This window comes from Vulpes lagopus, chromosome X (genome assembly GCF_018345385.1).
Source record: "Vulpes lagopus strain Blue_001 chromosome X, ASM1834538v1, whole genome shotgun sequence".
Classification (NCBI taxonomy): Eukaryota; Metazoa; Chordata; class Mammalia; order Carnivora; family Canidae; genus Vulpes; species Vulpes lagopus.
Genome location: NC_054848.1, coordinates 91,894,704 through 91,966,479, shown reverse-complemented (window position 1 = coordinate 91,966,479; position 71,776 = coordinate 91,894,704). Strand labels below are relative to the sequence as shown.

General features: G+C 41.4%; 1 protein-coding gene and 1 pseudogene across 1 annotated transcript; one reads left to right on the top strand and one right to left on the bottom strand.

Moving 5' to 3' along the window:
- Positions 1 to 2,711: 2,711 nt before the first annotated feature.
- On the bottom strand, positions 2,712 to 4,821 carry LOC121482637 (annotated as a pseudogene).
- Positions 4,822 to 28,028: 23,207 nt separating this feature from the next.
- LOC121483334 (NFKB activating protein) lies at positions 28,029 to 63,244 on the top strand. The gene is made up of 9 exons (XM_041741774.1): positions 28,029 to 28,566; positions 33,043 to 33,123; positions 50,012 to 50,082; positions 50,270 to 50,410; positions 52,699 to 52,762; positions 54,731 to 54,840; positions 54,934 to 55,009; positions 56,207 to 56,356; positions 60,219 to 63,244. The coding sequence occupies exons 1-9, from the start codon at positions 28,169 to 28,171 to the stop codon at positions 60,391 to 60,393; spliced, it is 1,266 nt and encodes a 421-aa protein (XP_041597708.1). The 5' UTR covers positions 28,029 to 28,168; the 3' UTR covers positions 60,394 to 63,244.
- Positions 63,245 to 71,776: the final 8,532 nt, after the last annotated feature.

The window sequence follows — 71,776 nt, the reverse complement described above, 5'->3', positions numbered from 1 at the left end:
TAGTACTGAAACATTAGGTACTGTGTACTAATTACAGAATCAAACTGATCCATTTGACTGAAAGTTTCTTCAGTGAAACTTCAAATCAACATGCTTAAAATAAAAGTCAAAATTTGCGTTCCAACCACTTGATTTCAAACCAAATAGATTTTATGTTTGGAAACAATGGGATGGGACGCGTGGATGGCTCAGCGGTTTAGCGTCTGCCTTCGGCTCAGGTCCTGATCCCGGGGTCCAGGATCGAGTTCCGCATCGGGCTCCTCATGGAGAGTCTGCTTCTCCCTCTGCCTATGTCTCTGCCTCTTTCTCTATGTCTCTCATGAATAAATAAATAAAATATTAAAAAAGAAAAAGAAACAATGGCATGCCTGAGTGGCTCAGTGGTTGACCGTTTGCCTTGGGCTCCGGGTGTGATCCTGGGGTCCTGGGCTCAAGTCCTGCATCTGGCTCCCCAGAGAGAGCCTGCTTCTCTCTCTGCTTATGTCTCTGCATCTTTCTATGTATCTCTCATGAATAAATAAAATATTAAAAAAATAGAAACACTAAAAACGTGTTTCATTTACAAATACAGAAGGAACAAAAACATCACTGCATCAATCCAGAAAGAACCAAAAAAATTTTGTGAGGACAAGAATACAAAAAATTTAGTCAACTTTTCTGTTTTCTCAGCTGCTTAAATCTCAGTATTTGCAAATATAGCTAAAAGATCCCAACTCCTCAAAGCCTGTATTTCTAGTCATTTCCCACTGACCAGTTTGGAATTTTATGTCTTATGGATAGCATTTTGTTTCATTGTGTATGTCTGAATAACCTGAACAGTTCACATTCTGCAAAGTTTCACTTGATGCTATGAAATCATGGTTAAAAGAACACCAGGAAGAAAAAGAGTTAAAGTCAGATCACTATCATAATGCATCACAAAATCAAAAAACTTTAAGTCACAAGATGGCAAAGACAGACTCCATTTTCATCCAAAATTTATGGCATATTAGGAACGAAAATGATTGGAGATAGCTGCTAAAATAAAAGGTGAATCATCTGAGCTGACTTATTAAATCCTGTAACTACAACCTTTAATTTCCTTGCTAACAAACTTAGTGATAAAAATTATTTTATACAGGGCAGCCCGGGTGGCTCAGGGGTTTGGCGCCGCCTTCAGCCCAGGGTGTGATCCTGGAGACCTGGGATCCAGTCCCACATCAGGCTCCCAGTATGGAGCCTGCTTCTCCCTCTGCCTCTGTCTCTGCCTCTCTGTGTGTGTCTCTCATGAATAAATAAATAAAATCTTTTAAAAATTCTTTTATACAACTACTTAGCAAGTTACTAAAGGCACGGTACTCATGAGAAGCTAATCTCATTTAATGGGAACACACACAATGGCATGGTTTTTGGAATAGTTTTGCCACTATACCCTAATGTAAATTTATGGGTCTTCCTTGCTAATCAACAACAGGCTTATTTTTGTCACTGTCTCCCCAAAGAACCCATGTCAATATAAAAAGAGGCCAAACTCCCTTGACCTTAAAAGAAAATTAAGCCCGGGGTCCACTCTCCCTTCCCCCTTCCGGGTATAAGATTAGTATAAACCCACAAGGTTAACAGCGTATTGCTTCATTGGGGAGGGGAGTTGGGAGGCAAGACATCATGGTGAGGAATAAAATCAATGAAAGGAAGTAGAGGTACAGGAAGCAATAATGTTAAAATAGTAATACATAAAATGGATAACTGCAATCATTTTTTTAAAAGATTTTTTCGAAAGATTTTATTTAGGGCAGCCCGGGTGGCTCAGCGGTTTAGCGCCGCCTTCAACACAGGGCCTGATCCTGGAGACTCGTGGATCGAGTCCCACGTCGGGCTCCCTGTGTGGAGCCTGCTTCTCCCTCTGTCTGTCTCTCTTTCTCTCTCTCTCTCTCTACTCTGTGTCTCTCAATAATAAAAACAAATAAAATCTTTAAAAAAACATTAAAAAATAAAGATTTTATTTATTTATTCATGAGAGACACAGAGAGAGACAGAGGGAGAAGCAGGCTCTATGCAGGGAGCCCAATGTGGGACTCGACCCTGGGACCCCAGGATCACACCCTGAGCCCAAGGCAGATGCTCAATTGCTGAGCCACCCAGGTGTCCCTGCAATCATTTTCTTGAGAGGACTTGACTTGTGGAAGATAAACTTCTATTGCTGTTGCAAAAAACATCTGTATGAAGTAGAAACTGGTTTCAGTAATAGTAGTAGAGAATATGTGCTAGAAAGTAGAGGTAATAGCTGGATGTAAAATCCTGGCAGCAATTTAAGAGAACAGTCCTAGGTGATTAGGCTGAAGCCAACACCTAATGAGGACGAAAGCCTTGTCTGTGGGGAATTTTGGATGCTACCTGGAGAAATATTACACTGTGGGTAAACCAAAGTGACTTGTTTTCACAAGTGTTGTAAAGTTTCATATAGTGAAAGGTTTTTTCTACATGCACTTCAATTTCACAGCAAGAGTGGCATAGGATACCTAAACACAGAAGAGAGCAACTCCTTGACTTTTGAATCATGCATACAATTCAAAATGATTACACTATCATTACATCTAGGGCTTTCTGCAGCTACAAGGTGGTGGTCATGGAGAGCATGGCCCCTGATACTAACATCTAATAAGCAGCCACCCCCTCCTTCTATGTGTGTTCTCTTTTTTTGCATTTTTCTTCATTTTTATTAATCAACTCTGCTATTGTTGCTGCTTCTTAGCAAAACTGGTAAAAACAAAATTGTAATCATTGAACATAGTGCTCTGGCAATCAAGACATTTAAAGCCATGGGATCCCTGGGTGGCGCAGCGGTTTGGCGCCTGCCTTTGGCTCAGGGCGCGATCCTGGAGACCCGGGATCGAATCCCACATCAGGCTCCCGGTGCATGGAGCCTGCTTCTCCCTCCGCCTGTGTCTCTGCCTCTCTCTCTCTCTCTCTCTCTCTCTCTCTGTGACTATCATAAATAAAAAAAAAAAAATTAAAAAAAAAAAAGACATTTAAAGCCTTCAATCTTCTGAGGTGAAGAAAGCACTGTGAGACATTTAGAACTCTGATTTACAAACTGGTTGGTCACAAATTTTCCTAGCTTGAAGACTTCCACAACTTTCCTGATCAGGTCATCATAGGAGGCCTGACTTAAATTTGTTTCAAAGCTAACATAAGAAAATTCTGGTTCTAGATTGATGTGAAGAGTCCAGTAAGTTCCATCCAATTTCATTCCATTCAATAAATACCCACAAGGATTGAACAATGTGGCGTCAATGACAGAACCTGGTATCACGTCACGAATTCCACTCCCATGAGTGACATCCTTTGCAGTAACATCATCTTTCATGTAGAACTGGTCCATAAAAGCTCACTCACCAGAATTTCCAGGGTTTGATCTGGCTGACTGATTACCCAAGTCTCTGGGAAATCCAAGGTGTACAAGTACCAACAGTCAGAGTTCATACGTCCCATACAATATGTTGCTTCATTTGGGAAAATTGCATTAAGAAATTCTATTTCTTGGGGCACCTGGGTGGCTCAGTGGTTGAGTGTCTGCCTTTGGCTCAGGTTGTGATCCCGGGGTCCTGGGATCGAGTTTTGCCTCAGGCTCCCGGAGGAGGCCTGCTTCTCCCTCTGCCTATGTCTCTGCCTCTCTCTCATAAGTAAATAAATAAAATTTTTTTTAAAAAAAGGACAGAAATATTTTATTTTCCAGGTTTTTTTTTAAAGATTTATTTTTGAGAGAGAGATTGGGTAGAGGCAGAAGAAAAGGGAGAGAGATCTCCAGCAGATTCTGTGCTGAGTGTGGAGCCTGACGTGGGGCTCGTGCCCACGACCCTGAATCACGACCTGAGCTGAAATCAAGAGTCAGAGCTTAACCAACTGAGTCACCCAGGTGCCCCCATTTGCCAGAGTTCTGATTGTGGGGTGCTGTGCTTTTCACTGGGCATGCTCTGAGCACCCAGAGGCATGTACTGACCTACCATGCAGTCATTTGGTGCTGATATGACACCTCTAGGAAATGTTGGAATCCTGGAAGTGAAATAATGGAGTAAAAAGGGGATTCCTGGGTGGCTCAGTGGTTTGGTGCCTGCCTTCGGCCCAGGGCGTGATCCTGAGGTCCTGGGATCGAGTCCTGCATTGGGGCTTGCTTCTCTCTCTGCCTGTCTCTGCCTTTCTCTCTCTGCGTGTCTCATGAATAAATAAATAAAATCTTTAAAAGCAAAACAAAACAAAAATACCCCTCATCCTAGGAATGCTGCGTGCCATTACTTTTATTTGGGAATTCATTTAAGACTTTCCTAACATTCCCTCCTCCCATTAAGCCAAAGCAGTAAAGTGTTCCAGTGAGAGCCAATCCTTGCCTCAGCCAGATCATCTTTCTTAGCAAGCATATTCTCATTTTCCTTTGTGGAATTCTGACACGAGATTTCTTTTTTTTTTTTTTAAGACTTTATTTATTTATTCATGAGAGAGAGAGGGAGAGGCAGAGACACAGGCAGAGGGAGAAGCAGGCTCTCTGTGGGGATCCCAATTAGGAACTCCATCCCAAGACCCCAGAATCACGCCCTGAGCCGAAGGCAGACGATCAACTGCTGCGCACCCAGGCATCCCTCACGAAATTTCTCAATTTGGCAAGAGAGACAAATGTTCATGTTCATGCAGTGAAAGGCTGGCATCCACAGAGAACCAGTCCCAATTGTGTCATGTGGCTCTTCCAAGCCAAGCACCTTTCTCTTCTGTATCCATTTTAAGGGACAAAATCACAGTATCATCTGCACTGGAAGGGGCTTTCAAAGTCATCCAGTCCACTTCCTTCATTTTACAGATTTGGGATGTAGGCCCAGAGTGGGGGAGTGGCCAGCCCAAGAAGCCATGCAGAGTTCATCCTGGAGATCAGGCTCTCGGCGGCCACGTGCCCCCCTAAGATGGGGACCATCCAGCTCTACACAGCACACATTGGCTCAGGTTCAGTACCTAAGCGCCTACTACCTCCACCCTGCCTACAACTCTGCTCTTCAAAGGGCCGAAGACTCGAAGCTCCCACCAAAGCCTGAGTCATTTTACCTCTCACTGAGTCATTTTACCTCTCAGGAAAAGTAATCAACCTCTCCTGCAGGCATTCAGTCTCCTGGGGTTGACAATTTCATCGCCTTGAGAAAGCGATGCAGTTTGTACCCTTTTCACAAAAGGTTGGAGTGTGCTTCCATTACAACCGCCCTTATTTCCCCCAATTTCCTTTCAAAGCCAAGTTTACCAACCTATGACACAACCCATGAGCAAAAGCCAGCTTTGCATGTGTATTGAATGAACTTTTTTGGGAAGGAGGCTAATAGTTTGAAAACTGTCATTAAGAAATTAATTTTCACTTTGAAATTGATCCTTTATGGTTTGTTTTCATCAATGTGACGCTTGATCCTTCTCGGATATCATCATGCAGCTATGGGGAAGGGACCCTGGGTGCAGTGGTATAAATATAATTTTTGAATGCAATGAGCTGTACTCCACCTCCATCCCTGCCACACATACACAAAGGGTAGGTCTTAAGGGGAACATTTGAATTCCCAACATTTACATGCTAGTATTTTAGACTCTAGAAATACAAAACGGGCTTCTACACACACTCTTGCTTTTAAAATCAAGGGACACAAAAGATTGATAGTGGTGGCATTCAGGCATAGGTACATCATTGTTATGCCTAGACGCTTCTTTTCTTTTCTTTCTTTCTTTTTTAAAGATTGTATTTATTTATTCATGAAAGACACAGAGAGGCAGAGTCATAGGCAGAGAGAGAAGCAGGCTCCATGCAGGGAGCCCGATGCGGGACTCGATGCCAGGACTCCAGGATCACACCATGGGCTGAAGGCAGGGGCTCAACTGCTGAACCACCCAGGCGTCCCTTCTTTTTTTTTTTTTCTTTTTTTTTTTCTTTTTTTTTTTTTTAAGTAGGCTCCATACTCAATGTGGGGCTTTCACTCATGACCTTGAAATCAAGATGCTTAGACCCAGGGGCACCTGGGTGGCTCAGTGGATTAGATGTTTGCCTTTGGCCCAGGTCATGATCCAGGGGTCCTGGGATCGAGCCCCACACAGGGCTCCCTGCTCAGCAGGGAGTCTGCTTCTCCCTCTCCCTCTGTGTGCTCACTTGCTCTCTCGCTCACTTTCTTTCAAATAAATAAATAAATCTTACAAAAAAGGATGCCTAGACCCATCCTAAGCACAGCACCCAGACAAAATTAGAGCCACTATGTGAATTGCAGATTTGAAGCACAACATTCTCTTATTCCAGGCCCAAGGATCTTGGTTTAGGGGGGGAAAGATGGAGGCAAGGGAGAGTCTCTGTCCACTTCTCCCTGGAACAAGGAAGGCAAAAGATGAAACAAAGGTTTTTTAAAAAGATTTATTTATTCATGAGAGACACAGTGAGAAAGAAGCAGAGACATAGGCAGAGGGAGAAGCAGGCCTCCCACAGGGAGCCCTATGAGGGACTCAATCCTGGATCCTGGATCGCGTGACCCAAAGGCAGACACTCAACTGCTGAGCCACACCCAGCACCCCACAAAAGTTGTTTTTAAATAGGAAGTGGGAGGGCGCCTGGGTGGCTCAGTGAGTTAAGCATCTGCCTTCAGCTCAGGTCATGATCCCGTGCTCCTGGGATCCAGTCCTGCATCAGGCTCCCTGCTCAGTAGTGAGCCTGCTTCTCCTTCTCTCTCTGCTCCTCCCCCTGCTTGTGCTCTCTGTCTCTCTGTCTCTCTCTCAAATAAATAAAATCTTTTTTAAAAATTAGGAAATGGAAAAGGAGACTGTGGAGACCTAGAGGGGTAAGAAATCAAGGTCAACAGTTGGGCCCAGATCAGGTTTCTGGAGCTAGGTGGTGAGGGGGCCTGGCAGCTCTGCACTTCCTCTGGGAGGTGTGTATGTGGGGGGGGGGGCGGGGGGCGCGGGGGCAGGCACAAGGAGATGGCTCTGACCAGCTGGGCATACAAAAGAAAGGAAAAACAGAACTCAGGTTCATATGCAAATGAGTTCCTTACATCTCCTTTCATAGCCACCACCATAAAGTCAAGCAACAGATCTTTTTCTCACTAGCTTGCCCTCTTTTTAACTCAAATCGTCACCTTAAGGAATTTCATCAGTATTGAAATATTCATAAAGAAGGAGGAAAAGTCAAAACAGGGAGCGGGGGAGGGGGGCTCACAATGGGATTGACCCTGGCACAGGTTCCTAACTCCAACACCCTAAGAAAAATCCAAAAGGGTCCTATTTCTTTCATTTTATGCAGAAGAAATTTCCAAGAATATTCAATGAATTTTGTAGGCCTACCCATCACATCAAAATCTCTTTTCCAACAGGCAATCAGACAACAATATTTCAAGGCAAGGAGCCTCAGTGGCTCAGTCAATTAAATGTCTGTAAGTGTCCAACTCTTGGTTTCAGCTCAGGTCATGGTCTCAAGGGGGTGAGATCAAATGAGCACCAGGCTCCATGCTTGGCACAGAGTCTGAGATTCTCTGCCTCTCCCTCTCCATCTGCCCCTCCTCTCACTAGTGTTCACTCACGTGCATGCACTCTTTCTCTAAAATAAATTTAAAAATTAAAAAAATTCAAGGTGTTAAATTGGTTCTTCGGATATCTATTTAACACAGAGATTTAGGGGACACCTGGGTGGCTCAATGCTTCTCCCTCTGCTTATATCTCTGCCTCTCTCTGTGTGTCTCTCATGAATAAATAATAAAATCTTAAAAAAAATAGAGAGAGATTTAGACCCAAGGGGTCTCCACAACCAAACCGGTCCTCCTGTTAGATAAACACATTCTATAGTTTTCAAAACTCCACTTAACCTTCAGCTTAAAAGAGTGTTCAGTCCATTCATTCCAAGCAAGAAACAAGAAAGCTGACCACCATCCTGGTGGAGGTGGGGGTGTGAAAAGATGAGGAAAGAGAGCTCAGAGTTATGCGGTAGCTAAGTAGCAACCAAATTCAAGGCCAGAGATGAGGTCCATTAGCCTCACCTTGCTTCTTCTCACCATTCCTTCCCCTGAGAACCAAGTGAAGACCTTAACCCCTGGGCAATAGACAAATGGTATATATATATATATATATATATATATATATATATATATATATAATTTATTTAAAAGAGAGAGAGAGAGCATGTGAATGTGTGAGCAGAGGGAGGGATGGAGGAAGAGAGAGAGAGAATTCCAAGCAGACTCCCCACTGAGCACAGAGCCTGACATGGGGTTGGATCCCAAGACTCTGAGACCATCACTTGAGCTAAAACCAAGAGTCACATGCTCAACCAACTGAGCCACCCAGGCACCCCCTACAAGTGATATTTTGAATAACTCTTAATAATCCTTTTTAAAAATTTTTTATTTATTCATCACACACACACACACACACACACACACACACACACACACATAGGCAGAGACACAGGCAGAGGGAGAAACAGGCTCCCTCCAAGGAGCCCGATGCAGGACTCAATCCCAGATCTTGGGATCATGCCCTGAGCCGAAGGTGGATGCTCAACCACTGAACCACACAGATGCCCCAATCCAGTTTTTTTTTAAACAACTTTTCCTTTTTCTTCTTATTGTATTGTATGCATCTTATATATTGCCTTAAATCCTAACAAAGAATAAATGGATAGATGAATGAATGAATAATAGAAAAGGTAGTTTAAAGCATAAAAAAGATAATCCATTTAAGTGGTGCAAGTACAAGAAGAAATGAGAAATACTTGGTTTGTACCTAATGCTTACTCTTTTTTTAAAAAGATTTTATTTTATTTATTTATTTATTCATGAGAGACACTCAGAAAGAGGCAGAGACACAGGTAGAGGGAGAAGCATGCTCCATTCAGGGAGCCCGATGCGGGACTTGATCCCAGGACTCCAGGATCACAGCCCGGGCTGAAGGCAGATGCTCAACCGCTGAGCCACCCAGGTGTCCCTAATCATCTTACTGTTAATCTAGAAATGCTACATATAGATATATTAATGCAAATCCTTAATTCAGTGATTTTATTGGGATTAATGAATTATTGGATTATATGGGATTATTTTGGTTAATGAAATGTTACGACGAACTGAGAATAAACACACAATTTACATTTTTTATTTCTTTCCATCTTTTCTATTGAAGAGAAATGTGAAAACATGCGCTAGTACATTTTTCTCTCCAATTTCAAGAATTTATTGTGAATTGAATATTTAATTCAATGAATTTCATTGTAGCCACTAGTCAGTTGTGTGATCTTGAGCCTGTTATTTAACCTCTCCCTGTGTTAGTTTCCTTGTCTGCAGGAAAGGCTTAGGGTAATTTGTGCATGTTGCTTAGCTCAGTACAGGTACACAGTAAGCCCTGTTATAAAATTGTAACTGTTATATTGCCTATTCGTTGTTGTTACATGTAAACTACCACCTAGCTATGTTGGGGGAAACAAAAGATGTAAAAGACTCAATATTGTGCAAAGGGCCCTGAAATGCCAAAGGAGTATTAAGAGTGGGATGCCTGGGTGGCTCAGCAGTTGAGCGTCTGCCTTCGGCTCAGGGCGTGATCCTGGAGTCTGGGATCAAGTCCCACATCGGGCTCCCTGCATGGAGCCTGCTTTTCCCTCTGCCTGTGTCTCTGCCTCTCTCTGTGTGTCTCTCATGAATAAATAAATAAATCTTTTTAAAAAAACATATGCTGGAGAGACAAACCATTAGAAGCAGACTCAAATATGGGAGAAATCTTAGAATTTTTTGATCTGGAATTAAAATGACTATGAGTAATATACTAAAGGCTCTCACGAAAAATGTGGACAACATGCAAGAATAGATGAATAATGTAAGCCAAGAGATAAAAGCACTAAGAAAGAATCAAAAGGAAATACTAGAAATCAAAAACACTGTGACAGAACAGAAAAATGCCTTTTTTAAAAAGTTTTTTTAAAAGATATTATTTATTTATTCATGAGAGACCCAGAGAGAGAGAGAGAGAGAGAGAGAGAGAGAGAGAGAGAGAGGCAGAGACATAGGCAGAGGGAGAAGCAGGCTCCATGCAAGGAACCCAAAGCAGGACTCAATCCCGGGACCCCGGGATCATGCCCAGAGCTGAAGGCAGATGCTCAACCACTGAGCCACCCAGGCATCCCCTTAAAAAGGTTTTTTATTTGAGAGAGAGAGGAGCAAGGAAGAGAGAATACGAGTCCGGGAGGGGAGTGGCAGAAAGAGAGGGAGAAGCAGACTCCATGCTGAGCAGGGAGCCTGACGTGGGACTCGATCCCAGGACCCTGGGATCATTATCTGAGACAAAGGCAGAAGCTTAATCAACTGAGATACCCAGGCTCCCCTGAAAATTGCCTTTTAAAAAAAATTTTAAGTAATATAATCTCTACACCCATCATTCTTATTTATGTTGTCGTCCAGCTTTCCCTACACCATTTGTTGAAGAGACTGTCTTTTTCCTTTTGTATATTCTTGCCTCCTTTGGCACAGATTTTTTTTTTAGAGAGAGAGAGAGAGAGTGAGGAGGGGGAGAGGGAGAGAGAATCCTAAGTAGACTCCACACTCCAGCATAGAGCCTGACATGAGGCTAGATCTCACACCTGTGAGGTCATGACCTGAGCCAAAATCAAGAGTTCGGCACTTAACCAACTGAGCCATCCAGGCGCCCCTCCTTTGGCATAGATTAATTGACCTATAGGCATGGGTTTATTTCTGTGCTCTCTGTTCTGTTCCATCTATCTATTTTGATGCCAATATCATACTGTTCTGATTACCACAGGTCTGTAGTACATCTTGAAATCTGGAATTGTGATACCTCCAGTTTTGTTCTTCCTTCAAGATTGCTTTGGCTATTAGGGGTCTTCTGTGGTTCCATACAAATTACAGTATTATTTGCTCTAGTTTTTTTCTAAATGCTGTTGGTATTTTTTTCTTTTTCTTTTTCTTTCTTTCTTTCTTTTTTTTTTTTTTTTGAGAGACATGGAGGAGAGAGAGACTGAGCATGAGCAGGAGAGGCAGAGAGAGAGAGAATATTAAGCAGACTCTATGCCCAGGGCAGAGCCTGACTTAGGCCTTGATCTCACAACTCTGAGATCATGACCTGAGGCAACATCAAGCATGGACACTCAATTGACTGAGATACTCAGGCACACTGCTGTTGGTATTTTGATAGGGACCACACTGAATCACTATGTTGTACACCTGAAACTAATAAAACATTGTGTGTCAACCATACCAAAAAAATTTTTTTTAACTTTCCAAAAAAAAAAAAAAAAAGAGTAATACTGGCAGAGAATTTTTCCAAACTAATGGCAGACACCAAACAACAGATCCAGGGAGTTCAAAGATCATCAAGGAGGATGAATAACAAAAAATACATATTCAAAAATTCTTGAAAGAAGCCAGATGAAAAATAAAAATACCTATACAGGAGCAAGGGTAAGAATCACATTACACTTCTCTTCAGAAAAATATGCAAGCAGGAAGAGAGTGAAGTGAAATATTTAAAGCATTTGACAAGGAAAAATACCATTAATCTAGAATTCTGTATCCATCAAAATTATCCCTCAAACATGTGGAGAAATTAAGACTTTCTCAAATAAAAAATTTTAGTTTGTCACCAGTATACTTGCTTTGCGAGAAATGTTGTAAGCACTTAGAGACAAGGAAAATAATGTAGGTTAGAAACTCAGATTTGCATAATGAAAGGAAAAGTGTTAGAGAAAGAATAAGTGAAGGTGAGATGAAATATTTTATTCATAATATTATGTTTTAAAAAGATTTATTTTTAGAGGGGAGGGACAGAGGGAGAGAGTCTTTTTTGTTTTTAAAGATTTTATTCATTATTCGAGAGAGACAAATCACAAGTTGGGGGGAGAGGCAGAGAGAGAGGGAGAAGCAGACCCCGCACTAAGCAGGGAGCCTGAAGTGGGGCTTAAGCCCAGGACTCTGGGATCATGACCTGAGCTAAATCCAAGAGTCGGATGCTTAACTGACTAAGCCACCCAGGCACCCTGAGTCTTTTTTTTTTAATTTACAAAATTTATTTATTTTAGAGAAAGAGAGAGCAGGGGTAGGGGCAGATGGAGAGGGAGAGGCAGAGAATCTCAAGCAGACTTCACTGAGCACAGAACCCAACATGAAGCTCAATCTCAGGACCCTGAGATCATGACCTGAGCCAAAGCCAACGGTCAGATGCTTAACTGACTGCAACACCCAGGTGCCCCTTATTTATAATATTCTTAATTGATCTAACAAATAACAGTTTGTTCAAAATAATAATAGCAAAAATGTATTCAGTGATTATGGTATACAGATAGGTGAAATGAGTGACAGCAGTGTTATAAAAGACAGGAGAAAGGAATTGGGAACACTGTGTATAAGGTACTTGTGCTACCAGTGAAATTATCTAGTGTCATTTGAAAGTGGATGTATATTGAAAAACACTAAAAAAATTTTCTAAGTGTCACTGATATGTTAAGAGAGAAAACTGAATCATAATCATTATAAAAAGTTCAATTAAAACCAGAGAAGACAGGGGCACCTGGGAGGCTCAGTGGTTGAGTGTCAGCTTCTGGCTCAGGTTGTGATCTCAGGGTCCTAGGATTGAGCCCCACACCAAGAGCCCCACACCAAGTTCCTGCTTCTCCCTCTGTTTATGTCTCTGCCTCTCTCTGTGTCCCTCAGAAATGAATGAATGAATGAATGAATGAATGAATGAATAAATAAATAAATAAATAAATAATCTTAAAAAAAAACAGAAGGCAGAGAAAGAGTGGAAGACAAAATAGAAACTAAGAAAAATGACAATGAATAGAAAATTATTATAAAAATGGTAGATACTGGGACACCCAGGTGGCTCAGTGGTTGAGCGTCTGCTTTTGGCCCAGGTCGTGATCCCAGGGTCCGGGGATCGAGTCCCACATCAGGCTCCCCGCAAGAACCCTGCTTCTCCCTCTGCCTGTGTCTCTGCCTCTCTGTGTCTCTCATGAATAAATAAAATCTTTTTTAAAAATGGTAGATACTGGGGTTCCCTGGGTGGCTCAGCGGTTTAGCACCTGCCTTCAGCCCGGGGCGTGATCCTGGAGTCCTAGGATCGAGTCCAGCGTCGGGCTTCCTGCATGGAGCCTGCTTGTCCCTCTGCTTGTGTCTCTGCCTCTCTCTCTCTCTTTCTCTCTCTCTCTCTCTCTCTCTGTCTCTCATGAATGAATAAATAAAAATCTTTAAAAAAATGGTAGATATTAATTTGAATATATCAACAATTTTAAATGTGAATAGTCTAAATATGCCAATTAAAAGACAGAGACAGTAAGATTTAAAAAATTTAATTTGCCAACATATAGCATAACACCCAGTGCTCATCCCGCAAGTGCCCCCTCAGTGCCCATCACCCAGTCACCCCAACCTCCTGCCCACCTCCCTTTCTACTACCCCTTGTTCATTTTCCAGAGTTAGGTGTCTCTCATGTTTTGTCACCCTCACTGATATTTTCACTCATTTTCTTTCCTTTCCCGTTTATTCCCTTTCACTATTTTTTTATATTCCCCAAGTGAATGAGACCATATAATGTTTGTCCTTCTTCGATTGACTTATTTCACTCAGCATAATACCCTCCAGGCTCCTTCCACAGTTTGGCTATTGTGGACATTGCTGCTAGAAACATCAGGGTGCAGGTGTCCCGGTGTTTCACTGCATCTGTATCTTTGGGGTAAATCCCCAGCAGTGCAATTGTTGGGTCATAGGGCAGGTCTATTTTTAACTCTTTGAGGAACCTCCACACAGTTGTCCAGAGTGGCTGCACCAGTTCACATTCCCACCAACAGTACAAGAGGTTTCCCCTTTCTCCATATCCTCTCCAACATTTGTGGTTTCCTGTCTTGTTAATTTTCGCCATTCTCACTGGTGTGAGGTGGTATCTCATTGTGGTTTTGATTTGTATTTCCCTGATGGCCAGTGATGCGGAGCATTTTCTCATGTGCTTGTTGGCCATGTCTATGTCTTCCTCTGTGAGATTTCTGTTCATGTCTTTTGCCCATTTCATGATTGGATTGTTTGTTTCTTGGGTGTTGAGTTTAATACGTTCTTTATAGATCTTGGATACTAGCCCTTCATCTGATAGGTCATTTGCAAATATCTTCTCCCATTCTCTAGGTTGTTTTAGTTTTGTTGACTGTTTCTTTTGCTGTGCAGAAGTTTTTTTTATCTTGATTAAGTCTCAATAATTCATTTTTGTTTTTCTTTCCCTTGCCTTGATAGATGCATCGTGCAAGAAGTTGCTGTGGCCAAGTTCAAAAAGGGTCACCCCTTTTTGCCTGTGTTCTCCTCTAGGATTTTGTTGTTTCTTTTTAAGTGATTTAAAAAATTTTATTTATTTACTCATGAGAGACACAGAGAGAGAGGCAGAGACATAGGCAGAGGGAGAAGCAGGCTCCATGCAGGGAGCCTGACGCGGTACTTGATCCCAGGTCTCCAGGATCACGCCCTGGGCTGAAGGTGGCGCTAAACCGCTGAGCCACCAGTGCTGTCCTACTCTAAGATTTTGATGGAATCTTGTGTCACATTTAGATCTTTCATCCATTCTGAGTTTATCTTTGTGTATGGTGAAAGAGAATGGTCTAGTTTCATTCTTCTGCACGTGGCTGTCCAGTTTTCCCAGCACCATTTATTGAAAAGACTGTCCTTTTCTCAGTGGATAGTCTTTCCTGCTTTGCCGAATATTAGTTGACTACAGAGTTGAGGGCCCATTTCTGGGTTCTCTATTCTGCTCCAATGATCTATGTGTCTGTTTTTGTGCCAGTACCACACTGTATTGATGACCACAGCTTTGTAGTACAAACCTGAAATCTGGCATTGTGATGCTCCTGGCTCTGGTTTTCTTCTTTAATATTCCCCTGGCTATTCGGGGTCTTTTCTGATTCCACACAAATCTTAAGATGATTTGTTCCAATTCTCTGAAGAAAGTCCATGCATGGTATTTATATAGGGATTGCATTAAATGTGTAAATTGCCCTGGGTAGCATTGACGTTTTCACAATATTCTTCCAATCCATGAGCATGGAATATTTTTCCACCTCTTTGTGTCTTCCTCCATTTCTTTCAGAAGTGATCTGTAGTTTTTAGGGTATAGAATCTTTACCTCTTTGGTTAGGTTTATTCCTAGGTATCTTATGCTTTTGGGTGCAATTGTAAATGGGATTGACTCCTTAATTTCTCTTTCTTCAGTCTCATTGTTAGTGTATAGAAATGCCACTGATTTCTGGGCATTAATTTTGTATCCTGCCACACTGCCAAATTGCTGTATGAGTTCTAGCAATCTTGGGGTGGAGTCTCTTGGATTTTTTTTCTTTTGGGTTTTCTATGTACAGTATCATGTCATCTACGAAGAGGGAGAATTTGACTTCTTCTTTGCCATTTAAAAGCTTTTTATTTTTGTTGTTGTTGTTGTTGCCTGATTGCTGAGGCTAGGACTTCTAGTACTATGTTGAATAGCAGTGGTGAGAGTGGACATCCCTGTCTTGTTCCTGATCTTAGGGGAAAGGCTCCCAGTGCTTCCCCATTGAGAATGATATTTGCTGTGGGCTTTTCGTAGATGGCTTTTTTTTTAATTTTTATTTATTTATGATAGTCACAGAGAGAGAGAGAGAGAGGCAGAGACACAGGCAGAGGGAGAAGCAGGCTCCATGCACCGGGAGCCCGATGTGGGATTCGATCCCGGGTCTCCAGGATCGCGCCCTGGGCCAAAGGCAGGCGCCAAACCGCTGCGCCACCCAGGGATCCCCGTAGACGGCTTTTAAGATGCTGAGGAATGTTCCCTCTATCCCTACACTCTGAAGAGTTTTGATCAGGAATGGATGCTGTATTTCGTCAAATACTTTCTCTGCATCTATTGAGAGGATCATATGGTTCTTGCATTTTCTCTTGTTGATATGATCTATCACATTGATTGTTTTACGAGTGTTGAACCAGCCTTGCATCCTGGGCATAAATCCCAGTTGGTCATGGTGAATAATCTTCTTAATGTACTGTTGGATCCTATTGGCTAGTAGCTTGTTGAGAATTTTTGGATCTGTGTTCATGAGGGATATTGGTCTCTAATTCTCCTTTTTGGTGGGGGTCTTTGTCTGGTTTTGGAATTAAGGTGATGCTGGCCTCATAGAACGAGTTTGGAAGTACTCCATCTCTTTCTATTTTTCTGAACAGCTTTAGTAGAATAGGTATTGTTTTTTCTTTAAACGTTTGATAGAATTCCCCTGGGAAGCCATCTGGCCCTGGACTTTTGTGTCTTCGGAGGTTTTTGATGACTGCTTCAATTTCTTCCCTGGTAATTGGCCTGTTCAGGTTTTCTATTTCTTCCTGTTCCAGTTTTGGTAGTTTGTGGTTTTCCAGAAATGCATCCATTTCTTGTAGATTGCCTAGTTTATTGGCATATAGCTGCTCATAATAAGTTTTTTAAATCTTTTGTATTTCCTTGCTATTAGTGGTGATCTCTCCTTTTTCATTCACGATTTTATTTTATTTTTTTAAAAGATTTTTAATTTATTAATTCATGAGACACACACACACACACACACACAGAGAGAGAGAGAGATAGAGAGAGAGAGAGAGAGGCAGAGACACAGGCAGAGAGAGAGAAGCAGGCTCCATACAGGGGGCCCGACATGGGACTTGATCCTGGGACTCCAGGATCACGCCCTGGGCCAAAGGCAGGTGCTAAACTGCTGAGCCACCCAGGGATCCCTATTCATGATTTTATTAATTTGAGTCTTTTCTCTCTTCTTTTTAATAAGGCTGGTTAGTGGTTTATCTACCTATTAATTCTTTCAAAGAACCAACTCCTGGTTTTGTTGATCTGTTCCACAGTTCTTCTGGTCTCCATTTCATTGAGTTCTGCTCGAATCTTTATCAACTCTCTTCTTCTGCTGGGTGAAGGTTTTATTTGCTGTTCTTTCTCCAGCTCCTTTAGGTGTAAGGTTAGCTTTTGTATTTGAGTTCTTTCGAGTTTTTGGATGGATGCTTGTATTGCGATGTATTTCCCCCTCAGGACTGCTTTTGCTGTATCCCAAAGATTTTGAGTGGTTGTGACTTCATTCTCATTAGTTTCCATGAATCTTTTTAATTCTTCTCTAATTTCCTGGTTGACCCTTTATCTTTTAGCAGGATGGTCTTTAACCTCCTTGTGTTTGAATTCCTTCCAAAGTTCTTGTTGTGATTTAGTTCTAGTTTCAAAGCATTATGGCCTGAAAATATGCAAGGGACAATCCCAATCTTTTGGTATCGGTTAAGACCTGATTTGTGACCCAGTATGTGGTCTATTCTGGAGAAAGTTCCATGTGCACTTGAGAAGAATGTGTATTCCGTTGCATTTGGATGTAAAGTTCTGTACATATCTGTGAAATCCATCTGGTCCAGTGTATCATTTAAAGCTCTTGTTTTTTGGGAGATGGTGTGCTTAGAAGATCTGTCAATTACAGAAAGCACCATGTTCAAGTCTCCCAGTATTAAAGTATTATTATCTAAGTATGTCTTAACTTTGGTTATTAATTGATTGATATACTTGGCAGCTCCCACATTAGGGACATAAATATTCATGATTGTTAGGTCCTCTTGTTGGATAGATCCTTTAAGTATGATATAGTGTCCCTCTTCATCTCTTACTACAGTCTTTGGGATAAACTTTAATTCATCTGACATGAGGATGACTACCCCTGCTTTCTTTTGAGGACCATTTGAATGGCAAACGGTCCATTTCTGCTTTCTTTTGAGGACCATTTGAATGGTAAAAGCCCCCAACCTTTTATTTTCAGGCTGTAGGTGTCCTTAGGTCTAAAATGAGTCTCTTTTAGACAGCAAATAGATGGGTCTTGCTTTTTTACCCAGCCTGAAACCCTGCATCTTTTGATGGGATCATTAAGCCCATTCACGTTTAGAGTTACTATTGAAAGATATGAATTTAGTGTCATCATAATACCTATTCAGTCCCTGTTTTTGTGGATTGTTTCTTTGGACTTCCTCTTTCTTTTACAGAATCCCCCTTAATATTTCTCTTTTTTTTTTTAGATTTTATTTATTTATTCATGAGAGACACACACAGAGAGAGAGAGGCAGAGACACAGGCAGAGGGAGAAGCAGGCTGCATGCAGGGAGCCCGAAGTGGGTTTAGTGGGCGGCACTAAACTGCTGAGCCACCTGGGCTACCCCCTCCCCCCCACCTTAATATTTCTTGCAGAGCTGGTTTGGTGTTCACATATTCTTTCAGTTTCTGCCTATCTTGGAAGCTCTTTATCTCTCCTTCTATTCTGAATGAGAACCTTGCTGGATAAAGTATTCTTGGCTGCATATTCTTCTCATTTAGGACCCTGAATATATCCTTCCAGCCCTTTCTGGCCTGCAAGCTCTCTGTGGAGAGGTTTGCTGTTACCCTAATGCTTCTCCCCATAATGGTTAGGGATTTCTTGTCTCTTGCTGCTTTAAGGGTCTCCTCTTTATCTTTGGAATTTGCAGGTTTCACTATTAAATGTTGGGGTGTTAAACGGTTTTTATTGATTTTAGAGGGGGATCTCTCTATCTCCTGGATCTGAATGCCTGTTTCCCTCCCCAAGGTAGGGATGTTTTCAGCTATGATTTTTTCAAATATACTTTCTGGTCCTCTGTCCCTTTCGGCGCCCTCTGGAACCCCAATTAAATGTAGATTTTTCCTTCTGAGGCTGTCATTTATTTCCCTTAACCTTTCCTCATGATCTTTTAATTGTTTTTCTCTTTTTTCCTCAGCTTCCTTCCTTGCCACTAACTTGTCTTCTATGTCACTCACTTGTTCTACCTCATTAACCCTCATTGTTAGGGCCTCCAGTTTGGATTGCATCTCATTTAATTGATTTTTAATCTTGGCCTGATTAGATATAAATTCTGCAGTCATGAAGTCTCTTGACTTCATTTATGCTTTTTTTTTTCCAGAGCCACCGGTAGCTTTATAATTGTGCTTCTGAATTGGCTTTCTGACATCGAATTGTAATCCACATTCTGTAACTCTGTGGGAGAGAGTACTGTTTCTGATTCTTTCTTTTGTGGTGAGTTCTTCCTTCTAGTCATTTTGCTCAGTGCAGAGTGTCTAAAAACAAGTTGTACTGGATAAAGGAAGGAAAAAGGGGGGAAAAAGGGAGAGGAAACAAACAAAAAACAAAAACCAAGGAGGGGTATCCTCTGATTCTATATACTGTAAGTTCCTCGACTTCCCCTGGAGCTTTCCAGGGCTGCTCGGTCAAGAACTTGCTCTTCCCCTGCCCTTCCAGCTGGTCTTCTGGGGGAGGGGCTGCTGTGCTGATTCTCAGGTGTGTGCACCTGGGGGAGCTGCCCCTCCCCTGCAAGGTGTAAGGCTCAGTGGGAGCTGTTTATCCTGTGAGGCCCCTGCTCCCTGGCAGCCTGCTCTGTCCCAGGCACAGGGTGACACCAGGAGGGACAACCCCACTGGCAGCGGCCAGCTCTCCAGCCCTAGAGTCAGCTCTCGCAGTAACTACCTCAGCTCCCAGTCCGCAGGGGCCTGGGTGCTCCGGAGGTGGGGGGCGCTGACTTGCAGAGCTTGGGGGCGCCCAGTGGCAAGAGTGTTCTCGCTGTCCTGGGTCCTCCCCACCTCCGCCTGTCCTGAGGGGAGCGCCGGATCCTGCACTGTGTCCCCCGGCACCCTGGGCTCCAATCGCGCTCCTGGGGCCGCAGCCCCCTCTGCGCGGAGCCGCCGCCTGAGCTGCTCCCGGGACCCTGCCGGGCGCTCCAATCCTTTATCGTGCTCGGCCCGCCGGGTGCGAGGAGCTCTCCCCGTGGTGCCCCTCCTCTGTTAGTGCCCCCTGGGAACATGGGGGCTCCACTGCCCCTCCTGGGATCCTGCTCGATTTCCCTGCCAGCGCCTTTCCCTCCGGGGAAGAAGTTAAAGTTCACGCCTCCCTGGGGCTGGGCTCCCCTGTCCTGGGGGCTCTCCCCGCCCGGCCTTAGGCTGTCTCGTCGCGGGGCCCCTACCCCACTCGATCGATTTATTTATTTATTTATTTATTTATTTATTTATTTATTTATCTACCTACCTTGATAGAAGCATGAACTCTTCTCACTGTAGCATTACAGCTGTTCTCCCTTTAAATCTCAGGCTGAATTTGTAAGTTTTCAGGATGATTTGAAAGTTATCTAGGTAAGTTGGTGAGGACAGGTGACTTGGAGACCCTACTCCACCATCTTGCAAGACAGTAAGGTTTGATAAAAATAAATAAATAAATAAACAAGAGCCAACTATATGTCACATACAAGAAACGTACTTTAGTTTTTAAAGTTTTTTAAAATTTTTTTTGAAGATTTTATTTTTAAGGAATCTCTGCACCTGACATGGGGCTCAAACTCACAACCCTGAGATCAAGAGTCATACGCTCCTCTGAGCCAGTCAGGCACCACAGAAACCTACTCTATTTTTTAAAAGATTTTATTTATTTAGGTACACCTGAGTGACTCAGTGGTTGAGCATCTGCCTTTGGCTCAGGGTGTGATCCTGGAGTCCCGGGATTGAGTTCCACATCGGGCTCCCTGTGGGGAGCCTGCTTCTCCCTCTGCCTATGTTTCTGCCTCTCTCTGTGTTTCTCTCTCTCTTTCTATTTTTTAAAAATTTTATTTATTTATTCATGAGCAACACACAGAGAGAGGCAGAGACACAGGCAGAGGGAGAAACAGGCTCCCTGTAGGGAGCCTGATGCGGGACTTGATCCCCAGACTGGAATCATGCCCTGAGCCAAAGGCAGACGCTCAACTGCTGAGCCACCCAGGTGCCCTGTCTGTCTCTCTCTTTTAAAAAAAAACATTTTATTTATTTATTTGAGAGAGAGAGAGCACAATCAGTGGGAGCAGCAGGCAGAGGGAGTGGAAGAAGCAGGCTTCCCACTGAGTAGGGAGCCTGACATGGGGCTCAATCCTAGGACACTGGGATCATGACCTGAGCAGAAGGCAGACACTTAACCAACTGAGCCACCCAGGCACCCCAGAAACCTACTTTGAGTATAAAGACACAGGTGCGCCTGAGTGAGACAGTTGGTTAAGCATCCAACTCTTGGTTTCCACTCAGGTGGTGATCTCAGGGTCATGAGATCGAGTCCCACATTGGGCTCCGCACTCAGTATGAAGTCAGCCTCAGATTCTCTCTCCCTCTCCCTCTGCCCCTCCATGCTAATACTAAGCAAAAGAAAGCTAGAATGTCTCAGACAAAGCATTCTCCCTCTGCCTGTGTCTGTGCCTCTCTCTCTCTCTCTCTCTGTGTGTGTGTGTGTATGTGTGTGTCTCATGAATAAATACATAAAATTTTTTTTAAAAACCCAAAAAACAATACAGTGTCAAAATATGTGAGTCAAAAACTGAGAGAACTGCAAGGAGAAATAGACAAATCCACTATTGTACTTGAGGACTTCAATATTCCCTCTATTACTAAATGAGAAAGACAGGAGATAAAAAAATCAGTATAATTAAATATAATTGAACCCAAAGCACCATCAATAAACCAGATCTAATTGACATTTACAGAAGACTTCAACAACAGCAGAATGCACATTCTTTTCAAGCTCACATGGAGCATTCACTAAGGTAGGCATATTCTAGGCCATAAAACACACTTCTAAATAACACATGGATCAAAGAATAAATCTCAAGAGAATTTGAACAAGTATTTTGAACCAAATGAAAATGAAAACACAATTTGTCAGAATTCAGGGATGCAAATGAAGTCGGTGCATAGGGGAACATTTGTTTTTTTTTTGTTTTTTTTTTTTATAGGGGAACATTTGTTACACTAAATGCATATATATTAGAAAAGAAGAAAAATCGAAAATTAGTATTCTAAGTTTCCACCTTAGGAACCTAGAGAAAGAAGAGCAAATTAAATCCAAGTAAGCAGAAGAAAATATACAAAAATCAGAGTAAAAATCAGTGAAATTGGACAGCCTGGGTGGCTCAACAGTTTAAGCGCCTGCCTTCAGCCCAGAGTGTGATCCTGGAGTCCTGGGATAGAGTCCCACGTCGGGCTCCCTGCATGGAGTCTGCTTCTCCCTCTGCCTGTGTCTCTGCCTCTCTCTCTCTCTCTCTCTCTCTCTCTCTCTCTCTCTCTCTCCCTCTGTCTCTCTCCTCTCTGTGTCTATCATGGATAAATAAATAAAATCTTTTTAAAAAATCAGTGAAATTGAAAACAATAGAAAAAATATCAATGAAACCAAAAGTTGGTTATTTGAAAATAGTGATAAAGTGATAAGTATCTATAGAGACTAACCAAGATAAAAAGAGAGAAGACACAAATTGCTACTATCAGAAATGAAAGGGGGACATTACTTCTCATTCCACTGACATTAAAAGGACAATAAAAGATTATTATGAACAACTTTATGACCACAAATTTGATAACTTAGAAACAATTGGCCAATTCTTTGAAAGACACAATCTAACAATACTCATAAAAAGAGAAATAGACTATATGAATAGGCCTATATCTATTTTAAAATTGAATCACCAATTAATAACCTTCCAAAACAGAAAGCACCAGGCACAAGTGGGTTCGTTGGGGGAATTCTACCAAACATTTAAGGAAGAATTGATACGAATTCTCTACAATCTGGTCTAGAAAATAGAAGCAGGGGGAATGCTTCCTAACTTATTCCATGAGGTCAGCATTGTCTTAATACAAAAACCAGACAATAATACATTATAAGAAAGGAAAACCAAAGACCAATATCTCTCGTAAATATAGATGCAAAAATCCTCAACCAAATATTAGTAGAAAAATCCAACAATGTATGAAAAGAATTATATACTATGACCAACTGGGATTTATCTCAGGTATGCAAGGCTAGTTCGCACTCAAAAGTCAATTAATGTAATCCATCACATCAAGAGACTAAAGAAAAATGACACAATCACATCATCAGATGCATAAAGAGCATTTGATAAAATCCAATGCCAATTCATGTTAAAAACTCTCAGCAGGGCAGCCCGGGTGGCTCAGCTGTTTAGCGCCACCATTTAGCGCCGCCTTCAGTCCAGAGCTTGATCCTGGAGTCCCCGGATCGAGTCCCACATCAGGCTCCCTACGTGGAGCCTGCTTCTCCCTCTGCCTGTGTCTCTGCCTCTCTCTCTCTCTCTCTGTGTCTCTCATGAATAAATAAATAAAATCTTAAAAAAAACTCTCAGCAAACTAGGAATAAAAAAGAAGTTTCTCAACGTGATAAAAGACAGCTATAAAAAGCCTACAGTTAAAAAAAAAAAAAGCCTACAGTTATCATTATACTTACTGGTGAGAAATTAGATGATTTCACCCTAAGATCAGAAAGAAAGCAGGGATGTCCTCTCTAACTACTCGTATTGAACATTATGCTGGAAGTCCTAGTTAATGCAATAAGACAAAGTAAAATAAAAGGTATGTAGATGGGGAAGGTGGAAATAAAACTGTCTTTGTTCACAGATGGCATGATTGTCTAGGTAGAAATTCCCAAGGAATTGTTAAAAAAAAAAAAACCCACCAAATCCTCCTGGAACTCATAAATGGCTATAGCAAAACTGCAGGACACAGGTTAATATACACAGGTCAATCAATTTCCTATAAACCAGCAATGAGCAATTGGAATGTAAAATTTAACACACAATATAATTTTTAAAAAATATTTTATTTGTTTATTTATTCAAGAGAGACACAGCGAGAGGCAGCGGCAGAGGGAGAAGCAGGCTCCTCGCAGGGAGCCTGATATGGGACTTGAACCTGGGACTCCAGGATCACGCCCTGGGCCAAAGGCAGACGCTCAACTGCTGAGCCACTCAGGCATCCCCATACAACGTCATTTATATTAGCACCAAAAAACGGAAATAAAAGGTCTAAACCCAACAAAATACATGCAATACCTCAATATCTGTATGCGGAAACTATAAAACTCTGACTTAAGAAATCAAAGAAGATCTAAACAAATAAAGAGATAGCCTAGCCTCATGGATAATGTGTGAGAAAATCTAGGTAACCTAGGCTTTGACAAAAAGTTTTAAAATTTTTTTCTAAAGATTTGTTTATTTATTTGAGATAGAGAGAGAGCGTGCACATGAGCAGGGATGGGCAGAGTGAGAAGGAAAGAGAGAATCTCAAGCAGAATCCAAGTGGAGCAGAACCCCACCCAGGAGCCCAAGGCAGGACCCAATCTGACAACCCCAAGATCATGACAAGTCAAAACCAAGAGTCAGACACCCACCCAACTGAGCCACGCAGAAACCCCCAGCAAAGGGTTTTAAATACAACACCAACAGGGGTGCAGTTGGTTGAGCACCTGACTCTTGGTTTCAGCTCAGGTTGTCATCTCAGAGTCTGCTGAAGTTTCTCTCTCCCTCTCCTTCTGCCCCCCTCTCTTTCTAAAATAAATAAATCTTTAAAAAATACAATGCCAACAGCACAAACCATAAAAGAAAAACTGATACCTTGGACTTCATTAGAATTGAAGATATGTGCCCTGGGTGGTGGATCAAGATGATAGCGTAGGAGAATCCTGAACTTACCTCCTCCCATGGACACACCAAGCTGCCTCTATATATAGAGCAACTTTCTCTGAGAACAATCTGAAGACCAGAAGATCAGCTCTTGCACATCTGAAGCTGTGAAGAAAAAGCCACGTCAAGAAGGGAGGGAAGGACAGAGATGCAGTCTGTTCAGGACCTCCACCCTCAGTACCTGCATGTGGGAAGTCATCACAGGTTCAGAGACCCTCCATGAGGAGAAGGGGGTTAAGCCACACATAAGGCACTTCCTGCCCTGGAGACTTGCAGCAGAATGATGATCCCATATGTCTGGCTTTGAAATTCGGAGGGGCATAAGTCCAGGGGACCCAGAGGGCTATAGAAAGGTGAGGCTCCACTAGTAAAGGGCCTGCGCATAAACTCAGGGCCAGCACAGAGGTAAGTTTGGAAAGCACCCGGGCCTTACATGAAGGAGATTTATCAAATAATTTTAGGGTGTGGGCTGGAGGGGTAGGAATCTGTAGGAACTTTCTTCAGGACAAAAGCATCGTCAAAGGAAATAGAAAATACTTTGAGACCAATCAAAGTGAAAATATAACATTAAAAAAATCTTTAGGGCAGCCTGGGTGGCTCAGCGGTTTAGTGCCTGCCTTCTGCCCAGGGTGTGATCCTGGAGACCCGGGATGGAGTCCCACGTCGGGCTCTCTGCATGGAACCTGCTTCTCCCTCTCTGCCTATCTCTCTCTCTCTCTCTCTCTCTCTCTCTCTGTGTGTCTCATGAATGAATGAATAAATAAGTAAATAAGTAAATAAATAAATAAATAAATAAATAAATATTTAAAAAAATCTTTAGGACACAGCAAAAGCAAGTTCTAAGAGGGAAGTTTACAGCAATACAAGCCTACTTCAAGAAATAAAAATCTCCAATAAACAATCTAACCTTATACCTAGAGGAACTAGAAGAACAAACAAAGCCTGAAGTTAGTAGAATGAAAGAAATAATAAAGATCAGAGTAGAAATAAATGAAATAGAGACTAAGGGGTGTTTGGGTGGCTCAGTGGTTGAGCATCTGTCTTTGGCTCAGGTGGTGAGTCCAGGGTCTTTGGATTGAGTCCCACTTCAGGTTCCCCGCAGGGAGTCTGTTTCTCCCTCTGCCTGTCTCCAACTCTCTCTCTGTGTCTCTCATGAATAAAGAAATAAAATCTTAAAATAAAGAAATAGAGACTAAAAAAAACCAATAGGGAAAGTAGTGAAATGAAGAGCTGGTTCTTTGAAAAAATAAAATTTATAAACCTTTAGCCAAACTTGTCAAGAAAAAAAAAAAAAAGAGAGGGGACTCAGGTGAATGAAATCAGAAATGAAAGATAAGTTACCAGTGACACCATGGGAACATAAAGGACTGTAAGAGAGTACTACAGAGAATTATATGCCCACAAATGGCACAATCTGGAAAAAAATGGATAAATTCCTAGGAACATACAATCTTCCAAGACTGAATCAAGAATAAATAGAAAAGATGAACAGGCTGATTACTAATAATCAATGAAATAATAATGAAATTGAATCTGTAGTAAAAAAAACCTAACAAACAAAAGTCCAGGACCAGATGGCTTCACAGGTAAATTATACTAAATGTTTCTTTTTTATTGTTTTTTAGTATCATGCCAACCAGAGATGCTGGGGTATAGGTTTTATTATTGGAATCAAAGTGCATGCCTACCAGCCATCGGGCAGGTAGACCAAGCGTTGTTGCAAAGTTGGTTTTTATAGGCAGTAGACGTGAAAGTGTACAGCCTGGTGTCACAAAAGTTGGGTGTAGGTTTCCCATCCAAAACTTTCTTGTTAGAAATTTCTCCAAATACCTATCCCAAATCATATAATTTATCCTACTCAATTTAGTCCATAGCCCTCATCCAATGATTGACTGTTTTTACCTAGAAGATACCCAATAGTGTGGTCCACTTTTTCCATTTACATTATGTTAGCATCTTACCCTTAAGTTCTAAAAGAGGAGACTTCCAATAATCTATGACATTAGTGTTCATGGTCTCATAAGTTGCTTTTTAGGAGGAAAAGCCCAAGAGGCCATCTGGCTACTAGTAGACTGGATTCTGAATTTCCACAGCAAACTCATTGTACCCTCAAAAATTAAAGTTCGGGGCAGCCCAGGTGGCTCAGTGGTTTAGCGCCGCCTTCAGCCCAGGGTGTGATCCTGGAGACCTGGGTTTGAGTCCCGCCGCCAGTGTCGGGCTCCCGGCATGGAGCCTGCTTCTCCCTCTGCCTCTCTCTCTCTCTCCTCTCTGTGTCTCTCATGAATAAATAAATAAAGTCTTTAAAAAAATTAAAGTCCGTAGAATTAATGTTCATATGTTATTTTATTTAAAAACAGTAGAAAATAGGGCTCCTGAGTGGCTCAGTCAGTTAAGCCTCCGCCTCCAGCTCAGGTCATGATCCCAGGATCCTGGGATTGGGGCGTGGGATTGAGTCCTGAGGGGAGCCCCTGCTCAACTGGGAGTCTGTTTCTCCCTCTCCCTCTGACCGTCCCTCCCTCTCTTTCTCTCTTTTAAATAAAAAAAGATAAAAACAGTATAAAATGAATAGAATAAATATTAGCCATGTATTGCTGAGCTGCCTTATGGGACTCGTTTACAGGGCTGGACAAGTAGGGGCACATTAGCGGAGATGAATTTCTGGGGAATAAATAAGCAGTTTCTCTGGGCCACAGACTTAACTGTGGTGTATCAGGCTCAAGTTATTAACAAAGAATTTGTGCCCTCTAAGTTAACTGGTCAAAATGGGGCTTAGACATCATACATAGCTCATCACCAGTTTTTTTTTTTTAATTTTATTTATTCATTCATAGAGACACACACACACAGAGAGGCAGAGACACAGGCAGAGGGAGAAGCAGGCTCCACGCAGGGAGCCCGATGCGGGACCCGATCCCGGGGCTCCAGGATCACGCCTTGGGCTGGAGGCGGTGCCAAACCCGCCGAGCCACCAGGGCTGCCCCTCATCACCAGTTTTGATAGATGCTCCTTATTTTGTTTGAGATTAGAGAGAAAAAAATTATGGGGGCGCCTGGGTGGCTTAAGCCTCTGCCTCCAGTTCAGGTCATGATCTCAGGGTCCTGGGATGGAGCCCACCTTGGGCTCCCTGGTCAGCGCGGAGTCTGCTTCTCCCTCTCCCCTCGCCCCCTTGTGCTCCTGCCTGCGCTCTCTGAAATAAAAATCTTAAAAAAAAAATGCGTGTGGGGGTGGGTGTGCTCCTACACACAGCGCCATACAAACACATATATAGAGTTACACTAACTTTTGTTATTCACACGGCCGCTGTGGCCTATCGCCCTTCCCTTCAGGTATTTCAATTGAACGCTGCAGAAAGGACAAGCTCCGCAGTCCCGGTTAGATGTGAGCAGCCTCACTCAGGACCGGAAGGATGAGTGGACCCGGTTGCCCCACGACTTCTTTATACCGCTACACCCATCACAGTCCCGTGGGTAGAACTACCTAGGTCGGGGGAAGGGATTTGCCGACGTACCCGGAACTGTTTCCAAGGTTTCCCCAGGTTAGGGTGGCGGCGCTACGGCGGGTCTGGGGACCTAAACCAACCGAGATCTCCCGAGGCTCGCGAGGGCGCCCGCTTCTCTAGCGGCTTAGGGGACCCAGTGCCTGTGATGGCTCCAGTGTCGGGTTCCCGCAGCCCAGAGAGGGAGGCCTCGGGCTCCGGGTCGAAGCGTCGCAGCTCGTCAAAGAGCCCTAAGCCCAGCAGATCCGCCCGCTCCCCGCGGGGCCGCCGCTCGCGCTCGAGCTCTCGCTCGCACTCCTGCTCTCGCTCTGGGGACCGGAATGGTCTCAGCCATCAGCTGGGTGGCTTCAGCCAAGGGTCCCGAAACCAGTCCTACCGATCCCGCTCCAGATCCCGCTCCCGGGAGCGGCCCTCTGCGCCGCGGGGCAACCCCTTCTTTTCTGCCTCCTCGACTGCGTATTATGGCGGCTACTCGCGTCCCTACGGAAGTGACAAGCCGTGGCCTAGCCTTCTGGACAAGGAGAGGGAGGAGAGCCTGCGGCAGAAGTGAGTGTGACGGGCACGCCTTCTCTTGCAGGAGCCCACCCGACTTCCGTGTCTGTCTCACCGTTCATCCCCCTTCAGACTATTCGGTTTCCCTCTGCCTCGCGCCGCTGTCTATCCCTTCAGCCCCACCCCTTTCCCTGTCAACGCCTCCCCCCCCCTTTTCTATCCCTTCAGCCCCTCCCGCCTTCCCTGTCAACGCCGTTTTCAGCCCTTTTCTATCCCTTTGGTCCTACTCCCCCGCCTCCCACAAGTTCTTCCCACCCTTTTCGGTCCCTTTGGACCCACCCCCCCACAAGACCTTTTCCCCCCTTTTCTATGCCTTCAGCCCCTCCCATGCCTTTTCCCACCTTTTTCTATCCCTTCAGTCCGCCCCCCCCCCCCGCAATGCCTTTTCTACCTATTTCTATCCCTTTGGACCCACTCCTTCCCAACCTGTTCGCACCTTTTTCTACCACTACCAGTCCCCCCATAACCTCTTTTTCCCCCTTTTCTATCCCTTCATTCCCCAACCACAACACCCTTTCCCCCTCCTTTTCTAGCTCTTCAGTTCCCCCCATGCCTATTTCAAACCCTTTTCTATCTCTTTGGTCCCACTCCCCCTGCAACCTCTTCCCATCCTTTTCTATCCCTTAATTCCCCCCCCAACACCTTTTCCCCCCTTTTCTATCCTGTCAGTTCCCCCCCGCCATTCCTTTTTCAACACTTTTCTATGTGTTCAGTCACACTCTGCCCTCCAACCTCTTCCCACCCTTTTCTACCCCTTCAGTCCCCCCATAACCTCTTTTTCTCCCTTTTCTATCTCTTCAGTCACTTTCCACAGCACCTTTTCCTCCCTTTTCAATCCCTTCATTCTCCACCACAAAACGTTTTCCTCCTTTTCTATCCCTTCAATCCCCCCCAATGCCTTTTTCAGCCCTTTTGTATCCCTTTGGTCCCACTCCCGCTTCAACCTTTCCCACCCTTTTCTATCCCCTTCAGTCCCCTTCCAGTGTCTTTTTCCATACGTTTCTATGCCCTCAGTCCCTCTCCCCCACTAACTTCTTCCCACTCATTGCTATCCCTGTAATCCCACCCCTCCACAACACCTTTTTCTGCACTTTTCTGTCCTTCAGTCCCCCTCCAATGTCTTTTTCCACCCTTTTCTATGCCTTCGGTCCCTCCTCTCCCCTCCAACATCTTCCCACTCTTTGCTATCCCTTCAGTACCTCCCAACACCTTTTCTTCCCTTTGCTATCCCTTCTGTCACCCGCCAATGTCTTTTTCCATGCTTTTCTATGCCTTCAGTGTCTCTCCCCCCTCAACCTCTTCCCCCCTCCGCTTTTCTATCCCTTTAGTCCCCCTTTTACCCACTTTTCTAACCCTTTACCCCCCCCATGCTTTTTTCCATTTTCCAATGCATTCCAAAAATGCATGTTTTTTATCCTTTTGGTCACACTCCCTCTTAACCTCTTCCCACCCTTTTCTGTCGCTTCAGTCTTCCCCCAACACCTTTTTCCCCCTTTTCTATCCCTTCAGTCCCCCTCAATGTCTCTTTCCACCCTCTTCTGTGCCATTGGTCCCACTCTCCCATCAGTCTCTTCCCACCCTTTTCTATCCCTTCAGTCCCCCTAATGCCTTTTTCCACCCTTTTTTATGCCTGTAGTCCCACTCTACCCCCCAACCTCTTCCCACTCTTTTTTATCCCTAAGTCCCTCCTACAACACCTTTCTCTTTTTTCTATCCCCTCAGTCCCCCCAATCCCTTTTTCTACTCTTTTCAATCCCTTCAGCCCCCCAACACTTTTTCCCGTTTTCTATCCTTCAGTCCCCCCCCAGTGCCTTTTGCAACCCCTTTCTATGCTTTTGGTCATATCCCCCCCCCCCAGTCTCTTCCCACCCTTTTCTCTCCCTTCAGTCCCCCCCACACCTTTTTCCCTCTTTTCTCTCCTTTCAGCCTCCCCCAATCCTTTTTCCCCCCTTTTCTATCCCTTCAGTTCCCCTCAATGCCTTTTTCCACCCTTTTCTATGCCTTCTCCACTTGCCTTTTTCCATCCCATTCCATCCCTTCAGTCTCCCTAAATACCTTTTCCACCTTTTCTATCCCTTCAGTCCCTCTCCCAGTGCCTTTTCCTACCCTTTTCTATCCCTTAGGTTCCACTCCTCCTCTCCAACCTTTTCCCAGTCTTTTCTACCCCTTCAGTCTCCACCCCACAACCTCTTGTTCCCCCTTTTCTCCTCCTTCAGTCTCCCCCCCCCCCCGTCCGCAGTGCCTTTTTTGACCCTTTTCCATCCCACACAATGCCTTTTTCCACCCCTCTCCTCCCTTGGGTTTTCCCTCCTCCTCTTCCTCCTCCTCCTCCTCCTCCTCCTCCTCCTCCTCCTCCTCCTCCTCGAGTGGCTTCATAGGGAGCACTCTAGTGTCTCGCTGCTTTCTTCTGCCTTCTGGCTTGTAGGGGTTCTCTTCTGAACCTCACACCTATGAGAATTACAGTACTTGCTTGGTTGTGTCATTATTTTTTGTAAGCATGTTTTTATTTCACACTAGAGACTGAGCTCCTGGAAAAGAAGAGACGTATTTTAATTGATCACAAAATTAGCAGAGCCTAGCACTTTGTAGGCGAACAACCGTTGCTTGTTGGATGATCAGACAGGCTTGAGGTAACAGGTTTTGTAAGTGGAAATGTTTCCTACCAAGTTCGGAAGGCTTGAGATTAAAAGTTTAAATTGGTTATAAAAAAAAAAGTTTAAATTGGAGGGGAGAAAAACCTCTGAGACAAGATGGTTCAGTGGAGCAAAAGTGATCTGCTAAACTGTTGATTAAGCTACATTGAAAAAGGTCTTGTTAAATGTTCTCAGCTTGACCATGAAAAATGAGGTCAGCGTGAGATCAGGTGTCCTCTCATGAGTTTTGGAGTGGAAAAGTGGATAGTTTAAGAAGGATTGAAAGGAAATGGATTATAATTATTGTTGTGTAAGTCATAATATCTACAGCTTATTGAGTGTTCTGTCAGGGACTGTATAAGTGCTTTTGTGTTCTCTATGTTAAAAATGAAATTTAAGAATATCACAGGCTTTGAGAGGTGCAATAAGATTCCAATAGCTCAGAGATGTCTCCATAAATCTTTTTCTTTCAGGAATGGGAAATAATAAAGCATAGCGAGCAATGAAGAGGACAGGCTCCAGAATCAGACTGCCTGAATTTGAAGCCTTGCTTTGCTGCCTGTTAGTTGTGTGACCTTGAGCAAGTTTCTTAACTTCTCCCGAGCTTTATTTCTTAACCATTTAAAAAGGGATAAAATTAGTGCCAAGGCTCTTAGAGTTGTAATGATTTAGTTCCTGGAACATAATAAATAGTCCTTGAGTGTAAGCTGTTAGGGCTTCCTGAATGGAAGCAGAAACAAGAAAAACAGAACTGAGTTAGGTTGGAGACCTACCTCTCCAAATTAAATTTTTCATATGTTACTCAAAAAGCAACCAGTTTCCTATTGGACAATCCTCACCAAAAGATGTTGGAACTTTTTGGATGAAATTTGCATTTGTACATTCAGAAGATGAGTAGTTTATCTTAAGAGTACAGATAAAGCTGGGGGTAGCAGGGATGAGAACTTGACTGTTCTTATAGCCTGTCATACTTCCACCTGTATATATATTCCAAATTGAGTTATAAGTATGACCCTTTTAGGCTTTTCTTTAAGGGGAAAACCTGAGTCTAACTCTGCATGATTATAATACATTTTCTCCTGAATAAAGAAGTAAAAAATAGTATATTCAAACAATCATACCAATTTATTTTGTAAGAGTTTGCTTTAACAAATGAAATCACAAGCAGGTAAACTTTAAGGATTTGAGCCTTTGTTTTTCGTATTTTATGAGCAAAATTTTTAAAAATGTCACAAACATAAGAAAATTTTTCACATCCTTCAAGAGTATATAGAGGATATAGTCCTTTTCCAAAAAGGAACTAAAGGGAAAACGGAGAAAATGAACCCCATATCTCATTGAGAACAATTTTTGTCAAATGAAACTTTTCTTTCATTTTCAGAGCTCTCTATATTTTCTATTTCTAATGGTTCATTTTTATTTTATTAATTCCTGAGTTTCTGAAAATGGGTTGACTAAACCAAAAGTAGAGGCTGCTCTTTATTCTCATAATTGTGTGTAAACAAAGAAGTTATTTCCAAATATAAAACTGTTTGTGCCACATATTTCAGAAGACAAAATGAGCAATTAGGAACTATGTTATGCGTAAGGCAGAAGAGATGCACTTGACGAGCCTTTTAGTCTGGATTTCTCGCCCGGCCTCTCAGGCTGCCTATAGTCTGTACTATTTGATAGTACTATCAAAGAACATCAGATTATAATGAGTATACTTAATTTATTAATTTAAGTTTTAAAATATAAAGGGAAAACAGGACTTAACTAGACTCCTTTGAATTGATTATATATTTAGGAGACAATTTACTTATGGAGTTCTAATTTATATGCCTGTATCTTCTAGGAGATTAAGTGAGAGAGAAAGGATTGGAGAATTGGGAGCTCCTGAAGTATGGGGACTTTCTCCAAAGAATCCAGAACCAGAGTAAGTGATTTAAAAATGCACTTTAAAAATGTAACATTTGCTTAAATTCAGAGACAATTGTCAAAATTTTTGTTAAGTGAAGAACTTTTTAAGTATAGCTCATGTTTTTTTTTTCTCCTTTTTGTGATTTATGATATTCTACCCCTTAAAATTTTTAAACATTGAACATACCTAATGATGAAAACACGTTGCTAGGGATGCCTGGGTGGCTCAGCAGTTGAACATCTGCCTTCAGCTCAGGACATGATCCTGCAGTCCCGGGATCGAGCCCCGCATCAGGCTCCCTGCATGGAGCCTGCTTCTCCCCTATGCCTCTGTCTGTGCATCTCTCTCTCTCTCTCAGTCTCATGAATAAATAAATAAAATCTTTTTTTAAAAAATGTTGCTAAATAAATAAATAAATAAAAATTAAAATGTTGCTAATGGATTTTAATATTTTTCTTTTTAAATTATAGTTCATGGGATGCTAATTTCCTATTCATAGAAGGGTGCAGTATTAAGACAAATACATTTATATTATTTTGAATTATTTTTTTTTCTCAGCATAGATTGCATATCACGTTAGCCTTACAAAGGGATTTTTTTTTTTGATGTATGATTGACAAACAACATGGATGGTAGATAGAGTCTTTAGGGTTTCTATATATATTATTTGCAAATAGTGACAGTTTTACTTCTTCTTTACCAATTTGGATACCTTTTATGTTTCTTGTCTTGTGGCTAGGCCTTCAGTATTATGTTGAATAAAAGTGGCGAGAGTGGTCATCCTTGTCTTGTTCCTGATTTTAGGATGAAGCTTTCAGCTTTTTTACTGTTGAGTGTGAGGTTAGCTATGGGTTTGTTGTATCTGGCCTTTCTTAAGTTGACATATGTTTTCTCTATATTCACTTTGTATCTTATTTGAATGTTGAATTTTGTCAAATGCTGTTTCTGCATCTATTGAGATTATCATAGAATTTTTATTCCTTTATTTTGTTAATGTGGTATATTAACACACCACATAAAAAATGTTTAAATTCCTTTAATAAATTCCTTTAAGGGCAGCCTGGGTGGCTCAGCGGTTTAGCGCTGCCTTCAGCCAAGGGCCTGATCCTGGAGACCCAGGATCGAGTCCCGCGTTGGGCTCCCTGCATGGAGCCTGCTTCTCCCTCTGCCTGTGTCTCTGCCTCTCTCTCTCTCTCTCATTCTCTCTTTCCCTCTCTCCCTCTCATGATTAAATAAAATCTTTAAAAAATAAAAATAAGGGCACCCCTGTAGCTTGGTGGTTTAGCGCCACCTTCTTCCCAGGGCCAGATCTAGTCCCACGTCAGGCTCCCTGCATGGAGCCTGCTTCTCCCCCTGCCTGTGTCTCTGCCTCTCTCTGTGTGTCTCTCATGACTAAATAAAATCTTAAAAAAAATAAAAATAAAAATAAAAATAAAAATAATAAATTCCTTTAAATGTGTTAATGTTGATTGATTTGTGGATATTGAATTATCCTTGCATTTCTGAAATAATTTCTACTTGAGTATGGTATATGATCTTTTCAATGTATAAAATTTGGTTTGCTAATATTTTTTGTTGCAGATTTTTGCATCTACATATATCAGGGATATTGGCTTGTAATTTTTTTTTATTTGTGGTGTCTGGTTTTGGTATCAGGATAATGCTGTCCTCAGAGAGTGAGTGTTTTCTTCAATTTTTTAATAATAAATTTATTTTTTATTGGTGTTCAATTTGCCAACATACAGAGTAACACCCAGTGCTCATCCTGTCAGGTGCCCCCCTCAGTGCCCGTCACCCATTCATTCCCACCCCCCGCCCTCCTCCCCTTCCACCACCCCTAGTTCGTTTCCCAGAGTTAGGAGTCTTTATGTTCTGTCTCCCTTTCTGATATTTCCTACCCATTTCTTCTCCCTTCCCTTCTATTCCCTTTCACTATTACTTATATTCCCCAAATGAATGAGACCATATGTTTGTCCTTCTCCAGTTGACTCATTTCACTCAGCATAATACCCTCCAGTTCCATCCACGTTGACGCAAATGGTGGGTATTTGTCATTTCTAATGGTTGAGTAATATTCCACTATATACATAAACCACATCTTCTTTATCCATTCATCTTTCATTGGACACCGAGGTTCCTTCCACAGTTTGGCTATTGTGGACATTGCTGCTAGAAACATCCGGGTGCAGGTGTCCCGGCGTTTCATTGCATCTGTATCTTTGGGGTAAATCCCCAGCAGTGCAATTGCTCGGTCGTAGGGCAGGTCTATTTTTAACTCTTTGAGGAACCTCCACACAGTTTTCCAAAGTGGCTGCACTATTTCACATTCCCACCAACAGTGTAAGAGGGTCTCCGCATCCTCTCCAACATTTGTGGTTTCCTGTCTTGTTAATTTTCCCCATTCTCACTGGTGTGAGGTGGTATCTCATTGTGGTTTTGATTTGTATTTCCCTGATGGCAAGTGATGCAGAGCATTTTCTCATGTGCGTGTTGGCCATGTCTATGTCTTCCTCTGTGAGATTTCTGTTCATGGCTTTTGCCCATTTCATGATTGGATTATTTCTTTGGTGTTGAGTTTAATAAGTTCTTTATAGATCTTGGAAACTAGCCCTTTATCTGATACGTCATTTGCAAATATCCCATTTGCAAATATCCCATTCTGTAAGTTGCCTTTTAGTTTTGTGGACTGTGTCCTTTGCTGTGCAAAAGCTTCTTCTCTTGATGAAGTCCCAATAGTTCATTTTTGCTTTTGTTTCTTTTGCCTTCCTGGATGTATCTTGCAAGAAGTTACTGTAGCCAAGTTCAAAAAGGGTGTTGCCTGTGTTCTCCTCTAGGATTTTGATGGAATCTTGGCTCACATTTAGATCTTTCATCCATTTTGAGTTTATCTTTGTGTATGGTGCAAGAGACTGGTCTAGTTTCCTTCTTCTGGATGTGGATGTCCAATTTTCCCAGCACCATTTATTGAAGAGACTGTCTTTTTTCCAGTGGATAGTCTTTCCTCCTTTTTTTTTTTTTTTTTTTTAGAATATTTTTTTTTAAATTTTTTTTTTTTATTTACTTATTTATGATAGTCACAGAGAGAGAGAGAGAGAGGCAGAGACACAGGCAGAGGGGGAAGCAGGCTCCATGCACCGGGAGCCCGACGTGGGATCCGATCTTGGGTCTCCAGGATTGCGCCCTGGGCCAAAGGCAGGCGCCAAACCGCTGCGCCATCCAGGGATCCCTCTTTCCTCCTTTATCGAATATTAGTTGACCATAAAGTTGAGGGTCCACTTCTGGATTCTCTATTCTGTTCCATTGATCTATGTGTCTGTTTTTGTGCCAGTACCACACTGTCTTGATGACCACAGCTTTGTAGTACAACCTGAAATCTGGCATTGTGATGCCCCCAGCTATGGTTTTCTTTTTTAAAATTCCCCTGGCTATTTGGGGTCTTTTCTGATTCCACACAAATCTTAAAATAATTTGTTCTAACTCTCTGAAGAAAGTCCATGGTATTTTGATAGGGATTGCATTAAACGTGTAAATTGCCCTGGGTAACATTGACATTTTCACAATATTAATTCTGCCAATCCATGAGCATGGAATATTTTTCCATCTCTTTGTGTCTTCCTCAGTTTCTTTCAGAAGTGTTCTGTAGTTTTTAGGGTATAGATCCTTTACCTCTTTGGTTAGGTTTATTCCTAGGTATCTTATGCTTTTGGGTACAATTGTATTTTATTTATGATAGTCACACAGAGAGAGAGAGAGAGGCAGAGACATAGGCAGAGGGAGAAGCAGGCTCCATGCACCGGGAGCCCGACGTGGAATTCGATCCCGGGTCTCCAGGATCGCGCCCTGGGCTAAAGGCAGGCGCCAGTCCGCTGGGCCATCCAGGGATCCCTTTTGGCTGCAATTGTAAATGGGATTGACTCCTTAATTTCTCTTTCTTCAGTCTCATTGTTAGTATATAGAAATGCAACTGACTTCTGGGCATTGATTTTGTATCCTGCCACGCTACCAAATTGCTGTATGAGGCTAGCAATCTTGGGGTGGAGGCTTTTGGGTTTTCTATGTAGAGTATCATGTCATCAGCGAAGAGGGAGAATTCGACTTCTTCTTTGCCAATTTGAATGCCTTTAATGTCTTTTTGTTGTCTGATTGCTGAGGCTAGGACTTCCAGTACTATGTTGAATAGCAGTGGTGAGAGTGGACATCCCTGTCTTGTTCCTGATCTTAGGGGAAAGGCTCCCAGTGCTTCCCCATTGAGAATGATATTTGCTGTGGGCTTTTCGTAGATGGCTATTAAGATGCTGAGGAATGTTCCCTCTATCCCTACACTCTGAAGAGTTTTGATCAGGAATGGATGCTGTATTTTGTCAAATGCTTTCTCTGCATCTAATGAGAGGATCATATGGTCTTGGTTTTTCTCTTGTTGATATGATGAATCACATTGATTGTTTTACGAGTGTTGAACCAGCCTTGTGTCCCGGGAATAAATCCTACTTGGTCATGGTGAATAATTTTCTTAATGTTCTGTTGGATCCTATTGGCTAGTATCTTGTTGAGAATTTTTGCATCCATGGTCATCAGGGATATTGGTCTATAATTCTTTTTGTTGGGTCTTTGTCTTGTTTTGGAATTAAGGTGATGCTGGCCTCATAGAATGAATTTGGAAGTACTCCATCTCTTTCTATCTTTCCGAACAGTTTTAGTAGAATAGGTATGGTTTCTTCTTTAAACGTTTGATAGAATTCCCCTGGGAAGCCATCTGGCTCTGGACTTTTGTGCCTTGGGAGGTTTTTGATGACTGCTTCAATTTGCTCCCTGGTTATTGGCCTGTTCAGGTTTTCTATTTCTTCCTGTTCCAGTTTTGGTAGTTTGTGGCTTTCCAGAAATGCGTCCATTGCTTCTAGATTGCCTAATTTATTGGTGTATAGCTGTTCATAATATGTTTTTAAAATCGTTTTTATTTCTTTGGTGTTGGTAGTGATCTCTCCTTTCTCATTCATGATTTTGTTAATTTGAGTCTTCTCTCTCTTCTTTTTAATAAGGTTGGCTAATCTTATTAATTCTTTCAAAGAACCAACTCCTGGTTTTGTTGATCTGTTCCACAGTTCTTCTGGTCTCGATTTCGTTGAGTTCTGCTCGAATCTTTATTAACTCTCTTCTTCTGCTGGGTGTAGGATCTATTTGCTGTTTTTTCTCTAGCTCCTTTAGGTGTAAGGTTAGCTTTTGTATTTGAGTTCTTTCCAGTTTTTTTTTCTTTCCAGTTTTTGAATGGATGCTTGTATTGCTATGTATTTCCCCCTCAGGGCTGCTTTTGCTTCATCCCAAAGATTTTGAATGGTTGTATCTTCATTCTCATTAGTTTCCATGAATCTTTTTAATTCTTCCTTAATTTCCTGGTTGACCCTTTCATCTTTTAGCAGGACCCTTTTTTTCTCCTTAACCTCCACGTGTTTGAAGTCCTCCCAAACTTCTTGTTGTGATTTAGTTCTAATTTCAGGGCATTATGGTCTGAAATATGCAGGGGACGATCCCAATCTTTTGGTATCAGTTCAGACTCGATTTGTGACCCAGTATGTGGTCTATTCTGGAGAAAGTTCCATGTGCACTTGAGAAGAACGTGTATTCAGTTGAGTTTGGATGTAAAGTTCTGTAGATATCTGTGAAATCCATCTGGTCCAGTGTATCATTTAAATCTCTTGTTTCGGGCGGCCCCAGTGGCGCAGCGGTTTAGTGGAGCCTGCAGCCCAGGGCGTGATCCTGGGGACCCTGGATCGAGTCCCACGTCAGGCTGTCTGCATGATGCCTGCTTCTCCCTCTGCCTGTGTCTCTGCCTCTCTGTCTCTCATCTCTCTATGTGTCTCTATGAATGAATAAATAAAATCTTTAAAAAATAAAAAAAAATAAAGCTCTTGTTTCTTTGGAGATGTTGTGTTTAGAAGACCTATCGAGTGTAGAAAGTGCTAGATTGAAGTCACCAAGTATAAGTGTATTATTATCTAAGTATGTCTTAACTTTGGTTATTAATTGATTAATATATTTGGCAGCTCCCACATTCGGGGCATATATATTGAGGATTGTTAAGTCCTCTTGTTGGATAGATCATTTAAGTATGATATAATGTTCCTCTTCATCTCTTACTACAGTCTTCGGGGTAAATTTTAGTTTATCTGATATAAGGATGGCTACCCCTGCTTTCTTTTCAGGACCATTTGAATGGTAAATGGTTCTCCAACTTTTTATTTTCAGACTGTAGGTGTCCTTCTGTCTAAAATGAGTCTCTTGTAGACAGCAAATAGATGGGTCCTGCTTTTTTATCCAGTCTGAAACCCTGCGCCTTTTGATGGGGTCATTAAGCCCGTTCACGTTCAGAGTTACTATTGACAGATATGAGTTTAGTGTCATCATGATATCTATTCAGTCCTTGTTTTTGTGGATTGTTCCACCGGACTTCTTCTTAAAGGGGAATTTTAAGAGTCCCCCTTAAAATTTCTTGCAGAGCTGATTTGGAGGTCACATATTCTTTCAGTTCCTGCCTATCTTGGAAGCTCTTTATCTCTCCTTCCATTCTGAAAGACAGCCTTGCTGGATAAAGTGTTCTTGGTTGCATGTTTTTCTCATTTAGGACCCTGAATATATCCTGCCAGCCCTTTCTGGCCTGCCAGGTCTCTGTGGAGAGGTCTGCTGTTACCCTAATACCTTCTGCATAAAAGTCAGGGATTTCTTGTCTCTTGCTGCTTTAAGGATCTTCTCTTTATCTTTGGAATTTGCAAGCTTAACTATTAAATGTCGAGGTGTTGAACGGTTTTTATTGATTTTAGGGGAGGATCTCTATTTCCTGGATCTGAATGCCTGTTTCCCTTCCCAGATTAGGAAAGTTTTCAGCTAAAAAAAAAAAAAAAAAAAAAGGAAAGTTTTCAGCTATGATTTGTTCAAATACATATTCTGGACCTCTGTCCCTTTCGGCGCCCTCGGGAACCCCAATTAAACATAGGTTTTTCTTCCTCAGGCTGTCGTTCATTTCCCTTAATCTGTCTTCATGGTCTTTTAATTGTTTGTCTCTTTTTTCCTCAGTTTCCCTCTTTCCCATCAACTTGTCTTCTATGTCACTCACTCGTTCTTCCACCTCGTTAACCCTCGCCATTAGGACTTCTAGTTTGGATTGCATCTCATTCAATTGATTTTTAATTTCTGCCTGATTGGATCTAAATTCTGCAGTCATGAAGTCTCTTGAGTCATTTATGCTTTTTTCTAGAGCCACCAGTAGCTTTATAATAGTGCTTCTGAATTGGCTTTCTGACATTGAATTGTAATCCAGATTTTGTAACTCTGTGGGAGAGAGGACTGTTTCTGATTCTTTCTTTCGAGGTGAGGTTTTCCTTCTAGTCATTTTGCTCAGTGCAGAGTGGCCAAAAACAAGTTGTATTGGGAAAAGGAGAAAAAGAGAGGAGAGAAAGAAGGAAAGAAAAGAGAAAAAGAAAAAAGAAAAAAGGAAGAAAAAAAGAAATAAAAAAGAGGGAAAAAAGGTGGGGGAAGCAAAGAGAAATCAAAAAGCAAAAAAAAAAAAAAACATGGGAGAGTATCTTCTGACTCTGTATACTTTAAGTCCCTTGACTTCCCCTGGAACTTGTCCTTCTAGCTGGTCTTCTGGGGGAGGGGCCTGTTGTGCTGATTTTCAGGTGTTAGCACTTGGGGGAGCTGCTCTGCCCGCTGCCTGGTGCAGGGCTCAGTGGGGGTTGTTTACCCCGTGAGGCCCCAGGAGGAACAGAGTGGCCAAGGCCAGCTCTGGAGCCCTGGATTCAGCTCCCGCAGTAACTATGGTCTGCAGGGGCCTGGATGCTCCGGGGGCAGGGCCGCTGATCTGCTCAGCTTGGGGCAGGAGCGTCCTTGCTGTCCTGGGCCCTCCTGGCCTCTGCCTGTCCCGGGGGGAGGCCGGATCCTGGGCTGTGTCCCCGGTGCCCTGTGCTCCTGGGCCTGTGCTGTTGGATTTGTTGGATTTGCGCTCCCAGCGGGGCCGCCCCCTCTCCGCGGAGCCGCTGCCCGGAGCCGCTGCCCGAGCCCCTACGAGCTCTCCGAGCTCTCCGAGCTGCACCCGGGTCCAGCCGTGCACGCTGCAGCACTTTAGGGAGCTCGGCGCGCTCTTCCCGGGGCGCAGGTGTCTGTTAGTGTCCCAGGAAGCCTGAGGGCATCCCCGCCCCTCCTGGGGTCCTGCTGTAACTCCCTGCAAGCGCCTTTCTGCCCAGGAAGATTGGTGAAGCTCCTGGTGCTTTCCTGTCCTGGGGGCAGTCCTCGCAGGGGCCCCTCCCCCTTGGATGCCTTTTGTTTCTTTATTCCACCCCCACCCCCACCCCCCCACCCCCGTCTTCCTACCTTGATAGAAGGGTGAACTCTTCTCACTGTAGCATTCCAGCTGTTCTCTCTTTAAATCTCAGGCCCGTTCTTCAATTTTTAAAAAAAAGATTTTATTTATTTATTTATGAGAGACACAGAGAGAGGGAGAAGCAGGCTCCATGCAGGGAGCCCAACGCAGGACTCTATCCCAGCACTCCAGGATCACACCCTGAGCTGAAGGCAGATGCCCAACCACTGAGCCACCCAGGCGTCCCGTCTTTCTTCAATATTTTGGAATTGTTTAAGAAGTATAGGTCTTAACTCATTAAATATTTGGTAGAATCTACCTGTAAAGCCATCTAGTCCTGGAGTTTCTTTTGTTGGGAGTTTTTTGATTACTGATTCAATTTCATTAGTAGTAATCAGTCTCTATTGTAATCTTTCTGACTTGGATGATTGTTGTTTCTAGGAATTTTATTTCTTCTGGAATGTTCGAGTTGTTGTCACGTTGTTCTTAGTAGACTTTTAAGAATTTTTTCTATTTCTGTAGTATTGGTTGTAACTTATCCTCTTTCATTTCTTATTTTATTTATATGGGCACTCTTTTTCTTGATGAATCTGGCTAAAGGTTTTGTCAATTTTATCTTTTCAAAGAACCAACTCTTAGTTTCATTGATCTATTGTCTTTTTAGTCTCTTTTTCATTTATTTTTCACTCTGATCTTTACTGTTTTCTTCTTTCTACTAACCTAGGGCTTTGTTCTTTTTCTAGTTCCTTTAGATATAAGATTAGATTGTTTATTGGAGATTTTTTTTCTTGGTTCTTGAGTTAAGTCTGTATAAAACTTCCCTCTTAGAACTTCTTTTGCTGCATTTCATAGATTTTGTATTGTGTTTCCATTTTCATTTGTCTCAAGGTATTTTTAAATTTCTTCTTTGATTTCTTCATTGACCCATTGTTTGTTTATTTATTTTTAAAGATTTATTTATTTGAGAGAGAGAGTATACAAGCGAGAGGGGGAGAGGGAGAGGGAGAGAGAACCTTAAGCAAACTCCACACTGAGCACAGAGCGTGATGTGGGGCTCCATCTCACGATCTGAGTTGAAACCAGGGGTCAGACCCTTAACCAACTGTGCCATCCAGGCACCCTGACCCATTGGTTGTTTAATTCCTTTACATGTTTGTGTTTTTCCAGTTCGTATAATTGATTTCTAGTTTCCTACTGTTGTGGTCTAGAAAGGTGCTTGACATGATTTCAGTCTTCTTAAATTTATCAAGACTTGTTTTGTGGCCTAACATGGGATCAATCCTGGAGCATATTCCATATGCACTTGAAAAGAATGTGTATTCTGCTGCTTTTGGATAGAATGTTCTGTATATAACTGTTAAGTCCATCTGGTCTAATGTATTGCTCAAGACCACTGCTTCCTTACTGATTTTCTGTCTGAATGATCTATGGGAATGATCCACCCATGTAAGTGAGACTCCATACAGGGAGCCTCCTACTATTATTTTTTTGAATATTTTACTTATTTATTCATGAGAAACGCAGAGAGAGAGAGGCAGAGCCATAGGCAGAGAGAGAAGCAGGCTCCCCGCAAGGAGTCCAGTGTGGGACTCGATCCCGGAACCCCAGGATCACACCCTGAGCCGAAGGCAGACGCTCAACCACTGAGCCACTCAGGCATCCCCCCTAGTATTACTGTATTACTGTCAATTTCTTCCTTTATGTCTGTTAATACTTGGTTTATGTATTAAGGTGCTCCTATGTTGGGTGCATAGATATTTCCAAGTGTAATATTGTTTTGTTTTGTTTTTTAAGATGTTATTTATTTATTCATGAGAGACACAGAGAGACAGAGACACAGGCAGAGGGAGAAGCTGGCTCCCTGCGGGGAGCCTGATGCAGGACTCGATCCCAGGACCCCAGGGTCATGACCTGAGCCAAAGGCAGACATTCAACCACAGAGCCACCCAGTTGCCCCCCAAGTGCCCTATCCTCTTATTGGATTGGTCCCTTTATCATATGTAATATCCTTAGTGTCTTGTTACATGCTTTGTCTGATGTAAGTATTGTTACCCCAGCTTTTTGTTTGTTTTCATTTGCATGGAATATCTTTTTTTTCCATCCCTTCAGTTTCAGTCTCTATGTGTCTTTAGATCTGAAGTGAGTCTCTTGTAGGCAGTATATAGAAGGGTCTGGTTTTTTGTTCTTAGGTTTTTTTAAAAATATATGTATGTATGTACAAGAGAGCAAGAGAGAGCACAAGCAGAGAGAGAGTCTGAGGCAGAGGGAGAAGCAGACATGGGGCTCTATCCTAGGACCTTGGGATCATCACCTGAGGCAAAGGCAGAGGTTTAACTGACCGAGCCACCCAGGCACCCCTCGTTTTTAAAAATCTATTCAGCTACTGTGTGTGTTTTGATTGGAGCACTTAGTAAGTTTACATTTAAAGAATTATTGAGGGCAGCCCGGGTGGCTCAGCGGTTTAGTGCCACCTTCGGCCTGTGGCGTGATCCTGGAGACCCAGGGTTGAGTCCCACATTGGGCTCCCTGCATGGAGCCTGCTTCTCCCTCTGCCTGTGTCTCTGCCTCTCTCTCTGTGTCCCTCGTGAATAAATAAATAAAATCTTAAAAAATAAACAATTATTGATAAAAAATAATTATTGATAGGTATGGACTTGCTGCCATTTTGTTAATTTTTTTTTCTGATTGTTTTTGTAGTTCTGTGTTCCTTTTCCTCTCTTGCTCTCTTCCCTTGAGATTTGATGATTTTCCTTAGTGTTATGTTTGTATTCTTTTTTTATAAAATATTTTAGTTATTTATTCAACAGAGAGAACATAAGCAAGGGGAGAGGGAGAAGTAGGATCCCTGCTGAGCAAGGAGCTTGATGCAGGGTTTGATCCCAGGACCCCGGTATCATGACCTGAGCTGAAGGCAGATGCTTAACTGACTAAGCCACCCTGGCACTCCTGTATTCTTTTATTTTTTGTTTATCTATTATAGGTATTTGGTCGGTAGTTACCATGAGGTTTATATATAACATCCTGGGTATATAGCAATCTATTTTAAGGTAATGCTCACTTAAGTTCAAATGCATCTAAAAGCACTATATTCCCCCCACGTTTTATGTTTTTGACATCATATTTTATATCTTACTATTTTATGTTTCCATTGACTAATTATTGTAGGTCTAACTGATTTTACTGCTTTTGTCTTTAAAACTTCATACTAAAAAATAAAAATAAAAAAAAATAAAACTTCATACTAGCTCTATAGGTGGCTGATTCCCCTACCTTTACTATATGCTTCCTTTACCAATGAGATTTTTCCTTTCGTAATTTTCTTGCTTTTTTTTTTTATAAAGATTTTATTAAGTAATCTCTACACCCAACCTGGAGCTCGAACTCAAAACCCCAAGATTAAGAGTCACATCCTCCACCAACTGAGCCAGCCAGGCTCCTCTTCTTTCATAATTTTCTTACTCATAGTTATGGTTTTTCTTTTCTACTTAAAGAAATTCCTTTAACATTTCTTATAAGGCTGGTTTGGTATTAATGAGCTCCTTTAGCTTTTGCTTTTTTTTAGAAACTCCTTATTTCTCCTTCACTTCTGAATGATAACCTTGTTGGGTAGAGTAATCTTGGTTGTAAGTTTTTTCATTTTAGCAATTTGAATATATCATACCATTCTCTTCTGACCTATGAAGTTTCTGCTGAAAAACCAGCTTATCTACTTAGGGTTCTTTGGTATGTAACTAGTTGTTTTTCGTTTGCTGCTTTTAAGATTCTCTCTTTATCTCTGTCAACACTTTGTAATGTGTCTTGATCTCTTTTGGTTCATCTAATTTGCGGGTGTTTGCTTTCTGGACTTGGATGTCTCTCTCCTTCCCCATAGGTAAGTTTTCAGCTATTACTTCTTTTTTTTTTTTTCTTGCTATTACTTCTTCCAATAAGTTTTCTGTCCTTTTCTCTCTCTTCTCCTTCTGGGACCTCCTATAGTGTGAATATTAGCACACTTGATGTTACCCCAGAGGTCCCTTAAACTTAACCTCACTTTATTCAGTTCTTTTTCTTTTTGCTGTTCGGATTAGGTATTTTCTATTACCCTGTATTTCAGATTATTAATCCATTCTTCTACATCCTGTTATCTGCTGTTGATGCCCTATATTTTTCATCTCAGTTATTGTGTTCTTTGTTTCTGATTGATTTAAAAAGTATTTTCTGGGATGCCTGGGTGGCTCAGTGGTTTAGTACCTGCCTTTAGCCCGGGGCATGATCCTGGAGTCCCAGGATCAAGTCCCACATCGGGCTCCCTGCATGGATCCTGTTTCTCCCTCTGCCTGTGTGTGTGTGTCTCTCTCTCTCTCTGTGTCTCTCATGAATAAATAAAATCTTCAAAAAAAGTATTTTCTGTCTCTTTGTTGAAGTTCTTACTGTGTTCATCCATTCTTCTTTTGAGTTCAGTGAGAATCTTTATGACCATTACTTTGAACTCTTTATCTGGTAGATCTTAGTTTCATTTAGTTCTTTTTCTGAGGTTTTGTCTTGTTCTTTCACTTGGAACACATTGTCTCCTCATTTTGCCTCGCAGTGTTTGTTTCTGTGTTTTAGATAGATCAGCTATTGTCCCAGTGTTGGAGGAGTGGCTTTATGCTGCAGGTGTCTGGGGCTCAGTAGTACAAACCTCCCTGGTCTCCCAAGCCAGGTACCCCATGAGTGTCTCCTTTGTAAGCTGTGTGCTCCCTCTTGTGGCTGGTCATGGTTGGTGCCAACTCACTGATATGTGGGGCTGTTTCCTGGTGCAGCTGTCTGTTAGGCCTGGCTGTGACTATTATGGGTATGCTGGTGAGTGCGGCAGGCTTCTGGCCCATCTGATTGATAGGCCTGTTTGCAGCTGATGTGGATATTCTGGTATGTGGGGTTGGCCCTTGGTACAGCTGGCTATAAGGCCTGATTGCGACAGCTGCATTAGCACTGTTGAGTAGGGCAGGCTTTCAGTGCAGCTCGCTGCAAGGTCCAGCTGCAACTGATGCAGACATTCTAGTGTATAGGACTGGGCCTCCAGGGCAGGAGCACATGGGCAAGGGGTGCTGGTGCTGGCTGAGGATGGTGGCTGGGTGGGTAGGGAGCTGCTAGAGAGGAGTGTCAGGCCAGGGTGAGCAGTTCAGGTGAGGGCAGTTTGCTTGGGCTGTGCACATAATGCTAGCACGGTAGATGAGAATGTCAGAAATACTGCCCACCTGCCAATGCTTCTTTCCCTGGAGAATGTTCAGACAGATCTCTGCCCCTCCACACACATCCTTAACTTAGTCTCCTTGGATCTCCTTCATCTCTAACCCAGGTACTTTTCAAACTAATGCCTCTGCATTGGTGTGCCCTTTAGGAGAGAAGTCTTTATTTCCTACTACCCTCTGGCTCTCCCAGACATAAACAATGCCAGACATCATGGGTGCTCGTCTTTTTGGTGCATGTCCCTCAGACTGTGGAAGCTGATGTGGAATGCAGATCTCTTATTTCTCAATGAGGGCCTCCACGGTTATGATATCCCTTCTGCTGTTGGTCTCCATGCCAAGGGTGTGGGTCCTGACCAGACTGTCTCTGCCTCTCCTACCCTTCTCAGTGTGGCTTTTTCTTTATATCCTTAGTTACATGTGATCTGTTCTGCTAGTCTTCATTTCATTCTCAGAGATAGTTGTTCTATATGTAGTTGTAGATTATGGTGTGTCTATGGAAGGAAGTGAGCTCAGGATTTTCCTACTCCACCATGTTGATATCCTCTCCTATACTACATTTTCTTCATCTATTCATCTCTCCATATACACTTGGGTTGTTTCCATGTGTGGCTATTGTAAATAAATAATGTTGCAATGAGCATGGGAGAGCATATATCTTTTAAGTTAGTGTTTTTGTTTTTTGGGGGGATAAATACCCAGAAGTGGAATTGCTGGATCATATGGTAGTTATATTTTTAATTTTTAAGGAACCTCCATACTGTTGTCCATAGTGCCTACACCAATTTACATTCCTACCTACAGTGTGCTAGGGTTCCCTTTCCTATACATCTTCACCAACACTTGTTATTTCTTCTCTTTTCAAGACTAGCCATTCTAACAGGTGAGGTGATATCTCTTTTTTATTTTGACTTATACATTCAGAGGGTGATTAGTGATGTTGAGCATTTTTTTCATATACTTGTTAGCCATTTATATGTCTTTGGAAAATGTCTATTTAGATCCTCTACCTTTTTTTTTTTTTTGAGAGAGAGAGAGAGAGAGTGAGTCAGAGCATGCTTGTGCAGGGGCTGGGGTGAGGAAGGGCAGAGGGAGAGAGAACCTTTTTTTTAAGATTTTATTTATTCATGAGAAGCACAGAGAGAGGCAGAGACAGAGGGAGAAGCAGGCTCCTCTAGGGGAGCCTGATGCAAGACTTGATCCCAGGACCCTGGATCATCCTGAGCTGAAGGCAGATGTTCAACCGCTGAGCCACCCAGGCGTCCCGGGAGAGAGAATCTTTTTTTTTTTTTCTGGGAGAGAGAATCTTAAGCAGGCTTCATACTCAGCAGGGAGCTCAAAGCAGAGCTCCATCTCACAACTCTGAGATTGTGACCTGAGCTGAAATCAAGAGTCAGACGCTTAACTGACTGAGCCACCCAGGCACCCCTATTACCTTTGTTTTTAATGGGAACTCTAAAAACCATTGCCACAACTGATGTTAGGGTGCTTGCTCCATCTGTTTTCTTCTAGGTGTTTTTTGTTTTCAGGTCTTGAATTCGTTTTGAGTTATTTTGGTGTAAGATAGTGGTTCAGTTCTGTACTTTTGCAGGTGGCTGACCAGTTTTCCCAGCATCATTTATTAAAGAGGCTGTCCAGGCAGCCTGGGTGGCTCAGCAGTTTAGCACTGCCTTTTGCCCAACGTGTGATCCTGGAGACCTGGGATCGTAGTCCCCATGTCGGGCTCCCTGCATGGAGCCTGCTTCTCCCTCTGCCTGTGTCTCTGCCTCTCTCTCTCTCTCTCTCTCCCTGTGTGTGTCTCTCATGAATAAATAAATAAAATCTTTAAAAAAAAAGAGGCTGTCCTTATTCACTGTATATTCTTTACTCCATTGCCATAGGTTAATTGCCCATGTATGCATAGGTTTATTTTTGGGTTCTCTATCTGTTCCCAAAGGGATTTTTAAAAAATGAATATACCGATACAGTTTTGTTTATTTTCTGTTTTTTTTTAAGATTTTATTTTTTAATTTATTTTAAAAATATTTATTTATTTGACAGAGAGAGAGGAGTGCACAAGTAGGCAGAGTGGCAGAGAGAGGTAGAAGCAGGCTCCCTGCTGAGCAGAGAGCCCAATGCGGGGCTTGATCCCAGGACCCTAGGATCATGACCTGAGCTGAAGTCAGACGCTTAACCGACTGAGCCACTTTGGTGCCCCAAGATTTTATTTTTAAGTACTCTTTATACCTAGCATGGGTCTCAGACTTAAAACCCCAAGATCAAGAGTCTCATGCTCCACCAACTGAGCCAGCCAGATGCCCCTAGTTAGTTTTCTTGTATTAAATAGTATCTGAAGGCCTAATTCTTTTTTTTTTTTTTTTTACTTTGGTGCTATTCATAAGGTTCTTCTTCCCTCTCCTCTATTGCTAAGTCTTCTTTGAGTTGAACCAATGTGCTTGACAGGTATACTTGGGATTTGTTATAGTGATAGCATTATTATTTGAAACTTGTTCCTATAGGTACCTTCAAATATGATCAAAGAATCTGAACTGAAAAAAATGAGTTGGGAGGAATCTTACAAATAATTTTCTAGGCAATACCTAAATTATTCCAAATGTAATTTTCAGATTAAAAGATTATATGATATGAAAATTCCTTTTCTAAGCTATTTTTTGTAAAGATGTATTTATTTTAAGAGAAAGAACAAGTGAGGGGAAGGGGCAGAGGGAGAGGGAGCAGGCTCCCTGCTGAGCATGGAGCTGGATGTGGGGCTTGATCCCAGGACCCTGAGATCATGACCTGAGCCAAAACCAAGAGTCAGCTGCTCAACTGACTGAGCCACCCAGGGACCCCATCCTTTTTGAAACTATTATAGAATTTTAATAGTACTTCTTTTCAGAATTGTCTACAATAGAATGAAATCTTTTTATATTGTAGTATGTTAGGTTCTTCTTGCTTTGGGGAGAAAGAATGGTTGCTGCTCTACCATATGTCCTTTATACACATAGAATAAAATCATGAAATATTCCCTCAGTCTTCCTATCTCTAGTTTTTTCCATATTTCCTTATGGTTCCATACATTTGCCCTGTGGTTTCTTCTGAAAATACGAATCTTACATGTTGCTTTTAGTTTGAGTAGTGTTTTGTAAATTCTAAAGCATTGTACAAATGTAAGTGATTATTATGTTATTTTGAAAGTGGTATACCCTCAAATTATATACCCTTACAAAGTTATTCCATTGTTTGCTTTTAATGGTTCTTGGACAATCGGTTTCATTGCTAAAATTTTTTGATTCCATATTTTTACACTCCACGGTTCATACTTTATCACTTTTCTGATTCTTACAACCATCTTATTTAAATTCAGCTCTGATGAACACACACCAGTAGAGGATGATGAGCCAAAGAAAAGCAGCACTTCAGCTTCTACTTCAGAAGGTATTTTTTAAAATACTACAGAGCTTCTTTATTGAGAAGTTGAAAAAATGTTTATAAATAGTTGAATAGACTAATGCTTTTACTCAAGTTGCCTGTCATCTTGTTCTTTTTCAGTATTTCAAATACAATAAAACTGATCATTGTAATACTTGCTTAGAAGTTAATTTTATATTTGTACTTTATGTAGAAGAAAAGAAGAAGAAGAAGAAGTCTGGTCATTCGAAAGAAAGGTCCAAGAAAAGGAGAAAGAAAAAATCCTCTAAAAGAAAACACAAGAAGTATTCTGATGACAGTGACAGTGACTCTGACTCTGACACAGACTCCAGTGGTAAGAATTCCAGCATCACTTTGCAAGCCTGGCTTCCAAATTCATTTTACTTGGTAAAACTTATTTCAAAGGAAGGTTAAACACAAAAACAATAGCCAAGAATTGTTGAGCACTCACTGACTTTATGCCTAGCACCCTGCTCAGTGCTTGGTGTCCATTAGTGCTGTTTATTCCACATAGTAACTGCAGAACACATCTCAGAGTTGGGGAAACGGGGCACAGAGCAGATTGCAAGTACCGCACTCAGGCTCACACAGCTGAGATTCACCCCTGAGCAATGTGACTCCACATGGGTTGTGTCTGGCTGTGCAAGGCATGTGGCAGCGAACCAAGGCAGAGTTGGGCTGTGAGACTATGTGACAGCAAAGCAAGCCATACAGGGCTCCATCAGCCCATGGAGCAGCTCTCTTATGTCATTCTCACACTCATTGGGCACCTCTGGGCCATTTTCAAAAAAGCACACCATAAAGGACCCCCTTCAGGCTGGCAGGTGATTTATGGAAGACACTCCCTGTGGGGTGGTGCCTCATAGAAAGCCACCTTTTTGTGCCTTCTGGCTGGTGATTGATAGAGGGTGCCACCTCTGGGGACACATTACGTAAAGGTGTCTTTTTCTCTGATGTCACCTGGGTTTCCTGGCTCCTGTTGCTCCTTTTCTCTCTCACTGTTGGAAGAATGAACTTTAAAAAAATATATTCATTTATTTTAGAGAAAGTGCACACGTAAAAAAAAGTGCACACGTGTGCAAATGGGGAGGGTGAGGCAGAGGGAGAGAATCTCAAGCAAACTCCTCACTGAGCATGGAGCCTACACACAGGGCTTGATCCCACAACCCATTAGATCATGACCTGAGCTGAAACAGAGTCAGATAGTTAACCAACTGAACTGCCCAGGCGCCCCTGAGTGAACTTTCTTAAAGCACAAATGTGAGTACGTCTGTCCCCTACTTAAAATCCTTCAGTACTCTGTAGCTTTCAGGGTAAAGTTCAGACCCCGATTGATCCTTCTCTAATCACACATGCCCTGTCACTCTTGCAGCATCCTCTATAACCTGAGAACTACCTTCTATCTCCTCAGTATTTTGCGTTCTTTCTCTTGCTTCTGTCACTTGATACAGAGTCTATCTGTGCCAGTCTCTCCCTGCATGTGGCTTGGCTTACTCACTTCAATAATGGTCATGTAGTACTTTTGTAATAAAACTGATTTTAAAAAGAACTAGCTTAAGGGTAGTTCTCCCTAGGCCAGCCTGATAATGAGATTTTTCTGTACACTCAGAGCACCCCATGCTTCCCTGTATCACTCTGGATTCTGTTTATCTCTTTATGTCTGCCTCCTCCATTAGACTGAGCCCCTAGAAAGCATGTCCCTAGGCCCAAACACATAGGATTTTTGCTTTCTTCATTATGAAAATACTCAAACATTAGAAAGTAAGGAAAATAATATAATACAATGTACACATATCACTTAGATTTTAAGTTTTTAGTATTTTGACATTTGCTTTAAATAGCTTTTTTTGCTGAGATATTCAAAGTAAATTAGAAATATCACACTACTACCCTAAAGATTACTGTATACACCTCTAAAAAAACAATGACATTTTCCTACTTACCCCATGCCATTATCTCACCCAATAAAATTAATAATACTCTGTATCACTGAAGACTTAGTGTGACTTTAATTTCTGTGTCCCTGGTACTGAACACATATCCTGATGAGTAGCAATAAATGTTTCTTTTTTTTTTTTTTTTGCAATAAATGTTTCAATTAATAACTTTCTCAGGGATCCCTGGGTGGCTCAGCAGTTTAGCGCCTGCCTTCGGCCCAGGGTGTGATCCTGGAGTCCCGGGATTGAGTCACCCATGTCGGACTTCCTGCATGAAGCCTGGTTCTCCCTCTGCCTGTGTCTCTGCCTCTCTCTCTGTATCTCTCATGAATAAATAAATATAATCTGGGATCCCTGGGTGGCGCAGCGGTTTAGCGCCTGCCTTTGGCCTAGGGCGCGATCCTGGAGACCCGGGATCGAATCCCACGTCGGGCTCCCGGTGCATGGAGCCTGCTTTTCCCTCTGCCTATGTCTCTGCCTCTCTCTCTTTCTTTCTCTGTGTGACTATCATAAATAATAAATAAAAATTTAAAAATAAATAAATAAATATCTTAAAAAAATAAATTTCTCTGTAACAACTAATAGGGCAGCAATAGGATATTTATCTACTAACAAAATTCTAACAAAATTCTGGGGTTTTAGAGTTAAATTTTTGTTTTTAATTAAAATGTGCTTTAATTTGCAGATGAAGATACAAAAAGAAGATCAAAGAAAGCCAAGAAAAAGGAAAAGAAGAAGAAACATAGATCGTCAGTTTTCTCTTTAATTTTTATCATGGAAAAGTTAAAATATATATAAAATAAAGTAATAAATAAATAATGATAAATAGTATAATGAACCCCTGTGTAACCATCACCTAGCTTAATAATTTCAACCCTTGGACAATCTCCACTGCCCTCCCATTATTTGAAAACCAATCCCAGGGGATCCCTGGATGGCTCAGCGGTTTGGCGCCAGCCTTCGGCCCAGGGCGTGATCCTGGAGTCCCGGGATCGAGTCCCATATTGGGCTCCTTGCATGGAGCCTACTTCTCTCTCTGCCTGTATTTCTGCCTCTCTCTCTCTCTCTCATGAATAAATGAATAAAATCTTTAAAAAAATTGAAAACCAATCCCAGGTATCATTTTGTCCATAAACCAGTATGTTTCTCTAAAAGTTAGCCATTCTTTTTTAAAAAATCATAATTGTTATTGTGATCAAAAATCACAATATTGTTACTGTGCCTAAGATATTCAGGAATAATTCCTCAATTCTCAGCAGGTTTTTATATAGTTTATTTAAATCTAGATTCAAATAATGCCCATAAATTGTGATTGGTTGATACATTTCTTACATGTCTTCAAATCAGTTGGTTCCCCTTCCCTTTTTTTTCTTGCAATTTATTTGTTAAAGAAACCAAATCATTTACCTATCGAGTTGCTGATTGTTTTTAATTTTTTTCTTTATTTTTAAAGGTTTTTTATTTTTATTTTTTATTTTTTTAAAAGATTTATTTTTAAGTAATCTCTATACCTAGTGGGCTCAAACTCATGACCCCAAGATCAAGAGTTGCATGCTCCACTGTCTGAGCCAACCAGACACACCTGACTGTGTTTTTCTGGTGTGCTTTTAACATATTCTCTGTCTTGTCTATTTCCTATATATTGACAGTAAAGTCTAGAGAATTGATGTTCAGATTTGAGTCTTTGGCGCACATACTTCATAAGTTCTGCTGCTTTGTCAGGAGGCAGATAATGTCTGGTTGTCTCTTTTTGTCATATTAATAGCCATGGATTGTCATTACTTAGATTCCTTATTTCATTAGGGATTACAAAATGGTAATAGTCTAATTCTGGCTTTCTTTCTTGCTTTTTTTTCTGTCTTTCTGCATTTATTAGGTAAAATAATTCTATAAGAGAAACCTACCCTCATCAACTATTTGGTTACTCTGAAGTACAGTTTACATAGGAAAGGCAGGTTAATGACTTTTTCTAAAACTTTTTTGGTTTTATGAGTTTTCAAAATAATGAGTTGGACTTTTTAAATATCATTATGAACCCAAGGATTCAAACATAGTTGATATATTTTAATCATTACACTTCAAATTATTGATGCTCGAATTGTTTTTTAAACTGATTTGTTATCTTTTTGCAATGTGAGAACCATATTTCATTGTCCCCTGAGAAATCTTTTTTATAGTGAAACATGATTTGGTTAAATAAGTTAAAAGATCTTTTAATTAGGGGTGCTTGGATGGCTCCGTCGGTTGGGTATCTGCCTTCAGCTCAGGTCATGATCCCAGGGTCCTGGAATCAAGCCCCGCATTGCTCTCCCTGCTCAATGGGGAGCCTGCTTCTGCCTCTCCCTCTGCTTTTTGTTTCCCCCTGCTTGTGCTCTCTGTCAAATAAATAAATAAAATCTTTTTTAAAAGTTTTAAGATTTTATTCATGAGAGACAGAGAGAGACAGACACAGGCAGAGGGAGAAGCAGGCTCCATGCAGGGAGCCCGATGTGGCACTCCATCCCGGATCCCAGGATCATGCCCTAAGCCAAAGGCAGACACCCAACCGCTGAGCCACTCAGGCGTCCCTAAAAATTTTTTTAATTAAAAATCTGCTCTAAAAATTTTAATCAGCTGAGAACTTAAATCATTTTCATCAGCCTTTCATTGCCTAAAAAATGTGAGATTCCCTTTAATGTGGGACTATTAAGTGTATTTGTATCAAATTATGATTACAGGAAGAAATACAAGAAAAAGAAATCTAAGAAGAGTAGAAAAGATTCCAGTGATTCAAGCTCTAAAGATTCCCAGGAAGAGTTTCTGGAGAATCCCTGGAAGGATCGATCAAGTAAGTTCTTCTGGTAGACTTTGACTCAGAACAGATAAAACATTAAATTAACTAGTTAAAATATGAATCTGTTTCTGAACATCTTTCCTGTAGAGCCTGAAGAACCCTCAGATTTAATTGGCCCAGAGGCTCCAAAAACACTTGCCTCTCAGGATGATAAACCTTTGAAGTAAGTTAACAGTGTATTTAAAATATCTAAAGTAGGGGCACCTGGGTGGCTCAGTTAAGCATCTGCCTTCAGTTTGGGTCATGATCCTGGGGTCCTGGAATGGAGTCCCACATCGGGTTCCCTGCTCAGCAGGGAGTCTGTTTCTCCCTCCCCCTGCTCTCTCTCACTCTCTCTCTCTCTCTCAAATAAATAAAATCTTTTTAAAAATAAATATAAATAAAATATCTTGATTACATTCCTGAAAGTACGGCCCTAACTTACCTTTCCAACTTCCAGCTGTATCTCCCTCTATGCCCTTATTTACATGCCAAGTTCCAAATGAGCTGAACTAAAACGTCCCTATATTTACTGTGCACTTTCCCACATCATGCCTTGTTCACCTTATGTCTTCCCCCAACATGCCTTCACTTCTTTCCCCTGCCCTTGTTTCTTCACTACTCCCAATTTCATCCTGTTAAAATCCTTACCATCTTTCAAAGCTCTTTCCAAAAGGAGGGGTCATGTGCTGATTCCCAGGACCCTTCTCTCTACAAGTAGATGGGATTCCTACCCCTCTTTAATCCTCTAGTCCTCACAGTATTTTCTCTTCTGTGCAGTGTTTTTTATATGTTCTGCATTGTATTGCAGTTATGTCCCTATCAGTATATAAATTCCATAAGAAGAGAGATTATTTTTGTCTTATAAGCTCTGAGTTTAATAGGTATTCAAGATGTAGTCAATGAATTGAATGAAGGGATAATAGTTTTTAAAGTCCCCTCAAATGAAAGTTAAATAGATAATTGTTACTGTATAGCATTGTTACTGGTTCTGAGTCTAAAAAGTATGTTAATTTGAGATATGTTAGTTCTTTTTTTTTTTTTTTTCTTTAAGGGGATAAACGGGAAAGGAATTCACTAGAGGCAGAAGCCATAAAGGCAATGCCTGTAGGGATAAATTGATCTGTAATTGTAAACCATGAATCTAGGCTCACTAACATCAGTTCTTCTGTTATTCCAAAGCATGTCTGTATTTCTGGGTTAGTTATGTAGGTCAGAGTGCAGTGTTCACTAATTAAAGTAATTCATGTTGGGCTTCCCAGCATGCTGCCACTCAGCAACTATTATTTGTGCTGTTTTCTGAGAGAAAATCTTTTTGAGCTCTCTTTAGATGATATGCTTTTTATAATGAACCTTTTCTGAATTCTGAATTACTTTGTAGCTATGGCCATGCTCTGTTACCTGGTGAGGGTGCAGCTATGGCTGAATATGTAAAAGCTGGGAAACGTATCCCAAGAAGAGGTGAAATTGGCTTGACAAGTGAAGAAATTGCATCATTTGAATGCTCGGGTTATGTAATGAGTGGTAGCAGGTAAGTTACTAGCATCAAGATCAGTTTCCATGATTAGATCTTTTCCTTTCTCACTACCAGAATTATATTTTGGTAATTGATTTTCATTAAGTGATTATTCCTAATGAAAAGTAGAGTATAAATTTTGGTTTAATATTGGTTTTATTGGCATAAACATAGTTGTCTAAAATTCCAGGTAAGTGTGCAACTCATCCTCAAAATCAGCTATCTCTCCAACTTCAAAGATCAGTCTTTCCAGTGTCCTTTCCTAGTTTGTATTTTGGTACAGTTTGTCTTCTGGTGGATATAGGTAATTCAGTTATTTATCACTGCCCCATGAGGAATATGGCATTCTGGTAGTAGGAAATCATTTTCATGAGACAGTGTATCCTGTTTTCTGAATTTGCCTCTAGTTTTCTGTAGAGTCAGAGAATGTAGGTTCTAATTATCTGTGGACTCTGAGAATGAAGAGCAGAAAAGGATTATAACAACATGGGAAAGTATAAAATTGTGGAAGAAAAAGCAAAGTACCAGGAAGAATGAGGAGAGTGAATTAATAGGGCATCAGTACCAAGATCAGACTGAGTTTTAGATTTTTTTAAATGTTATAAACTTTTAAAAGCAGGTAAATACTAAAATAAAGTTGGAGGCAGATATTTGGAGAACCCCTGAGGCACCTCCAGAATCTTGGAATTCTGAGGACCAGCTACACTAAGACAAAAAGAAATGAGAGTCATAAGCATTGAAAGGGAGGATATAAATCATTTTTTGTGGATGATGTGATTTTTTTTCCTTAGAAAATCCTAAAGAATCTTCAGATGATTCTGAATAATAGAAGGGTTTAATAAATGGTTGAGTATAAGGTTAATACATAAAAATCCATTGCATTTCTATGCACCAGGAAACAATTATAAAATATAATTAAATAAAAAGAAAACATTTATGATAGTATCAGAGAATGTGGAGGACTTAGGAATAAATCTTAATAAGAAATGTCTAAGACCTCTGTAGGAAAAACTGTAAAACATTATTAAGAAATATTAAAGGGGTGCCTGGAGGGATGCCTGGGTGGCTCAGCGGTTGAGCGTCTGCCTTTGGCTCAGGTCCCAGGATCAAGTCCCACATCAGGCTCCTTGCATGGAGCCTGCTTCTCCCTCTGCCTTTGTCTCTGCCTCTCTCTCTGTGTCTCCCATGAATGAATAAATAAAATATTTTTAAAAATAAATAAATAAAGGAGTGCCTGAGTGCCTCAGTCGGTTAAGTGTCTGACTCTTGGTTTCAACTCAGGTCATGATCTCAATTCATGAGATTGAGTCACATTGGGCTCTGCACTCAGCGGGGAATCTGCTTGAGTTTCTTTTCCTCTCCCTCTGCCCCCCCAATAAATAAATAAATCCTTAAAAAGAGACATTAAAGAAGACTTAAATGGAGAGATACCATGTTCATAGATAGGAAGCCAGTATATAAAGTTATCACTTCTCCCCAGATTGATCTGCATATTCAGTGTAGTTCCAGTCAAAATCACAGCAGAGTCTTATGTGAGATTTAATAAGTTGGTTCTAAAATTTATGTTAGACTAGAGGGCCAAGAATGGCCCAGTCACTTTTGAAGAACAGGAAGATGAGATTTGCCCTACCAGATACGAGGACTTATTATGAAGCTTACAGAACTTTAGAAAGTATGGGAGAACAAATGAATTGTTCAGCAGGATAAAATATGGAGCCATGGGGCAGAGCCATCCATATGTGAACTTAGTTCTATGAAAGAGATTGCATGTCAGCTCACTGGGGAAAGAAGGAACTATTCAGTAAATGGAGCAGGAGAAAAATGGTTATCCATATGGAAAAAGATGAATAGAATCCTGCATCACCATATTTAAAAATCAGTGCAAGTAGGGGCGCCTGGCTTAGTCAGTAGAGCATGATCTAGATCTCAGGGTTGTGAGTTCAAGCCCCACATTGAGTGTGGAGCCTACTTAAATTTTTTTTCTTAATTAAGAAAAAAAAAAAAAAACAGGGCAGCCCGGGTGGCTCAGTGGTTTAGCGCTGCCTTCAGCCCAGGGCCTGATCCTGGAGACCCAGGATCGAGTCCCATGTCGGGCTCCCTGTATGGAGCCTGCTTCTCCCTCTGCCTGTGTCTCTGCCTCTCTCTGTGTGTGTGTGTCTCTCATGAATAAATAAATAAAATCTTTAAAAAAAAAAACAGTGCAGCTAGAATAAGGGCTTAAATGTCAAAAACAACTTGAACACTCTTAGTATAAAATAAAAGTAGATCTCTAATAGATCTTGGGGTAGCAAAGTGTTTCTTAAGGGAGATTCAAAAAAATCATAAAATAGTGATACGTTTGCCTAAGTTAAAAGAAACAACTTTTGTTCATCAAAAGACATCTTAAAATAGGTAAAAAGGCAAGTTTTAAGCTGAGATAAGATCTTAAAACTGATAGTATTAAGAATATTTAAAGAATATATACAAATAACCCAAACTAGTAATGGGAAAATGACATAATCATTTGTTAGGAGAAGAAAAATATATGGCCTATACATACATAAAAAAGATGTTCATTATCATTGGAAATGAAAATCAAGAACATGCCGAAATACCATTTTATATCTATTTGATAGACAAAAGTTCAAAGTTCACCCAGGGGCACCTGGGTGACTCTGTTGAGCATCTGCCTTCAGCTCAGGTCATGATCCCAGGGTCCTGGGATCGAGCCCTGCATCAGGCTCCCTGCTCAGTGGGGAGCCTGCTTCTCCCTCTCCTTCTGCCTCTCCCCCTGCTTATGCTCACTCACTCTCTCTCTGTCAAATAAATAAAATATTTAAAATAATAATAAAAAGTTCTAAGCTCTAACAATACCAAGCACTGGAGAAGATGTAGATCTATAGGATCTCTTAAATATTGCTAGTGGTGATATAAACTGGTACAACCACTTTGGAAAATAATCTGACATCATCTTGGAAGGTTGAGCATTTGTATACTTTATGAAGCAGCAGCTCCATTTCTAGATACTCAAGAAAAAAATCTTTCCCATGTATTAGGAGACAGGTACATAGATGTTTTACAACATTGTTCACATAGCACTTTGGGTTCCAAATAAAACTATTCACTGTACCCTGAGCAACTTTACATTGTCATCTCCTTGTCTTTGCATCCTGCTGCTACTCCACCTTCACACTAATCTTAAATGATTCTCCCCTCTTTTCCTTGCTCAGTTTCCTCTATTTTTTCTAGATATAGGTCAAGCCTTATCTCAAACTGATTGTGTAGGATTGGATTACATATACATGAGCTGCATAAAGTTTTCCCTCTAAGTTAGCAGACCTTTTGAAGATGATGTAATAATTTCCCTCTGCCCCTGATTTGTTTGCCCTTATAAATCTCTTTGAGCTGCTATTGGAAAGTTAAATCCACTCACAAAACTCATCAAAAAATTCTGTTGTAGTATTAGACCTGGTCCTTTTGGTTGTATGATAAATTAGAACCATGAGGAAGTTTTACCCAATTGATGACAACTTAACCTTTCTTCTGTCCTACTGTCACTTCCCTGAAGGCACATTCTGCATATCACATAGAAAGTTTAATAATTTGCTAGTTTCTGGCTGTTTTAGTAGAAACAACAGAACTAGACTTATGCCCTTAGTATCTGAAATTAATAACATTCATGATGTTGACAGAACATCAGATCATTATTTGAATACCGGAAATGAATCAAAGGACACATTGACAGATAAAATGAATGATCTTTTGAAAATCTAACCCATTACCAAAACAATTTCTATTTGTCAGTTTTTTAAATAGACCATTCTGTATTAAGGATTCGTGAGGAAGTACTATAAGAATAATTACTGAGAAATTAAGCCAAAAATAAAATTATCTCCAGGCATCGCCGAATGGAGGCCGTGCGACTGCGGAAAGAGAACCAGATCTATAGTGCTGATGAGAAGAGAGCCCTGGCGTCCTTTAACCAAGAAGAGAGGCGAAAGAGAGAAAACAAGATTCTGGCCAGTTTTCGAGAGATGGTATACAGAAAAACTAAAGGGAAAGATGACAAATAAGGATTTTCTGATTGTTAAGCAGACATTTTTAACAACAAAAAAAGAAAGTCTGGGTTCTATATATACATACAAAAAGATTATGACCTGAAAAAGCTTTACAGTGCTACTGTGCCTTCTATTTAATTCTTTCAGTCCTTCAATAAAAAGCTGCTTATTGGTATAATTTTAGCAAGTTCTTTGGGTTATTTTTGGATTGATCATAATAACTTTCTGGTTTAAAAATCCAAATTACGAATGAAATCTTATTGTACTTGGGGAGGTGGCATTGAGAGAAAGTGTCAGTAAGATAAGAAACTTAACTCTCATACCATGGGACAGTGCTACTATTAGCTCTACATGATGCCCGTCCCCCACCCCCACCCCAACTGAACTTGTGGGAAATTATCATTCCTCTGTGTTGAATGTGTTATAAATGGACTTGATAGAAACATACAGGAGGCCACTTTTGTTAACAAGATGGAGGCATTGCTGAAAAAGCAAATCTGGAATTTGAATATTAACTTGTGTAACATATAGTCTGCCCTGGAAGTATTTTGGTTTTTGTCCCTACCTCTACCCCAAATCCAACAAAGAAGCCAAAAAACAAACTAACCCACGGACTTACTGAGTTGAAAATGTGAACGTTAGTGTTTTAAATTCTTAAAAGGTTACTTAGAAATGGTTCTTCAAATATAAAATATTTGGAAGTGCACTGCTGTGCCAATGTAAGTACATTATTTCCATCTAAGCTATGCTTAGATGATTATTTGAATACTGGAAATGAGTGGGAGTCAACTATGGTTAGGAGTTTAATAGGGAAAAATATATTGAAGCATTGGTTTTAATTTAGTCATTTTATAAAGGATGAAACTAAAATGATATTAAACATATTTTAAGTCTGTCCTTTATGTAATAAGCATATTTCATTTTAAACATTGTTAAACGTTTCAGTTTATTTTTTACATCTGTCATTCAGTTCAATTTTGTATAGAACCCCTCACTTTATCACTTTTTTATGGCTACTATTGACTTTTAATTTAGTGAGAAATGGAAAATTCTGGGACTAGCAGTTCTCATGATCTTTTTTCTTCCATTATTTTGTTCAGTTTGAGTTGTTAGGTCACAAGAGGGAAAGGAAAGGGGACAGTGGAAGTTTTGGCTGTTTTTATTAAAAGTTATTTTGAGCTGTGTTATTATGTGTCTAGAATAAATCTAAGTGACCTGGGGGATGGGGAAGTTCTAACTCTGTGGTTATAAAATGCCCTCTTTCCTTGTAATAGTTTAAAGTGGTTTTTTCCCCAACATTTTAAAATAAAGCAATCATATTTCAAAGTATAGATAAAAAGTTTTACTATTTAACATATGTTCTAGGAAAGTGTCTACCTTTAACCCACAGCTAAGGTACTAAATCATTTGGCACGTAGCAACATTTATGACCCCTGAATCTGAAGTGATTCCTGTTTATCATTGTTGCTGCCTAACCTGATAAATCTCGTTTCCAAAAGGTAAAGGGAAGCCAGGTTCCAAATTTATGAGTTGTAATCCGTCTACTTCCCTGTGTGATAAAACCTAAATTTACAATCCCTATTTAAGAATTTTGTTCTCTAAGAACACTATTTTTTGTACTGGTTCCTGGAAACTGAATGAGTTTGCACTCTTATTTTCAGTAGGCAAAGCAGTTAAACTCTGTGATAAAGGATTCTTGTGGGTTTTTATTGGATTCTCCTGTCTCCTCCACAGAGTGGATACTCAACAAATGCTTATCGAGTAAATGAAAGGAAACATTAACATATTTCAGAACTTTGTCATTTCTTTCATCAAGGTTTGTTCAGGAAAGATCGGCCAAAGAGCAGCTTCAGTAGCATGTTCTTTGGAAAAGAGGAGGGAAGAATAAAAGGGCTAAAAGTTTTTTATTTTGAGCTCATGAGAGGTACTGCTGCAAATTGTGTTTAATCATCTGAGCCATAAGTCCAATAGGAGGACTATTATATTTGAAATGTATTTTTTTTTCTTCAGGAAGACTTATCTAGTTTCCCACCTCCTTGCCTGTTGTTCTGATAAGATTGCCCCTCCTTTTATGTTTATTGCACAAATGTAACAGAAGAAAGAAAAATTACCCACAGTCTTCCCACATCAATTGTCTTTAGTATTCTGTGTTCCCTTCCAGTGCTTGTCTGCATAAATATGTATTCTGACATACATGTAAGTAATCACTCCTAATGTAATCCTGTCTTTGGTGTTTTAAACCTTTGCAGTCAGGTAAGACAGCCTCACAGGGATGATAGGAACAAGCGATGATCTGGTGTGAGGATGGGAGGAAGACCAGAAAGAAGTAAGGGTGGCAACCAGACCTTCCCTGTTTTATTGCCTCCTGTCTTCAAGCCAGCCTGCTGCTGTCAGGTTGTGATGCTGTGTTGTGGTAGGCAGCACGCCCAGTTTCAGAGTATCAGCGTATATTATTTAACAGTGAAGCTTAACTCACAGTAAGTGAAAGGGTCTCTGAGCAGGGAAATCCTTAGACTGGTTATATTATGAGCTGTAGAACTGTTGCCAGTTTTCTTTTCCTCGGTTATGCCCGAAAGAGGTGTGTCTGGACTAGAAAATTAGGCTCAAATGGGGGAACAGGCAGCCAAGTATCACTCTCAGTTTGGTCTGATGGATGAATTTTAGCAAATCTCTAAACTTGGCTTCTGTACCTGTAAGACTCTAAGTGATGTAGACAGTGGTGGGAAAAAACATTTAGAAATGGAAAACAACTTACTGGTTACTCTGCTAATGTGATGGAAGTTGCCAAATGGAAAATGAATGCAAAAAATATACAGCTGGATTGTTTGCCACAAATTTATTATTCAATAAATATTCTGTGGTTTGATGTGCAGTATTGTATTTTTAATACATTTTGATTAGAAATCCAGTCCTAAAACATTCTGTAAGACTTAGACACAATTGAATTAGAAGGGAATTGACTCCATTAAAATACTTTTGGCCTCAATAGTGTCCCTCAGCCATTTTTCTCGAAAGCGAGTCTGTCCTGGTCTGCAGAGGAAGAAAAACAAACATACCTAAACTTTTTAACATAAAACAAAACGTTGAGCCAGGGATTCCCTGTTTATTCTGTTACATTCCTAGTGAGCAAGAAGTCTTTTGGGGGTGGAGAGCACAGATTGTCTCTATTCCATAGGCCCAATCAGTGAAAGGATTAATGAGTTTATATGTAAAGATTCTTTAAAAGAGCTGCTATACAAATAAAGATTACTATATAGGATTTAATTCCATGTGACTGTAAAGTTTCCCAATAGAAACAATAGACGCGACCCACTTTGCCCCCACCCTCCTTTAGCAATTAATCCTCAAGTTTCTACTTACTGAAAAATGAGACATTAAAAAATTTTTTTTCTAGAATAATGGCAGAATCTTACTTTCAGCCCATCCTAATGGGGTGAGTGGGCCAAAGAAAAAAAGTGACCATTACATGAGTTATCAGTGGCTATGAGCCTGCTGGGTTCCCGGGATGTGATGACCTTTGCCCCCTACCCATTTAGAATGAGTCTCCAGGGGCACTTAGTTGGCTCAGTTAGTAGAGCAGGGGACTCCTGATCTCTGGGTCATGAGTTCTAGCCCCACGTTGGGGGTAGAGATGACAAAAAAGAAAAGTCTCCATTACCTGTGAACTAATGAAAGGCCCTCAAAAATATAAGAGACCTCAATGGGCATATCCTAAGAGAGAAAAGGTTAACTGTTAGTTTGTACCAATCATACCAACTCATAATTCTTTCCATCCCTACACTTGTTCATATGTATACTCTTAAGTTTCTGGAATTCATTATCCTTATTGGGTATGAATGTAGGTGGTAGTTCTTTGTCACTTCAAATCTCCGTTCCTCAAGAGATCTTTTTGACAACAGATACCTGAAGAATCTCTGCAAAATTGGGAACAAGTCAGGAAAGGCTTGTGTTCCTCGTGGATAGTCATTTACCTTCTTTACCTGTTCCACTTTACTCAGTTGACAGCATTTACCTCTTAGGAGTAGCATAAGAATGAAATCATACAGATAAACAAGGTTTGAAAACATTTTTAAAGCAGCATAAAAGTGTAGGTTGTAATATTGTCTCAGTGGTCCTCACCCATTCTCCCTTCCAAAATTATATTTGGAATTCTGAGCAAGAGCCCTTCTAAGCCCGCAAAGTACAGTCTCTGGTCACGGTCTTGCTTACCTCTAGCAGCCTTACTTTCCAATCTCCAACCTTGCCAGTTAGCAAGACAGCCAATGGCAGGATATATGACCAGGAGAAGTGAGAGCTCCACATACTTTGCCTTTTTACATTATTTCAGGTTCAAATAGACAAATTTGTGGTGGGCTAGGATAAATACAAGACAGTTGGCTCACTGTGTAGTCCTGTATAAAGCTCTGGAGTCAGACAACACCTCAGATAACTTCTGTGAAAGGATGGACGGCAAGGAGGGGAAAAGCTTGTTTACGTCTGCTGTAATCCATGCATTATGGCTGGAACCAGACCTACTCCTCTGATGATCCTAACCCTGGATTCATGGGTGTTATTTTGACTCCTTTCACACCAGCTATCAACATATTTTATATTCATTGTCTACCCGGTGGCTACACACAGTCATTCCTTCAAGTATTCATTGAGTAATATTGCCTATTATTTGCCAGGCGTCATTTTACAGCAAGACAAAAATTCCTGCCTTTGTGAAGCTTACGTTCCAGTAGGGGAAGCAGACAATAACAAGACAATAAATTACACAGACTATCAGAAGGTAATAAAGTGTTAGGGAGAAAAGGCAAAAGCATGGGGGAAGAGAGAGAAAGTGTGGTGTAGGAGGTGAGAGCAGGATGTGCACATACGTAGGGTAGGGTGTTCCAGTCAGAGGGAACAGCAAATACAGAGGCCCTGAGGCAGGACTCTACCTGGATTATTAACGAGTTGCAAGATCACAGCAGCTGGAGGAGAAGGAGGGAGGGAGGAGGAGGAGGCAAGCAGAAATAATAAGGGACCAGGTCACACAAGGCCTGGTGGGCCCTCACTACTCCAAGTGTGCTCTGTGGGTAGGCCTGCAGCATCAGCACTGCCTGGGAGCATCTTAGCTATGCAGAATCTCAGACCTCACCCCAGACCTGCTGAATCAGAATCTTCCTTTCAACAAAATCTCTAATTTGCATGCAAAAAATAATAATAATTCGCATGCACTTTGAAGTTTGAGAAACATGTTGGAACGTTTTAAACAGAAGAGTGACATAAATTCGTTTTATAAGGCTTACTCCGGCTGGCAGCTGCTGTATTGAAATCATATATGGTAAAGGTGAGGGTAGAAGCAGAGAGACCAGTTAGAAGGCTATTGAAAAAATAATCTCGGTAAGAGATGATGGTGTCTTGCACCAAGGTGGTAGAAGTGGAGCGGTAAGAAATTGTTGGATTCAGGACCTATTTTTGAAGATACGGCCAAGAAGATCTCCTAATGTGTTAGATGAGGGGTATGAGAGTCAAGGATGATACCAAGGATTTGGGCCATGAACTGAGATGAGGTGTCTGCAGGCAGGTCAGATTGAGAAGGAAAAATTGGAAGCTCAGTTTTAGATACAAGAAGTGAGATGGTTATTAAACACCCAAGTGGCAGAGGTCTGGCCTGGAAATACAAGTTTGGGAAGCATAAGCCAGAGGTGGCATTTAAAGCCAGGAGACGATAAGATCACCAAGGAAATGAGTGTAGAGGACAGGTTTAAGGCCGGTAGAACCTGAAAAGGAATGGTCAGTGAGGCAGGAAGAAACCCTGGATAGTATGTTGTTATGGCAGTCAAATGGAATGTCTCATGAATCGGGGAGTGAGCAGCTATGGCAAGTGCTGCAGATTGGCCAAGCAAGATGAGGACAGAAATAGGACTTAGTTTAACAAAGAAGGGATCATCAGTGACCTTGACAAGAGATGTCTCCATTCTCACTGAAGTCTCATCTAAGCGAATGGGGGAGAAAAGGAAGAACTTACTGGAGGTTTGTTTTTGGTGATCTTGATGGTGAAGTAGGTAGAGGCAGAGACTTGTGCAATAGGTATGTTAGCAGTTGGGTTGCTCCAGTGTACACAGTAGATGTAGTGGTAGCTGTGAACCAAGTCTTCTCTCTCTATAAACTTTGTGCAGTGCACCCAGCAGTCTTCATACTCCCAAGTCTGTTTCACAGAAAAAGGAAAGAGCACATAGGACGAAAGGCAAACTTCTATTCAAGTCCTTTAGGTAAAGGCAACACACAACAGTACGGGTTACAGCCCTGCTCCTGGCATCCATTTCTAACATTTTTTAAAATATTTTTTCTTTTTTTTATTTATTTATGATAGTCACAGAGAGAGAGAGAGAGAGAGGCAGAGACACAGGCAGAGGGAGAAGCAGGCTCCGTGCACCGGGAGCCCGACGTGGGATTCGATCCAGGGTCTCCAGGATCGCGCCCTGGGCCAAAGGCAGGCGCCAAACCACTGCGCCACCCAGGGATCCCCATTTCTAACATTTTAAATTGGGATTCAAACTAGAGTCAACTCCCAATTATCTCCACAAGTGAAGGAGAGAAAAGGTGGAGCGACCTGAAGTGAGTGAATAATGCAACATCACTGGAGATCGGGCTTTGGAACACAGAGGCACACACTCAGATGTGTAGGTACACAAACACACCACATATGTATACACACTGACCTGCCTCCAGACCCTTACTTGGGAGGCAAGTTTGGTTAATTGGAGAGTAATTGGAAGTGATTAGAACATGTGTTCTGCACACTCCTCTTGGGAGGCCTTATGACTGGAAAGCAATAAGGCTGATTTTCACAAGCTGTTTTTGACAATCAGACTCATTTCAATGCAGCCATCGGTGGTCTAATAAAATAAGTTTAGAAAAGGAATGAGGGCAGCCCCTGTGGCTTAGCGGTTTAGCGCCGCCTTCAGCCTGGGGTGTGATCCTGGAGACCCACCATCCAGTCCCACATCGGGCTCCCTGCATGGAGCCTGCTTCTCCCTCTGCCTGTGTCTCTGCCTCTCTCTCTGTCTCCGTGTCTCTCATGAATAAATAAATAAAATCTTTAAAAAAAAAAAAGAAAAGGAATGAATCAGGCACTAGGATCATCCAGGCCCCTCAGATCCCTATTTATCCCCTTGGAGAAGTTTTTCTCTTCAAAGCACGAATCTTACTAGTGCCTAGGGCCCCACAGAAGTGGCAATGCAGCCCCTATTCTCAGCACAACGTATGGAATGCTGTAGGTATTCAACAAGTTTGATTCAACTGAACCCCCTTGGGTTGGCGACTGGGGCACAGGAAGCTTCCACATTAAAAAAAATCCTGAATAAAAATGAAGGTCCACAGAAGGAAGGAAGTGGGACAGTCTAGTGATTTCAGTGGTGGAGAAGGAACAGTAGGAGGGGCATGGCTAAAAGACTTCAGGCCCTCTAAAAAAAAAAGTAGGTTGAGCTTCTGCCTCAGCTTCCTTTATTTCAAACTTAGACCCAATTCATTGATTCAGCCAGCCAGACAGGAGCACCAGACTCTAGCTTCCTTGGGATCAGGATTGTGTTTTACTTAAATTGTCATTGCTTTTAATGAAGGAGCCTGCTAACCCTTTGCAGCCCATTGGAACACGTCTTTTCTTTCCAGCCTTTTGAAATTAATAGGTTTCTTCAGCCCTAATGTTTAGTCTGTCACACAATCAAGGACTTTGTACCATCATAAGGGTCCCTAGAGATCACTCAGGGAAGCCCTTCACTTTGCAGGTGAGAATATTGGGGCCTAGAAATGGGAAGGGACAGTCCCGTGCAACAGCTGGAACTGGGACTGGGACCCAGGGCTCCCAAGCAGCCAGCTCAGTGCTCTCTCTACCCCACCAGATGTCTCAATTCTAAGATTTTCTTCCTCTCAATTTGGTCCCAAGTGTTTTGTTTCCCTTTGGTGAATTAAGGCAGCCTTAGACACATTAAATTCAGCTATTTCCATCAGGCCAATTTCCCCATTTTTATCATTGTTCAGGCAGCTGACTCTTATGTAGCTCCAGGGAGTGTGTGTTATTCTTGTATTTTGTAATTTTTACATAACATTGCTTCATATAGTCGCTTCCAGGAAACAATATCTCATTGTGCTACTCTACCATGGATGGCTTAGCCAATTACATATTATTGGACACTCAAAATCAACAGGCACCTGGAAGTATATGCACAAAACTGTTATCAATGGTAAGTGACCCTTGAAGGAGTAGAACTGGGTATTATGGGAGTGGCAGGGGAGCTTTTGTTTTTTACTTTGTGTCCTTTTGCTCACTGGGGTTATTTCTTTATAGTCTTATTTTATTATAAAAATAATTTTAACTGTGTGTTAGGCATTGGGGATTTTCTAAATTTTCTCTTATAAAGAACTTATTTGTGTATTCCTATTGCCAGATTGTGTCCCTTAGAATAAACTAATTGTGCCCATTGGCAATGTATAAGTGTACCTATTCCCTCCCGCAAACACACACACCTTTGGACACCAGGTTTAATCATTCTTATTCACATTATAATACCTTAAAATCTTAAATTTGCATTTTTCACTGATAGTAAAACTCCATTATTTTTGTCACCAAAGAAAACTCTTCCTCCCATGGTGGCCAAAGTATATCAGACTTGTGATCAATGCTTTATTTTGCTGCTTAATCAGAAAGACTTAATCAGGGGCACCTAGGTGGCTCAGTCGGTTAAGTGACTGAATCAGTCTCGGCTCGGGTCATGATCTCAGGGTCATGGGATGGAGCCCCACAATGGGTTCCATGCTCCGTGCTCAGTCTGCTTGAGATTCTCTGACTCTCCCTCTCCTTGTGCCCCTTCCTCTGCTCATGCATGCTCTCTCTCTTTCTAAGATAAAAAATTAAGTAAACTCTTAAAAAAAAAAGGCAGACTTAGGACAAACTGTCCAACCTCTCTGAACCTCAGGGTTTCTTATCTGTAAAATGGGTACACTAATGTACCTACATGCAGGTTTGTTGTGGGGATTAGATGAGATCATATATGAAGTACTTAGCAGTACTAATGTGCCATCCCCTGGTGTATGGTGCGCCCTGGGAAGTCTGCCATAAGCTTGAGAAAGCTCTCCATCAGAAATGTCTGACTTTTTAAAAAAAGATTTTATTTATTCATGAGAGACACAGGGAGAGAGAGGCAGAGATGCAGGCAGAGGGAGAGGCAGGCTCCTTGCAGGGAGCCCAATGTGGGACTCGATCCCAGGTCTCCAAGATCAGGCCCTGGGCCAAAGGCAGCGCTAAAACACTGAGCCACCCGGGCTGCCCAGAAATGTGTGACACTTAGATGATAGACTTTACTTCTAGGGCTCACTGCATTAGCAGGGCTGGGAACAAGGTGATTTTGTGTCAGTAGCTATATTAGAGCTTTTAACTTTTCAGTTACCTTCCACTTTCTAATCACCTTATCCTCATAACAGTCCTACAAAATAGGTAAGCTCTTCATCTGTGAACAAATAACAGTATGGAGAGAATAAATCTGTCTGTGTATTCAACACAAATTTATAGAGCATCTCTGTGTACCTGACCTTTCTAGGGGCTGGGGACAGAGAATTGGATAAAAGTGTCTGCCCTCATGAGCCGTATGATCTGTAGGTAGAAGAAAGGCAAAAGGTAAATAAGTAAAATCTAGTATCTTAGGTAGAGCTGAATGCTAAGGGAAAATGTAAATCAGAGGAGAAAGGTTTGCAATTTTACATGAGGTGGCCAGGAAAGGCCTCAGTGAGCACGTGGAATCTTTTTTAAATTGAGCTATAGTTGGGTCGCCTGGGCGGCTCAGTGATTGAGTGTCTGCCTTCGGCCCAGGATGTGATCCCGGAGTCCCAGGATCGAATCCCCCATCGGACTCCCTGCATGGAGCCTGCTTCTCTCTCTATGTCTCTGCCATTCTCTCTCTGTGTGTCTCTCATGAATAAATAAATAAAATATTTTAAAAACAAAATAAAACAAACTGGGACCCCTGGGTGGCTCAGCAGTTGGGTGTTGGGTGTCTGTCTTTGGCTCAGGGCCTGGTCCTGGAGTCATGGGATTGAGTCCCCCATCAGGCTCCCTGCATGGAACCTGCTTCTCCTGCCTGTGTCTCTGCCTCTATCCCTGCATCTCTTATGAATAAATAAATAAAATCTTTAAAAATATAAATAAATTGAGCTATAGTTGATATACAGTATTATATTAGTTTCAGGTATACAGCATAGTGATTCAATATTTATGTTCATTGTGAAATGATCACAATAGATCTGTCACCATACAAAATTATTACAATATGATTATATTTTCCCTGCGGTACTTTTCATCCCTGTGACTATTTTATTTTATTTTTGAAGATTTTAAATAATCTCTCCCAATGTGGGGCTTGAACTCACAACCCCGAGATCAAGAGTCACACACACCCCACCAACTGAGCCAGCTGGGCATCCCATGACTAGTTCATTTCCTAACTGGAAGCTTGTACCTCTTAATCCCCTTCACTTGTTTCCCCCAAATCATAACTCCTCCTCTCTGGAAATGACCAGTTTGTTTTCTGTACTTGAGTCTGTTTCTGTTTTGAAACCTTAGTTCATTTGTTTTGTTTTTTAGATTCCATGTGTAAGTGAAATCATATGGTATTTGTCTTTCTTTAACTTCACTTCACTCAGCATAATACTCTCTAGGTTCATCCATGTCATCACAAATGGCAAGACCTCATTCTTTTTATGGCTGAATGATATTATAGTCCATATATACAAGGCTTCCCTTTTCTCCACATCCTCACCAAGACTTGTTATTTCTTGTCTTTTTGATACTAGCCATTCTGACTGGTGTGTGGTGATAGCTCATTGTAGTTGTGATTTGCATTTCCCTAATGATTAATGATGTTAAGCAACTTTTCCTGTGTCTCTTGGCCATCTGTATGTCTCTCTTTGGAAAAAAAATTCTATTCAGGCCATCTGTCCATTTTTTTAAAGGATTTTATTTATTTATTCATGAGAGACACAGATAGAGGCAGAGACAGGCAGAGGGAGAAGCAGGCTCCCTGCAGGAAGCCCGACGTAGGACTCAATCCCCGGACCCTGGGATCATGCCCCGAGCAAAAGGCAGACTCTCAACCACTGAGCCACCCAGGTATCTCATCTGCCCATTTAAAAAAAAATTTTTTGGGGATCCCTGGGTGGCGCAGCGGTTTGGCGCCTGCCTTTGGCCCTGGGCGCGATCCTGGAGACCCGGGATCGAATCCCACGTCGGGCTCCCGGTGCATGGAGCCTGCTTCTCCCTCTGCCTGTGTCTCTGCCTCTCTCTCTCTCTCTCTCTTTGACTATCATAAATAAATAAAAATTAAAAAAAAATTTTAAAAAAAATTTTTTTTTTGGTGTTGAGTTGTAGGAGTTTATATAT

What these genes read in the sequence shown, in the direction of transcription:
- LOC121483334 (XM_041741774.1), top strand. Translation starts at nt 28,169, where the DNA reads ATGGCTCCAGTGTCGGGTTCCCGCAGCCCAGAGAGGGAGGCCTCGGGC. An exon ending in CAGGATGATAAACCTTTGAA is followed by an intron (nt 55,010 to 56,206) that starts GTAAGTTAACAG and finishes ATTACTTTGTAG; the next exon opens with CTATGGCCATGCTCTGTTAC. An exon ending in TATGTAATGAGTGGTAGCAG is followed by an intron (nt 56,357 to 60,218) that starts GTAAGTTACTAG and finishes AATTATCTCCAG; the next exon opens with GCATCGCCGAATGGAGGCCG.